The 72,089-nt window shown below is 44.5% G+C and overlaps 2 long non-coding RNA genes across 2 annotated transcripts; one reads left to right on the forward strand and one right to left on the reverse strand.

Moving 5' to 3' along the window:
• Positions 1-28,040: 28,040 nt before the first annotated feature.
• LOC128328967 (uncharacterized) lies at positions 28,041-57,565 on the forward strand. The gene is made up of 3 exons (XR_008309474.1): positions 28,041-28,175; positions 32,712-32,858; positions 57,393-57,565. It is a non-coding gene; the product is annotated as an uncharacterized LOC128328967 (long non-coding RNA).
• Positions 57,566-64,431: 6,866 nt separating this feature from the next.
• On the reverse strand, positions 64,432-64,891 carry LOC128328966 (uncharacterized). The gene is made up of 2 exons (XR_008309473.1): positions 64,755-64,891; positions 64,432-64,657 (listed from the first exon to the last, which is right to left on the reverse strand). It is a non-coding gene; the product is annotated as an uncharacterized LOC128328966 (long non-coding RNA).
• Between the last annotated feature and the right edge of the window lie 7,198 nt (positions 64,892-72,089).

The following is a 72,089-nucleotide window of genomic DNA, read 5'->3' on the forward strand; positions in this document are numbered from 1 at the left end:
TGCTGGCCCAATCTACCCATATCACCTTGCTGCTAAGAGAAGCTGGCTGCTTGGAAACAGGCACCTTTTGGATTTACCTTTGCTGCCTGATCCCTGAGCTGCTTTAGGTTCTCTGCTGCTCCCTGGTTCTATCCCTGAGGAAAGAGGTCCTTTGGTTATGCCTGAGTCACGAGGGTCAAAGAAGCAAGCCCTAAAAACTTACTGGTCTTCCAGGCCTGGCCTTCCAAGGTTTTTAAATTGTTTTTAAAAAGTATTTTAATTAGTTTTAAATTGTTTTAATAGGTTTTGAATTGTTTTAATATTATTTCTAGCACTGTGTCTTAAATGTTATGTGTTTTTATGTCTTTTAAAATTTGTTGTACATTGCCCAGAGCCTTTGGATGGGGCGGTTTATAAATAATAAATAATAGCCACTAACGGCCCATCTAACTCAGTATTGTCTATACCAGGTATTCCCAACACGTGGTACTCCAGAAGCTGCTGAACTACAACTCCCATCATCACCAGCTACAATTTATTGTGGCTGAGGATAATGGGAGTTATAGTTCAGCAACATTTGAAGTACCACATGTTGGAAATCACTGATCTATACCAACTGGCAACAGCTCTCGAGAGTTTCAGACAGGAGTCCTTCTCGGCCTACCTGGAGATACCAGGAATTGAACCTGAGACCTTCTGCATGCAAAGCAGATGCTCTACCACTGAGCTACTGAGGCCCCACCCCCCAACAAGAGGCCAAGAAGGAACCCACAAGCAGGTCCTGAAACAACCAACAACAACGAAGGTTTCACAATTTTGTTCACCATACTCGCCATGGCAAGGGCAAGTATGCCACTGTCCTGGCAAGTCCCAATCTCCCGTGGAGCTGGAGAGGCAGGGAAGCTCATTCCCACAGTTGAGTGGTGATCTCCAGTTCCACATTTTGGAGAAAGGCTGTGGGCTGTTTGACCACTGTGTTGCTGAGAATCCCAGAGTAGCTCAGAAGCAGAAGTGGCACAAAGTATTGCAACACCTGAAGCAAAGTGTCAAACGTTGCCTTGCCCCACATCCCTGGCAAAGGCCAGCCCTCTTTCAAAACTGATCCTTGCAAGCTTTGAAAGTGGCTCAGGGGGCAAGAGGAAAGAAAGTTGCCCGCAGCCTGCTCTTCTCACCTTGGGATCTTGCAGGCTTTGCAAGCAGAGGGAGGAGAAGAGGGCAGCTGCCTTTCTTCTTACACATCTTGTGAGGGTCAGAGCAGTCCTAAAGAGCTACTCTATTGGCAGCAGTGGAGGGATCTTACTGCCTTGCTGGCAACCCAATAAAATCTGCTGCCTGAGGTGATTGCTTCACCTTGCCACATGAAAGGGCCGCCCCTGCTCAGAAGTGCACTCTCCAAATGAAATTCAGTATATCAGTGGAATTTTTCACAATGGCTTTAGCCTATCCCTGTAAGTAATAATTCTAGAGTGCTTCCTGTAAGGCTGCATACTACCCCTAGTCTGAGTTTAAGAAACAGATTACACAGTTGTGTCCCCGCCTCGGTGCTTGAAAGTGTCAGTGTGATTATTTGGTATTCACTGCAATAGGCTAGTCAACCAGAAGGAACCTTGAAGAAAAGTGCAGCTCCAAGGTTTTTTTCTTCAAAACTAGTAAATCACAGAGTGTTCTCATTCTGCTTTGTTTTGAAAGAATAATTTTGAAGGCAGTGGCAATGAATCACTGTCTCCAGGCTGAGAACTTGCAAAGGCCATGACATGTTTGCATATTTAAGGTTCTGTTGCAATGCCGAAAATTAAACCAGGTCCATTAAAATAACCATTAACCTTTCAAAATGTCTTACTAAGTTCAGCCCCAGGAAAAGAGGTGGGGAGGAGGCAGCAGAAGCTCTGCTGAATGCAAAGAATGAGGTGATCTATATCTCCCCAGTTGGGTTATCAGCAGACATGCATATTGGTGGGCAAAATGCAGTACTTATCTACTGAACTAAAAAGCAGAAATGTGAGTTGAAGAATAGCTCTCTCTATACCTACTAACCATAGGGATGTTTAATTTGGGGTATCTGTTTTCTGATCAGTCTAACCTACACCACAGGGTTGTTGTGTATATAAAGATGGAACCAACTACAAGTGCATTATCTATCTATCTATCTATCTATCTATCTATCTATCTATCTATCTATCTATCTATCTCCTAAACGTACCCGTCGCTAATCCCATGTGTGGCAGCTCTTGTGAGAGTTTGCGAGCAGTTGCCTGGGGAATAGTGATGTGGATGGAGAGACACTGGCGGTGGCAGCCGCTCATCTAGAGGAAGAGGCAGCAGGCTGGCCTGGCCAGCAAGAGGAGGCGGCGGTGGGGGTGGCCCAGCCGCCAGGAGGAGGAGGTGGGCTGGTCCGGCCGGCGGGAGCAGGAGGCGGCGGCCGCTACTGGGAGTGGGCAGGAGGAGGTGGTGGGCTGGCTTTCTGCTGGGCTCGCCAGCCAGAAAGCGCAGGGTGGGGGTGAGAAGCAGGCGGGGTGGGGGCAAGAGGAAGTGGGCCGGGCTGCTGGCCCACCAGAAAGTGCGGGGTGGGGGCAATAAGTGGGCAGAGGGGAAAGTGGCCGGGCAGCCAGAAAGCCGGTTGTGCCAGCAGGTGCGGGGGGAGGCGGCGGTGGGTGGGCCAGCTGGAGACACAGATGCTTTGTGCCCGGCTCAGCTAGAATATAAATTATTGCTTATTTTCTGGCTTTTGATTGGTTTTTGGCTTTTTTGTTGCTTTTATAACTTTTTTTTTGTTGCTTGATTTAATTGCTATTTATTGTTGGGTTTTTTAAAAAATCTGCAAACTGATTAGTTTTTCCTAAATAGAAAAGGGAAGTAAAAAAAAAAAATCTTCTAAATAGTCTTATTATCCTAAAGGGTTGATTGGCTATCTAGGAATCAACCAATGGCAACATAATAACGTCAACGCAAGTAAAGTTCTGCCAGAAACTGGTTCCTGACAAGTACACAGTCCTGGTGTGAGCTGCATGTTCTGCTCCCAGCATCACATCTGAACTCGCCTCTGTTAGGCTCCCCAGATGCACTTCCCCCCCAGGAATCTGACATCTGTAACTAGCTTTAAATCTAGGTTACAGATGGGATCCCAATACAGGGATTTTGAGAACACTTCACCAAAGGGGAGGGATGGACTAAGAGATATTTATCAGATTGATATTTCTTGAATGGTATGGGGAAAAATACACCCCTTGCCCCCATGATCCTAGAACTTGGGGTCACCCAGTGAAATTGATTGGTAGTATATTGGGACAGACAAAAGAAAGCAATTCTCTAACTTATGGAATTCACTGCCACAAGATGTGATGATTGCCATCCGTTATCTGAGCTGTAAGAAAGCTACGACAGATTCATAGGTCTATCAATGGTTACTAGGTCTGTCAATGGCTATTGGGTGGGGCAATGTCAACCTCACTGGGAGAAGGCATAACTTCCCTAAATGTCTGCATGAAGGCGGTGATGGGCTGGATGAGGGATAACAAACTGAGGCTGAATCCAGATAAGGCGGAGGTACTTATTATGTGGGGTCGGAACTCGGGAGATGATTTTGATCTGCCAGTTCTGGATGGGGTCATACTCCTCCAGAAAGAACAGGCACTTCTTTGCAGTACTGGGTACTTCTGGATTCTGGGTACTTCTGATGCTTCTGGATCTGAGCCTCTCCCTGGTTCCCAAGTTGAGGTGGTGGCCAGATGTACTTTCTATCAGCTTTGGCTGAAACAGCTGCATCTGCTTCTTGAGATGAACAACATATGATGGTATCCTCCAGACTGGAATTCTGCAATGTGCTCTATGTGGGGCTGCCAGAGGTGTAGCTATAATTGAGCAGAGGGGTTCAAAGAACCCAACCCCTGCTCCTGAGGGCCCCCAGCTCCACCCCTCCCTATTTTCTTCATTATCTCCCTCACTCCGAGGGGCCGCAGGGGAGAAGGGTGAACATGGGCCCCCTCTCCCCTAGCCATGCCCTGGGGGCTGCCTTTGTATGTAGTCCGGAAACTGCAGTTGGTACAGAATGTGGTGGCCAGGTTGGTCTCTGGGTCATCTTAGGGAGACCACATTACACCTGTGTTGAAAGAGCTACACTGGCTGCTGATAAAGTTCCAGGCAAAATACAAGGTGCTGGTGATTATCTATAAAGTTCTAAACAACTTACTCCCTGGGTTTTTAAGAGAACGTCTTCTTCACCATGAGCTTCATCGCCCGTTGAGATCTTCTGGAGTGGTATGCCTATGGTTGCCACTGGCTTGTCTGGAGGCTGCTTGGGATGGGCCTTCTGCATTGCTGCCCCTGGGCTTTGGAATGCGCTGCCTGTTGAGATAAGAGCCTCCCCACCTCCGGCAATGTTTAAAAAGGCACTGAAGACATATTTCTTTACCCAGGTAGATTTATAGCTTTAATACTTTTAATGTTGGTTTTTAAATGATTTTAATGTTTTAAAATATGATTTTAATTGTAAACCTCCCAGAGACGCAGGTTTTGGGTGGTATAGAAATATATTGATTGATTGATTGAATGAATGAATATTAGCCATTGTCAGCCGAGAGTTGCACTTTTGTTCAGAGTCCATATCCCTCTGAGCACTAGATATTAGTGACAAGCTACAGAGAAGGACTTTTGCCTTCATGTCCCGACTGGTGGGCTTAGCTTTCCTCCAAGTTACTCAGGGCAGTGTACATGAGCCTTTCAAACACATCTTATCTTCAAAACAGCTGCGTGAGATAAGTCAGGCTGAGAGATGAAGTGACTGGCCTAAGGTCACCTGGTACAGCACATGGTGGAGTGACAATTTAAACTCAGATCTTCCCAGTTCTAGTCTGGCACTGACAAGTACATCACACACACTGGCTTCTCAGAAGCATCTGGCTAGCCACTGTTCAAAACAGCCTGGATGTTCTGTCCTGAAAATGAGAAATCCTGTGACGGGTTGTCTCTCAGGCAGGGCAGCAGTTTGAGTTACAGTACCATGGACAGCACCAAGCGAGCAACTTACTCCAACAAGAGCCAGAGGTAAATGAGGCCTTACATCCCTCCAGAGTTAGACTACCCCTCCCAGGTTCCACCCCCTGCCTGGAAGTTGGAAGGTCAGCCCTTGGTCTGGAGATTTGCACTCTTTCTCTGCTCCATGATGTCCCTTCTGGCCTATTTCCACTGAGGTGTGCAGTCTTGAGGGAAAGCTACATTCCCAGCATAGATGAGACTGTTTTTTGGAGAGATCCAGGCTCAGGCAGTTGTGACTCTGAGGCCTCCAGATGCAGGGTCTGGCTCTGTGGTATCCCAACTGGCAGACCCAGGCTCCAGAGTAGTGTTGGGGACTGTGAATTGGTAGACGTCACTTACCTCCTTTGGGATGCCGCTATAACTATGACAGCCCAATCTAATTTCTTGCCCTTTGGCAGCTGTGTGTGTGTCTGCAGACCTGGAGTCATAAGTTACACAGTACTGTGTTTCAAACCAAATCTAGTAGAAACTTTTACGTAGCAACCTGACAGCTGACATTTGCTGCTCCCATCAGGCTTGATTTAAACATTGGTAAGGTTCCTCTTCATAATTCACCTTCAGCCTTATTGGCTAAGCCTGAATAGATTCAAGACTGTGAATATTGTTACCATCTGTGTAATTACAGACCACTAACACTGACCTAATTAAGAAAAGGTGGACTTCTTGATGGGTTCTATTACCCTTACAATTACAGTAGGAGCCTTCACTTTTATGGGGAAATGGTTCAGTCACAATGATCAACAGTGTGAAAATGTACTTATCCATGGCGATGTGTGTTATGAAAAGGAAAAGAGTAGAATAGGCATGACAGATAAAAAATCTTCCATTCTTTGATTTGCATTTTAATCATAAATTCCTCTGGCTTATCAAGTACTTATTTCAGCAGAAAGATAGAGGTCCGCACTCCACTCCAGCAGATCGTTTAAAATATTTAAAATCACACATGGGAATGCAAAGTGCATGTCTAAAAGTAAAAATTGTTGGCTGTTCAAATATGGAAGTGATTGCCTGGGGTGGCACTAAGTCTCTCCTTGTCATCATTCAGCACTGTCATAGCCTGCATCAACATGACAAAAGAGTAGGAGCGCAGATCTAGCAGCTGACTGTGTTTGCCTCAATGGACCTGCCCTAGTTTAGCAGAAAGAGGAACAGCTATCTTGGTGCGCTATTCACATAAGAGCTGGCATAGTGTCTTCTGGTGGCAAGCATGAATTGTCCCCTTTGCTAAGCAGGGTCAGGAATGGGAAACTACATGTGAGCGCTGTAAGTTATTCCACTTAGGAGATGGGAACATAGCTCAGTGGAAGAGCATCTGCATGCCTGCATGCAGAAGGCTCCAGGTTCAGTCCCTGGCATCTCCAGACTGGGCTGGAAGAAACTCCTGCCTAAAACCTTGGAGAGCTGCTGCTGGTCAGTGTAGACAATGCTGAGTGAGATGGACTAATTGTCTGACTTGATATTAAGGGTGTGCAGAACCAGTTTGAATTGAACCTCATTCAATTCGAACTGGCCCGGTTTGACCTCAAACCAGCCTGGCCCCTAAAAATATGGGGCCGGTCCAAACCAAAACAGGCCTGGTTGAGATTGAACTGGGCCAGAGTGCCTTGCTTGTAAAGGGGAATCTTGTAAGGGTTTCCCTTTACAAGCAAAGGAGGATTGCCTATCTAAAAATGTGTTCAAGAAGAGGTGGGCGAGAAGGCACTTTAACTGCTGTTGTGGCTGTGGCTGTGGCAGTGGCTCCTTGGTGGTGGTGGGGGCCCTCTTGGCCCTGCTGGCAACCTGCCCCAGCTGGTCAGCATAGGAAGCTTCCTATGTTCCTATGAGTGTCACCTCCTGTCTGGAGTCTGTGTCAGACTCACTGCATGGAACCCACAGCCCCTGGGTGCTGTGTAGGGATGTGCACAAAACTGGTTTGCCCGGTTCAGTTCAAATTCGAACCAGGTTCGAACCAGGAGGGGGTGGTTTGGTTTTGGTTTTGCTCGAACCTCCCCCTGGTTCAGTTCAAATTCGAACCAGTTCAAACTGGTTCAAACCATTTCAGACACCCAAAAATTGGTAGGATGGTAGTTGGCACCCAGGGGTACCTGCCACCCAAACCCCAAAGCAATCAGACACTCGTATGATTTTTTATGAATTTCTGAAAATTATTTCTATTTTTTCCTCATAGGATATAATGGGACTCCAACCAGCCCATTATTCCTTATTGTGGAGCACCCATGGGTGCCAATAACCATGCAAACCCCGAAGCAATCGGACACCCCTATGATTTTTTATGAATATTTGAAATATTTTTAATTATTTTTCTCTTAGGGCATAATAGGACCCGAACCAGCCCATATCCCCTATTGTGGAGCACCTAGGGGCACAAAAGTGGGGTAGGTGGTAGACAACCAGGGGTGCCTACTATCCACAAAGTTCCAAGGCAATCGGACACTCCTCTGATTATTGGTGAATGGTTAAAGTATTTTGGAATTCCTCATAGAGAATAATGAGGATTGCAGCAAATGTATAGCTTCACGTTGGGGAGAAAGGGGTGTCCTAGAGTGGAGTGTGGTGGGTGGTAGTTCCCAAGGTGGGCAAGGAAGCTATCAGAATTATTTGAAAGGAATTGGGCAAAGGGCTGATTTTTAAGTGATTTTTGAAGTTTACGCGACTTTAAGGTTTTTCTCCATAAAGAAGCATGGAGGTGTCAGCAAATGTATAGCTTCACGTCGGGGGGAAAGGGGTGTCCAAGAGAAGAGTGTGGTGGGTGGTAGTGCCCAAGGGGGGCCAGGTAGCTATCAGAATTATTTGAAAGGAATTGGGCAAAGGGCTGATTTTTAAGTGATTTTTGAAGTTTATGTATCTTTAAGGTTAGCAATGAGAGTGGATTCATAGTTTGTCATTGAAAATCTTATATGCTACCAAAGAATCTACACTCAGAACACTTCCGAAACAACAAAACCCAGTACCCCATGGGTTAGCAACCCATGGAGGTGGTTGGCACCCTTGCTCTGGGCCACCCCAGCACCCCCCAAGTGCAGTTATGGGGCTGCTGAAACCTGCATTCTTCCCTATGGAGAAAAACCTTAAAGCCACTTGTGGGGTGCTGGGGTGGCCCAGAGTGAGTGGTGGTCTAGTGCAAAGAGGGTGCCAACCACCCCCACGGGTTGCTAACCCATGGGGTACTGGGTTTTGTTGTTTTGGGCACTACCACCTACCACACTCTGCTCTAGGCCACCCTTTTGCCCCCAATGTGAAGCTATGCATTTGCTGACACCTCCATGCTTCTTTATGGAGAAAAACCTTAAAGTCGCGTAAACTTCAAAAATCACTTAAAAATCAGCCCTTTGCCCAATTCCTTTCAAATAATTCTGATAACTTCCTTGCCCACCCTAGGAACTATCACCCACCACACTCCGCTCTACGACACCCCTTTCCCCCCGATGTGAAGCTATACATTTGCTCCAATCCTAATTATTCCCTATGAGGAATTCAAAAATACTTTAACCATTCACCAATAATCAGAGGAGTGTCCAATTGCCTTGGGGTTTTGTGGGTGGTAGGCACCCCTGTCTGTCTACCACCCACCCCACTTTTGTGCCCTTAGGTGCTCCACAATAGGGGATATGGGCTGGTTCGGGTCCTATTATGCCCTAAGAGAAAAATAATTAAAAATATTTCAAATATTCATAAAAAATCATAGGGGTGTCCGATTGCTTCGGGGTTTGCATGGTTATTGGCACCCATGGGTGCTCCATAATAAGGAATAATGGGCTGGTTGGAGTCCCATTATACCCTATGAGAAAAAATAAAAATAATTTTCAGAAATTCATAAAAAATCTTACGAGTGTCCAATTGCTTTGGGGTTTGGGTGGCAGGTACCCCTGGGTGCCAGATACCATCCTACCAATTTTTGGATGTCTGAACCAGTTCAAACTGGTTTGAATCGAACCACCCCCTGGTTCAGTTCAAATTCAAACCTGCAGCTCGAACCTGATGGCTGGTTTGGTTCGAATTTGAACCTTCGAACCAACCTGGTTCGAATTCGAACCAGTTTGCACATCCCTAGTGCTGTGGCTGATGAGGAGAATCCACACTGTGGGCAACAGGACTGAGTATGGTGGCTGATTTCAGAAGCATGGAACCGCTTTTTCATTTCCTCCTCTCTACTTCTCTGCTTGCAGGCTCCTGCAGAGTTCATTAGTTGTACTCCCAGGCATGTGCCTTTTAGAATGTTGGTCCCTGTATTTAGTGGCTTATTGATTGACTTGTGTTTGAAGGTGTGAAGAGACTCTCAGAACCTCACCTCCTTGTGATATGCATTTCCATCCCTGCTGACGTATTCAAAGAGTGTGAAATAGCATTTTGCCAAAGGAGGGCTTGAAAGGAGGACCTGAATAATGGAGGTCAGCTGGCGGCCACCATTTGATGAATTCTTTGCTGGCAACTAGGTTTCCATGGCAAAAATCAATCTAGAAACCTGTTCCGTTGTGTTCTTATTCCATGCCTCTGCAGCCGAGGGATTCATTATATATTGGCTTTGTATCACCAGCCATTATAGGAAGGGGGAGTTGCCTTGTAATACCGGGACAACATACACAAAGTACTACAAGAAACAGGTGTCTCTGTACTTTTATGTTCCCCATGACCTTTTCACTCTGAAGAATGTAATACTACCGCTCATAAAATAGAGGATTGAATGGACTGGAGGGACCAGCTAGCACATCAGCAATGGTGTTGAACTTTCACGAATGTCAATGTTTTCACCATCAAGGATCTTTGTTTTGCACACTGATTGACCCAGGCTTTCCCCTGCTCTTTCCCTGCTGAAGTGGCATTTCAAAACTGACAGCACCAGCTGTCCACCTGTCATCTCTTAGCTGATTCCGGTGTGACAGATGGCACAAATAGCCTGGCATGTATCTGTTGGATCAGAATAAGCAGCACAATGTCTGCCAGATTTCTGATGACTTTGGTGTTGCAGATTCGGGTTTGCTGACTAGATAGATAGAAGAGAAGCTGCCTTCAGCAGAAACAGTCTTTTTTGTCTTGAGTCTTTCTCAGGAAAACTGGAAGAGGGTGTAACCTCCACTCTCCCTTCCTGTAGAGCTTTCAGCAGTCGTTGCCTTCAAAAATAAATATTATGGGAAGGGCTCTATTTCTCATTTCAACTAGCTTCTGTCTGACATCCCCCAATTTAGGAAGAGTTGAGATATACTTTTGCTGTGCTGGATGGATACAGCAGCTGGAAGAATCAAGAACAGGGGACAAACCATGTCACTTATCTTCCTCCCAAGGCCTATGCTATGCTACTTCCTACTGGGCACTATTCTAAGAACCTTCAGCTAATTCCCCTTGAAACAGCAATAACTGTTTGTGCCATATTGGAAGCTGCTTTTGGAATCTGGGACTGTTCTAAACAGATTTGACATTGCCTGGAAAACTGCTGGTCTGGATGAAAAACTAAAGAGCCCTGCTGGAAATCTGCATCAGGGCACATTTAGGGATGTGCAGACTGGTCTGGAGGTTTGGGGGTTTGGTCTGGAGGTTTGGGGGTTCAGGATTGAACCACCACCACCACCCCTGTTCCATCCGGACTGGAACCAAACCTCCAGACAAGTCCACAATTAAAAAAATTTTTTTTTTAAAAGAGTAACTGTAGCCCCTTTGGGGGGCTTCCTGTAGGCCACGCGGGGGGGGGGGGTCCGTGATGGATCCCCCTCCCCCACCGGCCTCTGAAATCACTGCTGTGGCCAGGTAAAGGGGGCCTCACAGAGGCCATTTATGCATGCGAGGCGGCGGCCAAAATGGAGTTACGGAGGCCCAAATGGGCCAAAAATAGTCCCTTTATCTGGCTGCGGTGATGATTTCAGAAGCTGGTGGGGGAGGGGGGACCTTCATGGACCCCCCTGTGCCCTACAGGAAGCCCCTCAAGAGGGCTACAGGTTTTTTTTTTTTAATTTTTTAAAATTAAAAATAATTTTGTGACCCACCCACCCTGGACTGGACTGGGGGGAGGTTCGATGGGGGCCGGACCGAACTTGGCTGGTCTGGTTCGAGTCTAGTCCGGACTCGAACTGAACCGGGCCAGGCACATTGCCAACAACCCTGTACGTAGGAACATAGGAAGCTGCCATCTACTGGGTCAGGCCATTGTTCCACTTAGCTCAGTATTTTCTACTCTGAGTGGGAGAAGCTCTCCAGGGCTTTAGGCAGAGATTTTTCTCCATTCTATGTAGAGATGCTGGGGATTGAACCTATAGCCTTCTGCATGCTAAGCAGATGATCTACCACTGAACTATGGCTCCACCCCCAAACCTCTTTGGATTGTGGCCTGGTGTCATTTAGCCACATTTTATTGTATTACATCCATTGTCAACCACTAGGGTTATGTTCCCACAAAACCCTGTGGCTGGTGAGACATAGGAATGAATGAGAAATGAGGTTAGGGGAACTGTGATTGCAAAGATGCCTCAGAATACAGGAAAAAATACTCAAAAATCACTAAAAATCACCCCAAATTCCTTAATATAACCAAGAGGAATGAGCAGATTGAACCTCTGGAAATTTTTTGAACCCTGCCCCCCAAATCACTCAAATGCACTTAAAATCACCAAGATTCACCAGGAGTCAGCAAGGGTCTCCAAAAGGAATGAGCGGATTGAACCTCTGAACCCCGAAACCCCACACAATCACTAAAATGCCCCTCCATTAATTAAAATGACTCGCCAACTGTGAATACTCAGGTCGTGGTATGCAAGACCAATCACAATTTCCCATTTGTGGATACTTAAAACCTTGGTTGGTAAAACCATGGTTGGTAAGAGATTAGTGTATTTGGTATGTCATAGAGATGGCATAACTACATTAGCACATCTGCTGGCAGGAGTGAGTATTTGAGCAATGATTTGATAAGGAGGCCAGAACCAATATAGTCCCACTTGGCAAATGGGACTTCGCCCCACTTGCCAAGCTTCAATCCATCTTTAATTATAGTGTTGCAATTCATAGTTTGTGCAGCTGCATTGAAAGCTAAATGGGATCTCTCTATTTAATGGAGATCTGGCACATGCAGCAATGCCCTTCCTCGCTCACTGATCACTCGCCAAGTTATTTAAATTGTATATTTATTTGAACAACAGGTCTTTGAATTGTTTTCACTCTCCTTCTCCCTGGCCTACACATTATTGGAAATAAATGATTTTGGGTGGTTTTGCTATGTACTGATAAAGCACATTGAAGTCAGGACCTTGGACAGAGCTTTGGAGCCAATCACATATCCTTCTCAAAATACTGCAGATTTTGGGAATGCGGGAAAACAAAACAAAAAGAGCAATTGTGGACTGAACAAAAAAAATCATGAATATTTTGATGAAATTATTGCAGCAATGTGAGAAGCAATGTATTAAATAGAAATAGTTCATCTGTCATTGTGTGTTTTCCCAAAGCATGAGTCTGAATTTGTGCTTTTCAAATTTTCATATGGCTCATGTCAAACAAAAGATTTCAAGCCCAGAAGTTACATCCATACAAATGAAACAATTTCCATCTCTTTGTATGACTTAGCTTTCTTTTATTTCCCAGGTGTTGCAACAGGTGAATAGCAAGCAGTGTTATCCTGTCCTTCTTTGTGTGTGAGAAATGCCTGTGTCTGTGAGATGACTATTCAAGTGGTGGGGAGAAGCTCTCCATAGACCATAATTCAGTGACATGTCAAACTTGGAATACAAAGACAAATAGATGCACCCACCAAATAATTTCCTTATGGTTTCTTTGGGCTCTCATGACTCTATCCTTTGTTTCTTTTTGTGTGGTTCCATCCTAGGAGATTATGAATGTGTTTTTACATGCTGAGAAGTGCCCTGATCCATGACTGAGCTTGTTATGTAGTAAATAAAAGACATCTGGCCCATCCCCGACTTTCAAGTTTGTGTATTCTCTTCAGCTCATCAAACATCTCTACAGTGTTCCCTTGTTTGAACAGTCTCCTTCCCTGCTCATTTTGGTTGGGCTCCATAGAGACTATCCACTCTGTTTTCCATAAAATGTGTTTTTACAAGAATTCAGATTTCTATTTCTGCTATGCCCTCTATGTGAGGGAGTCTCTACTTTGTGAGGGAGTCTCTACTTTGGACCTGTCTTTAGCAACTAAGATCTTAACGAGTGGCTATGTGTATCCAATGTTAGGTTCAAAAATAGTCCAAATACTATATTATTCATTGCTACTTATTTAAAGTATTTATTTCCCAACTTTCACCAGATGACGTGAAGGCAGCTTCTAGTTTAAAACACTAAAATTCTATAAAAACAACACGGAACAGCAGATCAAAGAACAGAGACAGAAATTAAAAGCCCAAGTATTGATAGTATATAACAAATTTTTTAAAAGATCTCTGCTTCCATAAAACATAGAAATTTATTTATTTATTTATTTATTTATTGTTAAACATAGAAATATAGGAAGCTGCCTTATACCAAGTCAGACCATTCGTCCGTCTGGCTCAGTATTGTCTACACTGACTGGCAGCATTTCTCCAAGGTTTCAGCCAGGAGTCTTTCCCAGTCTTTCCTGGAAATAGCAGGGATTGAACCTGGGAATTGCTGCATGCAAAGCAGATGCTCTATCACTGAACTATGGCCCCATCCCCTAATGGGAATATCTTTACAGAGAGCACTCACATATAGTCACCCATCCAGATGTAAACCAAGGCAAACCCTAGTAGCAAAAGGGGGAATCCATGCTCACTACCAAAAAACCAGCTTAATCTCATCAAAAGCATGAGAGAACATCAAAACCATCAGAAAGCAGGGTGGACTTTACCTAGTGCCCAAAAGATAGCACAGAATGTGCCAGGCCCACATTTAAAGGAGAGACTGCCATCATTTGGGTGCCACCACAAAAAAAGCCCTCTTTCCAGAAGACATCTGCTTAACCTTTGAGGATGGAGACAAATGGAAAAGGATCTCTGAAGATCTTCACAGATGGGCAGGTTTATGCCGTAGCTCAGTGGTACAGCATCTGCTTTGCGTGCAGAAGTTCCCAGATTCAGTCCCTGACATCTCCAGGTAAAGCTGGGGAAAACTCCTGCCTGAAATCTTGAGGAGCTGCTGCCAATCAGTGTAGATAATACTGAGCTAGATGGACCAATGGTATGGTTCAGTATAAGGCACTGGCAGCTTAATATGTTCCTATGTAGAAGGCACTCGAGAACCAGGATACTCGAGAACCAGGCTGTTTAGGTCTTTAGGTGTTTTCTTTCCAGGACTGTATCCATCCCCAGCACAGTACTTCCAGTGACTGTTGCTGGTGTCTATATTATGTTTCTTTTTAGATTGTGAGCCCTTTGGGGACAGGAAACCATCTTATTTATTATTTCTCTATGTAAACTGCTTTGGAAACTTTTGTTGAAAAGCAGTATATAAATGTTTGTTGTTGTTGTTGTTCAAACTCTTAAAGAATTAACTTGGAATTGAGCCAGGAAAGAAACTGGGAACCAGGGAAGCTCTTTTGATAGCTCCACTTAACATTCTAGCGTTCTGGATCAGCTGAAGTTCCAGATGCATGTCAAAAGCAGTCCTATACACAATGAGGCTATTCACACATGTGTGCAATTATAGTGATCAGACCAAATGATACATGAGTCTAATCAAGCAGGTATATCTTTTGCAAATCTGATTGACAAGCCCAAAGGTCTCTTGCAAATTGTTTCCAATTGCATGTGTGTACTGCCGGGATCGGGCCCGATCCTGGCAGCACCATGGCAGCAAACCTGCCTATGGGGCCTCCCTCTAAAATGAGGTCAAGGGAGCAAGTGCAAAAAAGGAAACTGCCGTGGCTAGCAGACTGCCCTGCTCTCGGGGAGTGGGGATCCCCATGATGCACCATGCACTTGTGGGGTGCATTATTGGAGTTCCAGGGGGCGGGGCAATGCCTCCTGGCACCCTGACCCTCAGAGCCACCAGCAGCAGCCAGTGCTCATCTGGCTTCTCAAGGAAAGGAAATGGTTCCTCTGTGGGGAGGTAAACTCTTCAGGGCTTCCTCCCTGCTAACCTATTGGTCATTTCTCACTTGTCCTGAGAAAGGGCTCAAAGTATCTCTTGTATAACTTCATAGGATGAGATCTCTCCCACCACATCCTGAACTGAACAGGGTTAGCACTGAGGACTCCCAGATGGATATACTGTAGCTTTATACCACATTCTGTTCTGGACTTTAGCTGAAGCTCTGTGTCTCACTGCAACAAATGGAAACATGCAGCCAATAAAAATAAAATGATAAGAAACTAGGTATTTGCTAGAAGGTGGATTTGGCAGTAAAATAACAAAGAAACCTTATTTTAAGCATGCTTTGGGATTTCACAACTCTGCTTTTAAAATACAAAAAAAGCCTGTGGCTGGAATATCTGAAGGACTGCATTCTCCCACATGAACGTGCCCATCAGCTGAGATGTTTGGAGGTCTTTTTCCAAGTGTCCCCTTTTCCAGAGGTTAAGCAGATGGTTTCCAGAGAGAGGGCTTTTGGATGGGTTTCTCCAACCTAATCTATAGTCCATCCAGCATTATATCATGTATTTCTTCCCACAGAACAGCTACTTCTATAGGATGTTTTGCTACTGGAAATAGCTGTAGTTCTATAAATCAAGATTGTATATTTATGAGATTGGAAACAATTTGCAAGAGACCTTTGGCCTTATCAATCAGATTTGCAAAGATATACCTGCATAGACTCATGAATCATTTGGTCTGATCACTATAATTTTGTAATAGGAGAACACAAACCACAAAGATAGAGGCACTGAAAATTTATGGGTTACCTGTACAAAAGGCAGCTTTGCAAATAAAATGTAATCTAATTAGCAACCATTCTTTCCAATTTATTTGACTTCTCTGAGCTACCCCAAATGGCAGTTTTTTAAAACGTGGTTAGCAGAGCAGTTAATTTTGAAGTCCATTACCAAAAATGTACCATTTATAGGCATATCTGTAGGCAAAATTATGGGAAAAGCCCACTGATATTAAATTTTAATATGTCTGTGCTCTGTGGCACTTTTCTTAAAGTAATTAAGCATGAATGCCTTTAATCTTCTTTCTCTTCCTAGTTAAGAGTGACCTGATGCCTCTATGAATGAAGATTTAACCATTACTTGGAGACTTGAATTAAACTAGTATGCATTGACCTTTGGACCTAACATGTTAGCAGTAATGCTTAGAGGGGGGGAAATCCTCAGGTTGATAAGGGTCCCCCTACTCATTTTCCTATGCAATATGGAGACACAGTGTCTTAACTTTTTCTGCCCTCAAATTAACAGAAGCTCAATTTATCATAAGAAACACTTCAATTTCCTCTGATGTTTTCATTATGCCTCCCTTTGTGCCAGAACTAATTTGCAATAATGTATATGTAATTTTGGAAAGCAAGAAGAAATCCTGTTGCCTTCAGGTTATGATTAACCTGTAGAAATGCTGAGGCATGCATATGATATGGATATGCAAATACCATCAACTTCATAAAGCATTTAGAAACTGAAAGTAGTAACCCAAGCTGCATTTTATTGAGATATCAGAGTGGATTACAAGGGGTTAGATAAATTGGTAATTCTTATAATTTAACATAAGACTATTTGAGCAATATCAAATTGATTATTGTACTCTAATATGAAACAGAAATTCCCCAGATTGATTGCAAGTTGTATTGCCAGTTATAGTAATCTCCTCCCTTTTGCACAGCAGATTCTGTCTTTCTGTGTTTTAACAATGGGTCACAATGTCTCTTTAAGTGAATCATAGCAGATTAATATGATCCAAGTCAATCAGCTATTATCTACAATTTGTGTCCAACAGAAAATCTGATTCCATGCAACGCTTCAGGTCAACTGGAAGTGTCGATGCAACCATTTAGTACAGTGTGCATTTTATTATTTATTTAAAACATGGTATCCTGCCTTTCCATATGTTATCCTCCAGGTGGTTATAACACAGGTTATGTTTATGTAGCAATAACGTAAATCAAGGCTACATAAAACAAGGAGAGAAACAAGGAGACAGCTCATAAGCAAACCAGTACAGACGGAATCCAGGGAGCAAGAGAGTAAAACTATCAGAGCAGATCAAATGCCTTCTGAAAAAGGAAAGTGTTCACTATGCAGTAGGCCATCAACAGAAGGGAAGGACAAGTCTTTGTTAAAGAGTCCCAGAGCTGGGCACAGCCACTGTCAGGGTCCTTTCATTTGCCCCAAACAACTAAGGAGGCTAGTATTACAACAGGATTATGACTGTCCTGATGCTTAAGGACAGCGGCTGACATGACAGGCAGCCGTATGTTGACATGAGGGATTTACCGGGGTTGCTGCGGAACTTGAAAGGCAGTCCTGATGGTGTAGTGCTTCCGGGAAGTCTTGCAGTACAACTTCCAATGGAACGAGGACTGAGCAACTGCCTGGAAGTTGGTTAAGTCGTTCCATGGCAGCCCTGTTGCACTACACCATCAAATTCTGCAGCAGCAATGGCAGCTCTCTAATTGGGGTTGTCTGACATGTCAGCCATCATCAGGCCTGTATTGTCGGCTAGTTGTCTCTTATCTCATGTTGCCTGATGTAGTGAGAACCAGTATTTCCATTAGGAAGTATCTATTTATCTATTCATTTGTTTTTACTTTTATATCCTGCTGTTCCTCTGAGGAGCCCAGAGTGGTGTACATGGTTTATGTTTATCCTCACAACCCTGTGAAGCAGGTTAGGCTGATAGATAGGTGACTGGCCCAGAGTTATCCAGTGCTTTTCATGGCCGAATGGGAATTTGAACTCAGGTCCCCCAGTCTTAGTTCAACACTCTAACCACGATATCACACTAGGTCTCCGTAGAATGTTACTCTTACATTCTAACTAGGGAATGGCAACCAAGGACAAGGCAGTGGACAAATCTTTTTCAAGACAAGCACTTTTTTCAAGACAACACTCCCATCAAGTCATTGGTTGGAGGAAGATGCAGGAAACCTCACAAATAGCAGGCACTCTCTCATGCAAGCTCACTGCTGCTTCTTAGTACCTCGTAGCTTACTTCTAAGGATCAGTTTGCTTGCTACAGCACAATGGACTGTGCCATTGCACGTAAGATCTAAAGAGCAGAGTTCAATCTAAACATTTTGGGGTTGGAAATGATTGTGACTTTTAAATAGTTTAAATTTTGTACAGCGCCTAGAGATGTACATATCAGGTGGCATAAAAATAGAATGAATGGATGGATGGATGGAATAAAATGATATAGATCTGTATGCCAGCTTTACCCCGCTGTGTATGTCCCCGTATCTTAGAGTCACCTGAGTAAAAAGAAAATCTTGGTGGTGACTATGTAACCCTCAGCCAGCCCCGAAGGTCTGATTATGCAATTTACAAGTGTAGACTGAGGATCTGTGCTACTTTGGTCTGTTTATGCAATTTTCAAGTGCATTCTCGTGATACATGATGGCAGCTTTGTAATAACATATTATGCTAATTTAGTCATTTTCCGAAGCATTTGTTTGTAACGTTCACGAGACAAGCAACAGAACTACATAGGTTCCCTTCATTCCATAGAATAACAGTTGTCATTCCTTTCCCTGGGTATTTCATGCATCAGCTGCTACACAGCTGTTTTTCATAATATGAAATTTCAGATGAGCTGGGGTGTTATTAAGTGGCTTTTTTGCTCAAGGTCCAGGCTCCTGAGCCCAGGCACATTTTTATTCTAGCCTAGGAAGCTTAAGGGGTAGGGCAAGAGGTGGGGTGGGGGGGTTAGGAGGAACTCACACCGTGTTGATCTTTCTAGCCCCTTGTGGCACATTTTGTGAGACTTCTGCATGGACAGGCAGGATTTCACTACAGTCGGGCTGCAAAAGAGGTGCACAACTATAGGCCATGCATCTCTTGCTCTATCCACCACTTGATCTGGACAACCCCATCCCCTATTTATTTACCTTCACACAGTAAATTTATATTTTGCATTTTCATCCAAAAGGTTTCAAGGCTGTTTCTTGAAAAACAAATCAGAACAATAATGAAACAATTAAGCAGCAGCAGCAGCAACAACAACAACAACATCAGCAACAAAAGAACACAGAGTAATGGCAAGGCAGCAGCAAACTATAGAATATAAACTAGCACATGAAAGCACACCAGAAGAGAAGGGTCCTGACCGGATTATGGAAGCCAGAAGGACCCAAATGAACAGCCCACGGCAAGGCATTCCACAGCTGTGGGGCAGCAACGGAGAAGACCCTGCTTATTTTAGAGGCCAATCTGGTCTGGATAAAATGGATAAAAGCAAAAATTGACCCAAACCTAGAACAAATTCCCACAGAAGGTATTTCAGCTTTTTCAGATTCAGGACATTCCAAAATGTGAAAAACCAACAATACACAGTCATATACCCATGCAAAAATAAATGAAACTCTTCTGTGATCTCACACCTCATTCCGAGTCAGACCATTGGCCAATCCAGCTCAGTATTGTACACCGATTGTCAGAGCCAGATAGGGGTCTTTTCTAACCCTGCCTGGAGATACCACGGATTGAACCTGGAACCTTCTGCATGCAAAACAGATGCTCTACCTTTGAGCTATGGCTCCATCCCTGAATTCAACAGTTTAGTTTAAATATGCTTATTTGTTCTGAAATTCGGACCTAAACTACCAGGGGGATCCATTTGTATGATATGCAAGGAGGGGAAAAGTCACACCTCTGGCATTTAAAGGTAAAAGTATACGTTGTTCTACTTGCAAGATTTTGAAGTTAAAGGTTTCCCAGACTCTTTGACGGAAACCTAATGCCAACTGCGTGTTTGCACTGCTTGCAGACAATCCCATTAAGGTAACCTGCTATTTTGTAAATGAAAAGCAGTTGTAACTTGCTCCTGTCTTATAAATGTCAGTAGGTATACTGATGATTCTGTATGGTCTATCCCAATTTTCCTAAAGATACACAACTGAATAACCTACATGGCTTACAAATCCACCGCCCACCTCTAATTTATTCCTCTGACTTCCCCAGTGTATTTAATGGCACATGTGTTCTTTGATTTTCTGCGGTATGAAAATCTCAGACGTAATTATGCACATGCCTAATAATAATGTTAATGCCAATAATAATTCGGCAGACATTCAGATAATTTTTCTAATGGAAATGTGACCTTTCAATGTGTCCCACTTCCACAAGGCGTTGGTGCTTAGTGCTGATCTGCATATGATTAGGCAGGTGTTTGGTGGGAGCTATAGTCACTGCTCGGATCTAGAGAACAGAAGCCTTTGATCTGTACCAAAGAGCAATAATAAAGAGAGTGCACTCAACATACTATCCGGTACAGCAGAGCTCTCAATGGTTCCTGGAAAGCTGGCACTATCAAAGAGAGCTGTAATTTTTGCTGATTAAAACAATTGCTGTTAGCTGTATCTCCCCCCCCCCCACCTCGCCCACCCGCCCCACTGGCTGCATGAAGCTTATGCATTGGGCACTCCTCTTAGCCTTCAAATGAGGAGACTTCCTCTTTGGACATCTGAATGCAGGACTCTTTCAGCTTTCTTTCACAGTCAGATAGCAGAACAACATGTTCACTCACGGAGGAGAGGAGATAAAGGATGCAGACCCTCAGAGCTTAGTTTTTTAAAATGGGAAGCTGCAGGACTCAAGTTTGCCTAGAAACCCCTGCTAACTTGGCAAAGAGGCACCTTTTAATGTGGTGATTCTCTTTATTTAGCAGGGGGAGAGTAACTGGCCCTATCCACCCCCAGCACAGTACCTCCAGTGACTGTTGCTGGTGTCTATCTTTCGTTTCTTTTTAGAGTGTGAGCCCTTTGGGGACAGGGAGCCATCTTATTTATTAGTTATTTCTCTGTGTAAACCGCCCTGAGCCATTTTTGGAAGGGCGGTATAGAAATTGAATAAATAAATAAATAAATAAAATATACAATATAAAATATATGCTGCCATATACTGAGTCAGACTATTGGTCTATCTAGCTCAGTATTGTCTTCACAGACTGGCAGCGGCTTCTCCAAGGTTGCAGGCAGCAGTCTCTCTCAGCCCTATCTTGTACTGCATGCTTTGGTAGTTTGTTGGTTCAATAAAAAAATCTTGTCTTGTCCTATCTTGGAGATGCCAGGGAGGGAACTTGGAAGCTAGATGCTCTTCCCAGAGTGGCTCCCTCCCCTGAGGGGAATATCTTACAATGCTCACAAAGCATGTCTCCCATTCACATGCAACCAGGGCAAACCCTGCTTAGCTAAAGGGACATCATGCTTGCTACCACAAGACCAGCTCTCCTCAGTGTAGGCATAATATTGCCTACACTGGCAGGCAGCAACTCTTCAGGGTTTGAGATAGGTCTTTCTTGGCCCTACCTGGACATGGCAGGGATTGAATCCTTTTGCATGAAAGACTCTGCTCTACCATCGAATTACACTCACTCCCCTTCAAAGAGCTATACAGTACTGAGAATCGTTTTGCAATTATCTATTCCTATTGCACTCCTTTTCAGGCTATTTAACAAAAATGTTGATCCCTGAGCAGATTGTAGTTCTGTATTTCTATTCCTTATCCTCATACTTATTATTCCTTCAGGCAGGCTTCCTTCAAAAAGAAGCACAATGCCTTTTACCTTGGTGCCATGAGAGAGGGATGAAGTACCACTGGTGAGACTCTTACTCACTAAAGAACAATCTTCTCTGCCATCATGTTTAGATTAATGGCGCAGGCCTAATGGCGCAGAGCGGAAATGACTTGACTAGCAAGCCAGAGGTTGCTGGTTCGAATTCCCACTGGTATATTTCCCAGACTATGGGAAACACCTATATCGGGCAGCAGTGATATAGAAAGATGCTGAAAGGCATCGTCTCACACTGCACGGGAGGAGGCAATGGTAAATCCCTCCTGTATTCTACCAAAGACAACCACAGGGCTCTGTGGTCGCCAGGAGTTGACACCGACTCGACAGCACACTTTACCTTTAAGTCATTCTTACACCTGAGATTCTTATACCTAAGAGGGCCAATTTGGATAATATTCTACCTCCCAACCTGGCCGAGGTGGTTAAAAAGAGACCTCATATAATCAATATGGACAAGGAGCTGGAAATGCTCACTCCGGCATGCTCAGAATGCTCACGAAATGCTCACTCCTATACCTAATATCACTTGCCAATGTGATGTAGGGATGTGCACAAAACTGGCTTGGCCTATTTGGTTTGAATTCAAACCAGCTTCAAACCAGCGTGGGTAGGTTTGGTTTTGGTTGAACCACCCCCCATTTGATTCAAATTTGAACCCAATTCAAACCAGTTCTAAAAGGTTCTACATAGGGTATAATGGGGATTCAAACTGGCCCATTACTCCCTATGTAGAGCACCCAGGGGCACAAAACAGGGGTGGGTGGTAGGCACCCAGGGGTGCCAACCACCCACTGAACCCCCAAGCAATCGGACACTTCTGTGATTATTGATGAATTTCTTCCAATTTATCCAATTTTTGGATTTTTCCAATTTTTGCACTTCTTCCATAGGGAATAATCGGGATTTGAGGCAGCCCCATTCCCCCTTTTGAGGGGTGCCAGGGCACCCAAAGTGGGTCTGGGGGCATGGCTGGTCTTGCCTCAACTCCCCCCAGGCAGCCCCAAATTTGTAGGATTTATTTTTTAAAATAATAATAATAATTTTGCAATGCAATGCATAGGATGAGTAAAACTGTGTGTGACCTAATTACTGTAAACTCTGAGTTCACAGCAATTAGGTCAGACACAGTTCTACTTATGAATGGGGAGATACTCCTCCTATGCTTTGCAATGAAAGGAAAAAAATATTATTATTATTATTATTTTAAAAAATAAATCTTACAAATTTGGGGGTGCCTGGGAGGAGTTGATGCCAGACCTGCTGTGCCCCTAGATCCACTTTGGGGTGCCCTGGCAACCCCCCAAGGGGAGAATGGGCTGGCTGGGCCGCCTCAAATCCCCATTATTCCCTATGGGAGAAATTCAAAAATTGGAAAAGTCTTCAGAAATTCATCAATAATCACAGAAGTGTCCAATTGCTTTGGGGTTCAGTGGGTGGTGGGCACCCCTGGGTGCCCACCACCCACCCCAGCTTTGTGCCTCTAGCAGGCCACTATACCAACACACAGTGACACAACTAAGAACACAACCAACTGGAAACCACAAAACCACCACAGAAACAGACATGCTGCTGTGCCCGCACAACTGCAAAGCCAAGGGGACCAAACCAAACAACAGCACAGACTACACAACAACAGCCACAAACCAACAAGACCTAACTGGATGGTGCAAGGCAGTAAAACCAACCAAGCATGCAAACTGCAAAGAAAGAGGGGCAAGGAAAAAACACACCACCACACTGAAGGAGAACTTAAAGTAACAGGCATCTGGGACTTCTGCTCTTCTCTTCATGTGCAATGCATGCATTTTGCCTGTGGGGAAAGAAACATCTCAGACTGTGTCTGGTCCACCACATCTTTGCTGGAGGCCACACAGGGCCCCAGGCACATGGTGGCACCAGCGGCATGCATGCGTGTTTGCGTTTGGTGTGTGCATTGCTAGCTAGAAGAGGAGAAAAGGGGGGGGGGCTCTGAAAAAAATTAAAGGGATAGGAAATTCCGGCTCAGAGACAGGTCAGTGGAGGCCACACACAACGTGGTGTGGCGGGAGACCACTTACTCATCATGGCTGGACCGGTGCATGCGTGTCTGGTGTGTGTGTGCGTGTGCGTGTCAACAGACCCAAATGAGAGGGAAGAGAGGGGGGGCACACAATCAAAACAATTCACAAATACATATATACAGTACACATTACACAAGTATATATACAAATCCATCTATACAGCAGCTGTACAGTAATATTTACACCATGAACAACTATCTGTACACAAACCAGACCAAAAACACTATCTGCAGAAAGGAAAGGAAAAACCTCTACTACTGACAACATCCACACGCACACACACTCTCTTACACACATATGCACACACAACACCTATCTACACAAAAACACATTTACACACACTGGAATATTTACAAATATACATTTTTGTAGTCCCACTGCCCTCCCACTAAGCAACACAACACATTTAAAAATTTACATACTAACAAATCCACATTTTTACAGATCCACATATTTATAGTTCCCGCCCCACCCCAAGCCCGTTGCCTCCCCAAGTCACTTATTTACACATTCAGAAATGTACATTTTTACAAATCTACATATTTTTACATCAACATATTTACACATCTACACAGTGCCACACTGGCACAAACTGCCTAGTGTCTATGTGCATGCCCATCGCCCCCCGAATGCTGTGGCCAGGTGGAACCAGGGGCTAGTTCAGCATCAGGTTATGCCAGTGGGGGGGTGTACCCAGTTGCCAATCACAGCACTAGCGGGCACACTCCGACTTGGCATGGCTGAAGGAGGAAGGGGGGAGGGGAGGGATGAGTGGAAACTGCTGCTGGGCAGGTGACCGGCACCATGGGTCAACCATAGGCCAATTACTCGCCCAGCTCAACCTCCAGCTCAGGGTAGCTCAGTAGGGGGAGGTTTTCCTTGAGGAAAACCAGATGCTCAACCAAGCCAGGATCCAACCGGGACTGGGTAGGTGTTACCACATTGCCAGCACATGAAAACACCTGCTCGCTCTGGACGCTGGTTGGCAGGCAGGAGAGGAGGCAGGCAGCAACCACCGCCAGGTCCGGCCAGACTTGGCAGTGGGTTGCCCAGAACTATTCACGGTCCATCTCAGGGTCTTCCTCCACAGGCTCCTCCAAGTACTGGGCAACGCATTGTGCAGCACTGGTGGGCCTGGTAGGCCGAGCCTCCGGCAAACTGGGCAAGATGGCAAGGCACACCCACTTAAACCACTGGGCTGATTTAGCGGGAGGAACTGCCTGCTGTGTTGGCGCCACTGCCTGGGATGCTTCATCCCCAGACTGGGAAGAAGAAGGGGTGGGAGCTGAAGGGTCACCCACACTGCTGTTGCTAGGTGTCGGTCATGTATGCTCGGGGGGCACACCATCACCACCCTCCTAGTCTGCCAATCCTAGTGATCTCCTCTTCCCTAACTCTATCGACCAGTAGGTCCCTCTACCTGGGCAAGTCATCTGCGCAAACAACATTGCCCTTGATGTTCAGGTCACAGAGACAAGCCAGGACATACTCCTCCCTGTCACCCAACTCATCGACCAGCATGTCGACAACCCCGGCCCTCAGCCTTCCAGCCAGAGCACACCCCTCTGGCATGGTCAGCGAACTCCACCCATCAGCTTCTCCAGGAGGACAGCCATGGGCAGGGCCTGGCGCAGAGGAGTGGTGTCACCACACAAGCTCTTTGTGGCAAACAGGAAGGGCTCGAGTGCCAACACCATCATGGACATGAGCTTCCACTCTGCATTGGATAGGTTGCACACGCCCAAGGACTTGTTTCTCACCAGGTCATCAAGGGCTACCTCCTGCTCCAGCAGGTGCTGGAACAAGAGGAAGGTGGAGTTCCACCGGGTATCTACATCTGTGGGGATGAGATGTTGTGGAAGCCCATGGAGACGCTGCCACTCATGAAGCAGGCGCCTGGACTTCTCACTCTGGTGGAAGTGGGCTGCAGTCTTGCGGGACTTCTCCACAAGCACAGCCATGGCAGCAGCAGCACCTACCATGGGGCGGCCATGTTCCCTGGACACCTTTGTCTCCTTGAGGCCAAGGGCATCCCTGACAGTCAGGTGGAGCATGTGTGCCATATTCCAACACTGACTCTACTGCCACGGTGACGTTGGACCCATTGCTGTGACAATGAAGTCCTGTGAGAGGTGTGGAAATCTGCTGATCCACTCCTTGATTTGGTGGCTGAGTATGGCTGCCACCTCCTCCTTGGTGTGCTTGACATCCAAGGTCTCCACATGCAAGACGGCCCATCTGTGCTGAAATGTGGTGTGGGATGTGCTGGAGCCAGAGGCGGCACCGGAGATCCCCTCTTTCCAGCTATTTCATCTGCCCCAAAAAACAAATTAAAAGTAAAAACACAGAGAAAATAAATAAAAGTCTGGTGGGAAAAAGGCTGTGGGGATGGATGGGGAAGTGGGTTGGAGGGCGGGGAAGGAAAGGAAAGAGGACAGAGAGGTGCTGGACTCTGGAGCAGGCGGTGTGCTAAGCACAGCAAGAAAAGGATTAACAAAGAAAAGCATCTGCTCCAGAGAAAACAAGGGCGGGGGACCCCCAAAGAACTCAGAATAAAATAAAAACAACTGGCAGTGGCTGCTGAGCTGAAGAGGAGGATCTCAACTCAGCCAACAGATTTTAAAGCAGCAGCCAGCCACCAAAAGCAAAAAAGGTGGGGGAAAGTGTCAATTAGGTTAGGGAAATGGATGGGCCAGAGAGAGGCCTCAGGCCAAAGACCCTGGGACCCCCTGGCCCAGAGGAGAGGGGAGACAGACACTCACTCGCTCGCTCACTCACTCACTCACTCAGGATGTGTGTGGAAGCAACAGAAAAAACAGACAGCAGAACAGACACACACCAGGGAAAACATGGTTTAAAGCAGGGGAAGAGAGAAACAGGCAGAAGAGAATAGGGGATTGGGAACAAAAACACAGCAGCAGTCTGCCAAGCAGACTCTCACCACACCAGTAGCACCAACTCCAGCAGGCCAGAGGGAAGCCAAACAGCAACTGCAGCCAGAGTGATTTTGCTAGGCCAGAGGCTTGGCTTTAAATAGGATTTGAAACTCCCTCCTTTGGGAGCCCCCACCTTTGCCCTCCCCTCGGCCAATAGGGTGCCAGTTCTTAAGGACTGGCACAGTGCAGAACCTACCAGAGAGCCAGACTCATCTGGCCAATCAGGAAAGCAAGAGCTCGGCTAATGAAATCAAGGGACACAAGTCACACAAAATGGAAGACAACATCTAAAATGGCCTCTAGAACCTCCGAACCAGCTCAAACAGACTCGTACTGAACTGGGCTCAATTGGTTCGAACTCGGACCAGCATTGCCAATGCAATGCCCTCTTTGGTCCGAGTTTGAACCTTTGAACTGAAACAGTTCAAATTTGAACCGGTTTGAATTCAAGCTGGTTTGCACATCCCTAATGTGATGTAGATCTGCTAACACATTTTGAGTATGGATTTTCAAACAGCTGCATATCTATCATATGGTAATTACTCTTTAATGTTTATTCAACAGATTTTTATATAGTATGTCAGCCTAATGGAGAAGAAAGGTGTTTTTAACTGATTTAACTTTAAAACCTTGAACCCATGCAGTTTGTTTCTAGCAAATCCAGTAAACATTTATATTATGCCAGCTGTGTAGTCAGATTTACTTTTAATATCAGACATGGGCTCAATTAGATAGCATTCTATTAATGCTGAGGAAAGTAACATAATTACCACTTGAGTTCAGTGAAATGGATTCCACATCGTGCAGTTTAATGCAATACAGCTAAGCCCTTAAGATCAATATAATGTAGCCTGTAACTTAATGCCTTTTCTACCTGTTGCCTAGGAGCAGCTGGCAGTTTATTTAAATAAATAAATAAATAAATAAATAAAATTTGTGCTTACATAATCTCTCTCAATCAAAAACTGCATTTTTTTTTAAAAAGTAGCTGACTTTGTAATAAACAAAGCATGTGTGTAAGGAAGCAATTCTCCAATCCTCCTGTGTATGTGCTGTTGCACCACAGGACTAAGATGTCCAAGCACTAATCTACTACTATTTTACTACTACTACTACTACTACTACTACACATACTACTATGAGTAGTGGAGTGTAACAAAGTGGAAACTGAGGCTTGTTAAGTTTATTGAACAAAGTTACTTAGCTGTATTACTTAACTATCACCAAATTATAAACAGGAGTCCTACTTTGAGTGAAAGATCATCATAAGAGAAAAACAACAGTCTCAAGTGTCCAGTAAGAAATACAAACTGACCAATCAGTCTACAGAACTGATGACTGACACCAACATTCTAAACTCTACCCCAGGCCTATACACAGAGATACATACATCAGTGGCAAGGACAAAGACAATGTATATAAACATAAATCCCAACACTATGCCTACACTCATCCCTTGCTAAGCATGGTTTTCCCAATCACAGTTTTGAGTATCCGGGACTTGGAAATTGCGACCTATCTCACCAACCATGACCCAAATATCCATGGTTTGGTAAGATTTTTTAGAGATGGGTGTTTGGGGGGGGGTTTCTTCAGTTGGGGGTGGGGGTGTTCAGAGGTTCAATCCGCTCATTCCTCTTGCTGACCCTGCCAACTCCTCGCAATTTAAAATGACTTTGAGTGGTTGGGGGGGGGCAGGGTTCAAAAGTGCCTTTGAGTGATTTTAGAGGGTTCAAAATTTTCCAGAGCTAAATTGCTAACTCCTCTTGCTTAAGAGCCCCTGGTGGCGCAGTGGTAAAACTGCCGCCCTGTAACCAGAAGGTTACATGTTGGATCCTGACCAGGGGCTCAAGGTTGACTCAGCCTTCCATCCTTCCGAGGTCGGTAAAATGAGTACCCAGAATGTTGGGCGCAATATGCTAAATCATTGTAAACTGCTTAGAGAGCTCCGGCTATAGAGTGGTAGATAAATGTAAGTGCTATTGCTATTGCTATACTTTGCGATTTTAAGAGATACCGGGTGATTTGGGGTATTTTTTCCTTTGGTTCTTTTGGTCTTTTCATGACCACAGCTCCCCTAACCCTATTGATTTCAATTCCGCACCAACCGCGAATTTGCCAACAGTGAGGTTTGGTGGGAACGGAACCCTCCCGGTTGGCAAAAGATGACTGTATCCTGCTTTTCAACCAACGTTTTCAAAGCGGTTTACACAGAAAAAACAAACATAAATCAAACGGTTCCCTGTCCCCAGAGGGCTCATAACTGTAAACATAAACATACCTTAACGTAAGGTAGATCCCAGCAACAGCCACCGGGGGAGTTCTGTACTGGGTTTGAAGAGGGCCAGTTGCTTGTGGCTTGAAAGCTCTCTGCAAGATCAGAACCATGACACTGACCTTCAAAGATGGGTTTCCAATCCTGTGGAGTGCTCCCTGAGTGCTTGGTAGTCCTGTGGTAGACAGGGGCGTAGCAAGGTTGGAGGAGGCCCAGAGACAAGATTTTAAAATGGGCCCCTCGCTGATATACACACACAAACACACTTCACAATAGATCGTGCACTCACACTCACATCCCCATTATGAATAAGGTGAAAATCTAGTTCACATTGAATCTAGTTTTTTTGCTCTCTGCTCCTGCCAATTCCCAAGAGACTCAACATAATTTATAGAGGGTGCAACATGGGCAGGTGGGGAGTCATGTGATGTGCCTCTGGGGGGGGGCCTCGAGGCAGTGGGGCCCCAAGACAGCTGCCTCCCCTTGCTTAATGGTAGTTACGCCCCTGGTGGTAGAACAGCATGCATGTAGGATGCGGGGGAAGATACATGCGGGCCCCTTTGCATCCGGGCAGCGCCTCCTTACACACACGCTTTGTTAGTCAAGAGGTTAGCCAGTGAACCTAGAATAACTGCTGAGTTAGTCCCCTGCTAACTGAGCAAAGAGGCACCTTTTTTAAAAAGTGGTGATTCTCTTGATTTAGCAAGGGGAGAGAGACTGGCCCTGTCCAACCCCAGCACAGCATCCCTCCAGTTGCTGTTGCTGGTGTCTATCTTGTGCTTCTTTTTTAGATTGTGAGTCCTTTGGGGACAGGGAACCATTGTATGTATGTATGTATGAATGTAGACTAGCTTTCTATTTGCAGAAGTACGTTATGCTTGCACAAGGAGGGAAGTTTTTCACAAATCCCTCCTTTCTTCTGAGGTCCCTGAACTACAGAAGGGTTCCTCAAGCCTTAGGGATATATTTTCAGGGTGTATAGAGGACAGTAGAGGGGATTGGTGATCATGCACAAGCATAATATACTTACGTTGCCCAACTTCCCTGTTGAATGAAGTATTTTAACAAAAGATTTGCTGAACATGGGAGTTTGAGGATACTTTGTTACTTTTTTATCATCTGAAATTATCACTGAGCGGGCTCCTTATTCAGTTAGGCAATTACTCATTAATGAGAGCAAAAGTGAGCATAGGCAAGCACAGGGTGTCAGTAATCGGGCGGCATCAGTTGAGTGTTTAAAACTGTATAATGCAATGCAATTTGTAAGTCATGAAAAAAGGTTAATCGATCGTCTATCATGCCATTAATGCAACACAAGATAGATCTGATGGAGCAGTCAGTGCGACGTAGATCACCCCTGACAGCAAATAAGACAGATGACCTCAAAAATAACATAGTGGACTCCATTCTACAAAAGTGGTTGAGAATGAATAATGCATTCTAAAATGTTTTTATTAATGAACATCTCATACATTAAATGGCAACTTGTTAATTACAAAAACATAGCAATGCTTTACAAAGACATTGAGGCTGTCCTCACATGCAACCTAACCTGGGCTAGGGACGCCCAGCCTGGGTTAGGCTGCATGTGAGAACTGCCAGGATCGGGCAGCGCCGCCTAGCCCCGCTTTCAAACCCAGCTGTTAGCCGAGATAAAGGGAGCAAGTGCTCCCTTAACCCAAGCTAACTGCTCATGTGCTCGCTAGAGTGCCCTTCTCCTGAGGGAATCCCCCAATGCACTGCGCATTTCATGCAGTGCACTGTGGGATTCGTGGAGGCCAGGACAATGAGTCCTGGCCTCATATCAATCTGCCCTGCTCTGCGCAGCACGGAGCAGGGCTGATCATGTGGGAGTGCATGCCATGTCCCCACTGAGTAAGCAACAATCTTCTGGGGCGAAGGTGAAGTTTGGGAAGTGTACCCCCTGCCCTCCTGGTAGGTCATGTGAATGGCCCCATTCCTAGTTTTTAAAATCTAAACTAAAAGTATAAAACAAAACCTACATTTTTCTGAAGCAACTTTAATGTAAACAAATCTGCACATACAGGGCCAGCCTGGGATAAATGGCCTCCTGGGCATGCAGAGTGCAACTCTGGTACCCCCAGTTAGCTTATCAGTATTGCCAAATGATGTGGGGTGTGCAGGATTGCAAAACCTAGTGGTGTCACAGTCCCTACAACCACTCCCAAGAGTCCTCAGCAATGCCCATGAAACGGGCCCAGAGCTCTCTCTCAGTAATTTGCTGATAGTGCTCTCCTGTTCTAATTCTGGGATTCCACTCACAGGCCTTCTGCAGCCTTTATCCTTGGGTCCCTGCTTCCCAGGGGAAGAGCCCTTCTTTCTTTGGGTCAGGCTGAGGAAGCAGGGGCTGTTGGGAGATGTAGGCCTTAGGCCAGGTCTAGTCTAATTCCAGCAGAAAATCAGCAGCAGCATTGGGCTTTGAATAAGCCTTTAAAACCTCTCATAGCCTAGGAGTTGGATTTGGTGAATTTCTCTTCTCAGCCTCCAAACCTTTCTTTCCTCTCTCTTCACCTTATAGCTCCAACTCTACCCTGCCTTTTTACTTTATCTTAGGGGCTATTCACATGAGTGTGCAAAACTGGGCTAAGGGAGCCCAGCCCAGTTTTGCACATTCGTGTGAACCACTGGCATTGGGCTTGATCCCGGTGGCTACCTGGGGGCAAACCCGACTAAGTAGCCTCTCAGTTAAACGAGGTTAAGGGAGTGAGAGCTCCCTTAACCTCATTTTTAAAATCGCGTGTCAGTCGCGGTTGCATGCAGCCACTGCTGACACACTCAGGGTGGGTGGGTGGATCCTAGAAATTTACCGCACACTCATGTGGTGCATCATTTGGGCTCTGGGGTGGGTGGGTGCAGGACAACACATGGCAGTGTGTCCCAACACCCCAAGCCCGGGAGCTGCAGCAGGAGACGCTGCTCATCTGGGCGGGCAATCCACCCAATCAGTGACTTCATCTGTGGCGAAGGTATGTTAAACCCTCCTTCCCAGCATACTGCCCATAAGTTCTTCTCATGGATCATGAGAAGAGCTCTTCATCCATTCCACTGCTGAGTACGGTGGGTTACATCCAATTTATTCGGTTAGAGATTTCATTAAATGCCCCTGCAATAATTTGCTGTTGTCTTTTACTGTGAAAGTTCCCGTTGCCCTGAAATACAGAACTGTAGAGTAACCAGGTGATGATGTTTAGCAGCTGACTTGTTTGTCAGCTAGTTTTGTAGCACAACCCAAAATCACTGTAATAGGTGATGGCGACTAGCTTCATGCCGAGTGAGCAGAAGCATGTAATTGTGTGATGTTAAAGGCAATTTTTGCTGTATCCATCGGAAAATAATGCGGGTGTAAATGCACCTTCATGACCCCACCTCCTGCACATGCCTGAAACTGGAAAGTGTCAGCTTTTGAGAGCTGGCTCCTATGGTTGTTTTTGTGATTTTTATGGTAGCCTTGCTTGTGGCTGCTGATTTTTTAAAAGTGATTTTAGTTGTTTTGGCTTTTGTAACTTAAGCATTGGTTTAATAATAAAAAGGTAAACAAGAAAGGAAAAAAATAGATGTCTGCCATGGCTTGCTATAGGTCTAGCATGACTTGCTATAGCATCTTAGTCATTCTTTAAAGCAAAGCAAACATACAACAACAAAACAACTCATCTCAGTTTAGGATTTTACTAATCCAATTCGTGAAATTCGGAAGCAATTTTCTTGATATGAAAATCTGGCCGCTGTCTCATTTTTGTGGCAGCAAGATCTGGAAACGGGGAAACTCCAAATTATGTTTGCTTCTTGCCTTAGAAAATAAGGACCAGCAGCCCTGATATCACAACACAGCATCCTTGAGAAGCTTCAGGCTGAAGAAGTCCAGCCGGATCCATTGTTCTTGCCAGGCCTTGCCACTCTGCAACCAACTGAGAAGAGCCGAAGCTTCTGAGACACGCCAAGGTAAACATCTCCTGTGCCCTGGAAAAGGGACTCAAGTTGGCAGTCTGTTAGCAGCACCAGTGGTGCTGCATTGTGAGTAAAAAGATGGCAGTCATCCATGACTTCACTGAGAACAGCAGCTGCCACTACCTCCACCTCACCCCTAGGCAAGCCCTCTTGAAAGTTAGAGAGACCCACCACCATGTTGGGTAGGCCGACTAAATGCACCTTTCTAAGGGCCTACTTGAACCTGGAACTGGCCCTGAATAACAGACCAAGTAATACAATATAAAACAATACTTAAAAAGTAATGAAAACACAATCAAGCAACCAAAATAATCATTTTATAATAACTGATATTAGTATTTTACTAATATACTTGTTTACTGGGGTTGACAGTGATGAGGTTTAGCTGATTCTGGATGTGAAGTTTTATTTTGTTAGGTTTCAAATTAATGGCTTGGCTCACAGTGAGCAAGCCAAGGAGCTTGCAACAATAAAAAAAAACTTGTACACAACAGAAATCTAACAGGATCCTGATATCAGAGCAGTGAAATCAATTTAAAACAAATAAGAAAACATCAACAAATGAAAAGAAAAACTAACTCCCAAAGGCCCTCCATAACAGAGAGTTTTTCACTGCCAGATATGAATCTTAAGGGCCATAAATCCAGTACCCAGGTGTCTCTGTTGTGAAGGCCCTGACTTGAGTTCCCACCCAAACTAAAATTTATCATTTAATATTTTAATTCCGTGTGTGTGTGTGTGTGAGAACATTTGTTACCCAGCCCAATTCCTTGGAATCATCCCAACGAAAATGTAAAAACCTTTCTGGTTTTCCTTTCTCTTGTGTTAAGTCTTTGGGCTTAATAGCCATATAAATTTTAATATAAGAAATGACATTAGCATCATACATTTTCTGAATGACATTTTGGAATAGCACATAGTGGTAATAAATGCATTGTAGTTTGTTGACACATATACCCACAGGCACCTGGAGCCTCAGCAGAATATAATTACAAACAGAATTACATGAAATAAAGTGACATGCCTATCACAAATCAAAGATTACTTATTGTGTCCTACCCAAGAGCAAACAATCAATACAAAAATCCTCAAAAACTGGAAACAAAGCTAATGTTTTCATTAAGTAAAACCACAGATGAACAACCCAAGAGAGCACAGGCTTACCATGACCAATGGAAAGAAATTTCTTGATTAATTGGGTAACGAAAAAATATGTCAGCAAACAACCAGAACAATAATAAAGTATGCCCTTAGACATCTTCACATGAGCCTTTGTGGGTGTATCCTCTACATATGGTGGGAAAGTGTGCTTTCCCTCTGCACCCACTAGGTACCCCTGTCCTGCCTTTGATGCCATCAGTGGCCAGTGTGTTAGTGTGACATTCTTAAATGTGCTTGCATGAGAGAGGGGTGTGTGTGTGTGTGTGTGTGTAGTGTTTAGATTGATGGAAGTAGACCAAAGAAAGACTCAGGTGTTCAAAGCTTACTGTCTCCATCTCTCAGACTAATTTACCTCACAAGGTTGTAATGAAGATAATGGGGTGTGGGGGAGGACATATTCCTTACCCCATATTCCTTGGAGGAAGGACAGAATAAGCATATAATTCAAATCAATGCATTTTTAAAGGTGTGGTGTTAAAATTCAGTGTGGATAATCCCAGGTCATGGCCTTATATTATAGGACATCAGAAAGTAGGTCCTATTCCAGAGATTAATTGAGGATTAATTGAGAAGAGTGAAATAACTAAATTATTTAAGTGTTTTTGAAAGTGACATTAATTTTTCATGGATACTACATATACAATGCAATTTTCATCATAATTTTTAATCTGATAGCGTAAGGCCCAATATATCTATTGTACCTACCTACTGTATCTACCTACTTCAAGATGTTAGGGTGGCTTTGGATACCACTACTACTGCTACTACTTATATACTACTTTTCAACAAAAGCTCTCAGTGGTTTATATAAAAATACTAAATAAATAAGATGGTTCCCTGTCCCCAGATGCTCACGATCTAAAAAGAAATATGGCAAGCACCAGTAACAATCAGTGGAGGGATGCTGTGCCGGGCCTGGAGAAGGACAGTTGCTGCTCTCCCCCGGCTAAATATAAGAGAATCACCACTTTGAAAGGTGCCTCTTTGCTCATTTAGCAGGATTCAAAGAACATGCCAAGATCTCTATTGCTCTAAAGTTTCTAAACTTTTTCTAGAGTTGCTCTATATTAAGCTCTGTATTTAGGGGGGAAATACTGTTGAAGCTCTGAAGAAATGTATGGCTTCCCCCAGCGGGTGCGCAGGGAGAAAGGCTGTTTTAACTCACCTCAGATAATCGCAGAAATGTTGCGCGCTCCCAGACGATGGTGCAGTGTGGAGCTCCGGAGGCCGGGATGGCATGTCCTGGCCTCCGGATATCCCACAATTCACTGCACTATGAGCACGGTGCATTGACGGGATGCCCTGGGAGACGGGTGCTCTAGGCGCCCATCTCTGTGTCCTCTCAGGCTGAATGCAACCTGAGCAAATGCATGATCCTGGAGCTGGGGTGAATGGTGCCCTTGTGCTATCAGACTAATTTATGTCTTGATGGCCATAGGCTACCTGCAAGAAAAAATCAGGTTACTTCAACAGAAATACATTTTAAAAATCCAAGTTTTGCAGTGCGACTACACCAGTGAAATTTCTCTAAATAATAACATAAGAACAGCCTTGCTGGATCAGCACCAATGCCTATCTAGTCCAGCAGCCTGCTTCCAATGGTGGCCAATTAGATGCCTCTGGGAAGACCACAAGCAGGAAATGAAGACATATCCCCTCTCTTGTTGCTCACCCACAACTGGTATTGAGGCATCCTGCCTCTGAACTTGGAGGTAGCCTATGGCCATCAAGACAAATGCTATTGATAGATCTGTCTTCTCCATCCATGTATATTATGCTATAGGGAATGTTTCACATACATTATTTTGCAACCCTGCAAAACAGACTAGTTTATTCCGATATTACTGATGGGGTAGCTGTGGCTAAGAGAGAATATTGTTCCCTTAGTCTTGCCCAAGTTTACCTGGAAAGGTAGAAGGAGAAGCAAATTGAAAATGAAGGACTTCCTAGTTCATTTCTCAGTCTAACAAAATTAGACAGGAGCCTCGAGCTTGTGTAGCATACAGCTACACAGTCAAGACCCATCCTATACCAGCTCTCGGTGTAACTATCTAATCTAGATGTAATTATCTCACACTTGGCATTTGTAAATGAAGAACACATGCAACCATTGTGCAGTCATTTGGGCTTGGGTACGTTCTTGAAAGACTGAAAGAAGTGAACATGATAAAAAAGAAAAAGAAATGTGAGAACTCAGAGAGGACCAATTGAAAAAATAAAATAGAATATTGTAAGGATGTGCAGTCACCTCTCCTAAAGTACCCACCATTTTCAAAATTACAGTGTTCGTAAACTTGTGATTTAATGAGAAAGCTGGCTGGAAAATTCTTAAAGTGCTTTTTAATGGTTCTGACTTGCAGGGCAAAGCATATACATTTAAAGTTAAAAAGGATTATTTCCAGGACAAACTTGTGCTGCTGACGTTTCTCAAGGTCTTTGCTACTGTGATGATGCTTACCTAAGCGTCTCAATAAATACCACAATATCAAAATGCATTTATAGTTTCACGTGCATACATTACATTAGGTAAATATGGTGATGCTGTGGTGGGAAAAAATATTAAGTCGTAGAGCTAGTAATTTCGGCTTGAGATGCTGCAGGGATTTTATCTCAGTATTATAATGATGATGCTGGATCTGCAATGAATACTGTGGGAATATCACCCTTTCCTTGGAGCTATAGCTATGCAGGGTCAAACTTGCAGCTTGATAAGGCTGTGGTCTACAAAAGTTCATGTTACAATGAATTAGTTAAAGTGCTGCCCTGCAACTCGAGAGGACAGAGGACAGGTATTGGAGCCACTTCTCAGAAGGGTTGCGTTGAACCTCTTGGTCCTTCTGCTGCCAGGCAGCCATTTTGCTGACCTACTGCTGTCATCCCAGATGTTCTGCCTTTCCACGGCCTGTTTGCTCTTAACAAAGGACCTTCTGTGCCTCAAGGTCAAGAGGCACCTTTTCCCATGAGGTGAGGTAAGATAGTTAACTCGAGTTCATTGGGGCACCAGTGGGGCTGTAAGGTGCTTCTTGCTACCCCCTACCACCTCATCACATGTTGACACAGCTGTATAGAATGTCTCTCCTGCCTTTTGACATTTTCTCTTCTGCTCTGTCACCCTTTTCATAATCAGCCGAGTGGCGCACAAAGACGGTGTGGGTGAGTGTGCATCCTGTCAGTGGCAGTAGTTACTGGAGGAAAGGAGGGGAGGAAGTGTCAGAGGAAGTGGAGGTGGGTGTGCAAGTGAGAACTAGCAGGGGGGCGGCATTTGGTGCTCTGCCTAAGGTGCATTGCAGATCCCACTGATCATGGGATCCCACAGATGCTCTTGGGACAATATCCAAGAGACAATATCATGAGACAATATCTAGGAGCTAACTTCTTCCCTAGATTCCTTACGTATCAGGACTGTTTTGCTCACAACAGAAACAAGGGGCCTTGGCAAGAGCAGTCCACTGGATACTGCCAGAAGCATGAGAATGCCCGAGTTTAAAGTGAAAATAGCCAAGAGTCTTTTGGCATTTCACATATCTACAGATTTATTCTGGCATAAAATTAAATCTGGCATAAAACAGATTTATTCTGGCATTTTGTGGACTAAAGCTCACTTTTATCAGATGCTTGAGTTGGCATGTGTATATATATGAGTGTGTGTGTGTATACATACACATTTGCATCTGTGTATGTGCATGTGTACACACACACACACACACACACACACACTCTCGGTTTGCAGATAGGAATATAGGAAGCTGCCTTTTTTTTACTGAGTCACTTTGGCAGCAAAGCAGATGCCCCTCCATGATAACAATTCTATGTACAGCTTGCATCTATACAATAAACAATACGTAGATAAGCAAGACTACTGACACACTGTAGATAAACAAGGCTACTGACAACAGCAGTAATAGGTGATAATACAATCACCCTAGCTTTGCAATGCTAATTTGACACTTGTAGTGGAAGAGGAAATGGTTGTGTCAATTCAAGCCCAGCCTAATAGGACTGAGCTTACTGCTCCATTCTAGCTCAGCTGTATTAGCTGTTGGAGTGACATGGCAGAGGTGGGCCAGCCATGGAGGTTGATTAATTGCCCACTTTAATGAAGCAAGCAGTGAATGTGCCAGATGTATCTTTTCTTCACAACATGCATAGCAATATCTAAACAGATTTTAAAAGAAACAGCCGTTTTTCATGTTGAGAGAAATGGATCCTGCAAAAGTTGCTCCCAAATGCCATTTGCTTGAGGAAGGAGAGTGAAGGAATGTTGCTTAATTGGGCTGAGAGACAGTCATTCACCATAAAGATATAACAGGATTCAAAGATTTACAGGTTGATTTCAGGCCATTAATTTCATTTTTTCATTCATTCTTTCAGTAAAACACATGCCACAAAGATGGCAGTGATGATGCTGAGTTGTTATGGCTGCCAGCTTCAAAGAAGAACTAATTATCATAAGTCACAATATTGAAGTTGATCTATCATCTATAAAGTAATATTTTCTGTAGAGCTAGAAAACATTATTTTTATTTCCAAACGTTTATTTGCATGCTCAGCCAGCTGTTCAGTGGTGTTCAAATTTTATTTTTCAATCTTGCTAAATGTTAAAAGCATACATGTCCAATTTGTCTTTCTGTTTTCTGAGGATTGTAAAACACAATGGCCAGCATTCTAATGGTGTGTGTGTGCTTTTTCTACCAAAAGCTTGTGTGCAGTGCTAGCTCCTTGCTTCCGAAGCATGGACACTCTTGTGCAAGAACGTAATGATTTTTGTCACTCTCCCCTTGCTCCAGAAGTGACCATGGAAACACATCCTTGAGTACTCTGCAACCCCCAAGGATGTGTTTCTGCTGTCAAAGATAGCTTCTGGAGCAAGTTCATTGAGCTTGTTAGAAAAGTACATTGAGCTACATTGAGCTACAAAAGTTCATTGAGCAAGACGACACATACCTTGGAAGTGGGGAGACCAGTGCTGTGCTTGTGCTTTGGGTAGAAGCATATGATTAGGATGTTGGCTGGCGCTTTCCATTCCATTAAAAGAGCCAGTAAATGTAATTTTAGTATTTAAAAGTTTATGCCATCCTCAGGGGCGTAGCAAGGTTGGAGTGGGCCCAGAGACAAGATTTTAAAATGCCCCCCCCCAAAGTCCAGGGCCTCCGCACACCCCAGGCCCCCAAGGTTTTAAGTCTGATATTCCAAAATAAGTATGCTGCCTGCAAATACATTTCACTGAATACACACACACACATCACAATATATAGTGATATACATTGAGTACTATACATTTGTATTACTTTTAATGCCTAGAACACACTAGAAAGATGAATTATTAAAATGGGCCCCTCGCTGCAGATTAGCAAAGGAGACTTTCAACCATGCAGGGTGAACCTATGTTTGTTTTCCCAGAATTCTGAACAAATTCAGTCAAGTTTGATTGCAGGAGGTTTTTCACAGGAGGCTTTTAAAGCCCTTTAAGACACATCTCCTCTGGAATGGAGGTGCTGCATTCACATGTTGGCCAGATTTACCCTGAAGTCCCTGCAAGTTATTGGGGAGCAGTTCACACACAAGAAAAATAAAATAAAATAAAAGCACAAGACATGCTTCACAGTTCTCACTCAGACCTTCTGGGCTGCAAAACAACTTGAACATAAGTGCATTTATAAATGAATGAATGAATAAATAAATAAAATTAATAAAATACTGTTCCAGAAGTTTTTGCAATTTTCTGCCATGAAACAAGCCACTTATAGGACTTTTTAGATAGTTTTTTTAAAGTCAGCAAATTTTCCAAGCTGTTTCAAAATAAATATTCAGAGACTTCTCGGTCCCTCCCCCCCCGCCCCATATCCAAGCCCTATGGCAAGCAGATCCCTATATATGGGGGGGGCGGGAAAGGCAACCACAAAAAGGAGTTCACACTCTACCTGGCAAATGCTGGTCTGGGTTAAGCAGGGCAGCAAGGGGTCTTCTGCTGCAGAGAACACTCTGGCTGCCTCCTCCTTCCTGGCTTGCTTGGGCCCTACTCGAGTTCAGGCTTCACTGCGGCCTACACTGAGGCCTCCGTGGAAGCCCCGCCCACCCGCCGATCAGCTGAGAGGCGGGAGAAAAGGAGCTCTTTGCAGCTTGCCTGCTGCTTCGATTGCGGGCCAGCAGAACAAGCAGGAGAGACGGCGAAGAGGGCAAGTGGCTGAGGGGCCTTGGGGCTGGGCAGGGGGCAATGGGGAGTCACATGAGGTGCCTCTGGGGTGCCCCTCCAGGCAGTGGGGCCCCCAGACAACTTTCTCCCCTTGCCCTATCATTGTTACACGCCTGGCCATCCTGTACATTTGTATCAGTGAATCAGCCTGGCAGATTGGCATAATCAATAGCGTAGGGCAGTGGTCCACAGCTAGATTGTGTGTGTGGCGGGGGTTCTTGCCGCCACCGCTGCCCTTCATCAATCTGCCTGCCCCTCTCTGCAGCCACCCCTCCTTCCCCATTGCTGCCACCAGCAGCAAAGAGCCTGTGTGCAGGCGAATGACATCACCGCCCAGTGCATGTCGCCGGGTAGTAATATCATTGACCCATGCACTAGCTCTTTGCCACTGGCAATGATGGTGGAGGGGGTCGGATGTTAAGGAGGCAGGTGACGTGGCCTTGATCCCATTGAGTGTCTCACTTTTACTTAACACAGCTGCTCAACGGTAGATCCATCCTTGGCATAATACTACTCCCAACCAGAATAATGTTGTTTTCAACTGGTGTCACTGGTGAGGTGTTTAACCTTCAACATTTATGGGCAGATGAAACAGTCTGTACAGCAGCTGAAACAGCTCCACATCAAGCTGGAAGGATCTTACTTATTTTACCATGAAATCCCAAAAGTTGTTCCAGATGATAAAAATTGTGTGTGTGTGTGTGTGTGTGTGTGTGTGTGTTTGTGCATGTGCATGCAGGCTACTTGTTCGCTGAGCATGAACTGTCTACACGCCTGAAGCAGAGCCACTGGAAGGTTTGCAGGCTTCACATTGCAAGCATTGGCTAAGAGCATTGCAGTGTGTACCTAGCCAAATGTGTGCCTAGTAGTTAAGGCGTTCATTTAGCCTTATGGAGATCCCACCCCCCATGCGACCATGAGGGAATTAATTGTAAAACACGTGAAAATTCAGAATCTTGATTAAGTTCTGAAAATTTTCAAGTCTCTTTTGAGAATTTCTTTAAGCAAACTAAATATTAAGGCTTGCACATGAATTTTATGGCAATAATCTTAGGTATTATCATGCCAAATGTGGTATACTTTTATATGTTGGCCCTGATCCAGCTGTAGTCACAGTCTGTTGCATTGGCCACAGGTGGAGATGTGCAGCTCCATTCATATGGGATGCATTCCTCAAGTTCTAAAGGGAAGCTGGTGTTCATCCCTAACACATATATGGACATCTTAGGAAGCACTGGGACATAGGAAACGGCCTTATACTACCAAGTCAGAGCATTGGCCCATCTAGCTCACTTTGTCTAAGCTGACTGGCAGCAGTATTCCACGGTTTCAGGCAGGAGTCTTTCCCAGCTGAACTTGGAGATGCCAGGGAGTGAACCTGGGACCTTCTGCATGCAAAACAGATTTTCCACCACTCAGCTACAGCTACATCTGTCTTGGAGTAGTTCCCTTGTTGTTAATAAAACCTTCAAATCCACCAGTTTCCATTACAGGTAAAACTGAAAGATATTCAAATTGGGAAACTACAAATGGTTGAGGCGGGTCTCACAATCAGTGAGACCCGCTTTTGCCAGGTTTTCAGGGAGAGTGGGCTAAGCCTGCTCTCCCTGAAAATGAGCAGGGCAGGAACTGTTGACGGAGCCAGTGGGGGCTGGGGAGTTCGGGGGCTGCACAGCCCCCAGAAGCTCCAGTATGCCCTGCGTGAGCATGCAGGGCATACTGGAGAGACCCCCAGAGCTGGGAGGTGGTGTATCGCCTCCCCTCCTGGGGTCTACTCGTGCGTAGCCACGGCGCGGAGCCACGGCACAGCTGCCCACGGTTTTAAAAAGCACTTTGCGCTTGCCACGGCACAGCTACTCACAATTTTAAAAAGCAATTTGCGCTTGCTCCACAAACCTGATTTAAGGGAAGGGGTTGTTTGGCGCGTTAACCACCGGGAGGCAACCAGGCTCGCTTGCGAGCCTGGTGGCTCCCATAATCAGCCGAAATCGGGCTAGGCTCCCCTAGCCCGATTCCGGCTGATTGTGGGAATAGCCTCCCTCTCTTTCTCATGTCCCAACTGAACATGCTCAGATCTGCTCCCCCTCCAGTTTCTTAAAGCTTTGCTCTAGAATCAATAGATTCTAGATTTTCCTGTCTTCGTGTTTTGAAAGCTACAGCTAGATCTTCAGCTTATAGTCCAATATTTCAGTGCAAATAGAATTCCTTAGCTGCTAGCAGTAAGTGCAAACCCAAGTTAAACAAAGTTATGGGAGTTTTAAAAGCAGTAATTCTAACAACACTTTTGTTTGGTTCTTATTATGGGAGTTAGCTTGGGTGGAAAGGAGATTAGGACTGCCTAAGAACTGGTTCAAGGAGTCTTAATCCTGGGTCTTGGAGTTTCATTCGTTTTTATGTCAACAGCTGTAAAGATTTTTATTTTATTATTTATAATATTGTTATACCATTTCTCAGTTAAAGTGGTTTATCATTAAAAAATAATAATAAATTCATTTATTAAACAATTTATATGCTACCACTCTTCATATATGAATTCATGGCCTTACAATAAAATTCATTTAATAACGCAAAATAACCTCTAAAACCATAGAAACACAGGATTTAATTTTTAAAACTATCAAAGAATAATAGAATTGGCAGCAACAATAGCAAGCAGCAATCTAAAGCCAGATTTAAAAATTGAGAAAGCAGACAAGTAAACCATGCAGCCACCAAGTGCCCCATTAAAAATTCTGGAGCATAAAAAGGTCTTTGTGTGTCATCTGATCAATAAACAGTTGGTGTCAGCTGGTTTTGTGGTAGCCAGCATTACTTGTCCCTTAGCTAAGCAGGGTCCGTCCTGGTTGCATATGAAAGGGAGACTAGAAGTGTGAGCACTGTAAGAGATTCCCCTCAGGGGATGGAACCGCTCTGGGAAGAGCAGAAGGTTTCAAATTCCCTCCCTGGCTTCTTCAAGATAGGGCTGAGAAAGATCCCTGCCTGCAATCTTGGAGAAGCTGCTGCCAGTCTGTGAAGACAATACTGAGCTAGATAGACCAATGGTCTGACTCAGTATATGGCAGCTTCCTATGTTCCTATGTTCCTACCATTTTGCATATGTTACCAGATAAATTTTTAGTTGCACTCCTTTGGTTATCATTTATGTATGCTCTGTGATTAACAGGCTTAAAAAATTTAAACAAATTGGGGAATAGAGACAGAGGGTGGAAAGTTTCTTCAGAGTGAAATGGAATTGTACTTAACAGAGTGAAATGCAATTATATAAAATACAAGTTAAGAGCAATCTGTAATGATTTGGCCATTTTCAGTCTATGTGTATCTAACTGTTTCGGAGATTAGAAATTGAGTATCCTGCCATATCACTGGAAAGGCAATTTAACCTAGCTATGGAATAAGCTCTTGGTCTTGACCTATGATATTGATGTCATAGTTATTTCAATGTACTACTAATTCTCTGACCTCCACAAAATGACTATATAACCAGCAATGACACACAAATATGAGAAGCAACTATTTCTTTTATTATACTGATTGTGTAACACTAAAATCCTGCCTAGTATAATGCTTTTCCTTTGTGGTACATGAAACTTCATGTAATATAGCCTGCAGTGAAGCAAGACCCTGAAGTCCCATTCAAAAGGCGTGTCTAGGGATATGAATGTGTTGGGGAGAGAGCTAGGAAGGTCTGAAGAGAGCCTACAATTGTACTTCTGTAGGCTTTGCAGGTGCAGTCAGGAACCTTGTAAAAGGAAGATTCCTGTTGTGCAGACCTGTCACATAACCTCATGGAGGTTAAATGGGGCTGGGCAGTAGATGCTTCCTTCTCCATGCAGTCATATTTTTAGGTATTCACAAGGCATATGAGATATGTCTTGCAGTAGCAGCTGGTACAGGAGAGTGGGTGGTGGTGGTAAATGAGCCACAGGTGCGGCTTGTTCCCATTCACCTCTCCCTGCCCCAGTTGCTTTGTTTTGTCTCACTGCCCCTGCCACTGTGCTAACCCCCAGACGCATGGGCTGCTCTTTTGCCCAGATTGGGGGAAATCCCCCAAGACTCCATCCCTCCCTTTTTTGTGCATGAGGAAAGTACATTAGGGCATAAGAACTTAGGAACAGCCCTGCTGGATCAGGTCCAAGGCCTATCTACTCCAACATCCTGTTTCACAGCAGCCCACCAGATGCCTCTGAGAAGCCCACAGGCAAGAGGTGAGGCCATGCCCTCTCTCTTGCTGTTGCTCCGTGGCCTGCAACTGGTATTGAGAGGCATCTCACCTCTGAGGCTGGAGATGGCCTATAGTCACCGGACTAGTAGTCATTGATAGGCATGTCCTCCATGAATTTGTCTAGGCTCCTTTTAAAACCATCCAAGGTAGTTACCATCACATCCAGTGGCAGAAAATTCCATAGATTAATTATGTGCTGTGTGAAAAAAGTGCTTCCTTTTGTTTGTCCCAAATGTCTTGGCCATCAGTTTCATGGGATGACCCGCTGGTTCATGGATCTTGGAGCCATAAAAGCTCCAAGATACATTTATTAAAATTTCTCTTTAAAGAACCAGTACTTTCACAGACACTCTTTTTCTGGGCCTTCAAATAAAGTGTAATAATTGCATTAATCTAGCCTACATAATTTAGAGAGGTTGTTCACATGACCGGGCAGGTGGGGTGGCAGATGGGGGGAAGCTGGTTGTACTTACCTTCCCCCCTGATGAGCGCTGGACCCCCGCTGGGAGCGCACACCATGCTCCCTGCTGAGATGCAGCATGGAGCTCCAGAGGCTGGGATGATGCATCCCAGCCTCTGTATATCCCAGAATGCACCATGCAACATGAGCAATGCATTGGGGGATTCCCTCGGGAGACAGGCGCTCTAGGTCCTTGTCTCTGTGTCCCGTGGGGCTGAACATAGCCCCAGCAAACACACAATTCTGGAGCCCAGGTTGTGCTCGCTTGAGCCCTTAACCCTGGCTAAGAGCCAGGTTTCAAAGCCAGGCTAGGTAGTGATGCCCCACTGGGATCAGGCCCGATCCCGGCAGTTCTCACATGCAGCCTAACCCAGGCTGGGCTTCCCTAGCCTGGGTTAGGCTGTGCGTGAGAATAGCCTCATAATCATAAATTCTGCTTGCATTTTTTGGTGCTAGGAAGAGGTCCTATTTTGGAGCTTGATTTAAAAGACTTCCCAGTTGTGCTGTCCTTGGCACTGTGGTAAGTGCATAAGCACTTTGTGTAAAAATCAAAACTACACCCTTCATGGATGCATGTTGCCTTTTGTAGATGAGAATAGTCCTTTGAAGGGGAGCCGCACCAATGGCAGATTGAGGTTTTCTGTATTTTTCAAGGTCTTGGCAACCTTAGAAAATTGTGTGTGTTGGCTGTAAGAGGACATATCAGAAGTATTCTGGTTGATCGCCTTGGTTCTGGATACTTTTTAAGAAGAGCTGTTTTGTGCAATTCCTACTTTCTGAACAAGAGTTAATGCTTTTCAGTGAAGAACATATTCTCTTGTCTCAGCTTTTTTTTTGCAGGAGTTTGAGTTAGAAATGTATTTTAGTGCTTTGTTATTTATTTAGAAAGTCCACTTGTCATCCTGTAGAATTTTCTTCCAGGTTGTGCTCAGTTTGTACTTCCACAAATCCATTTTGTATTTCCACAAATCACAAAGTACTTCCGCAAATCCAGCTTAGTCAAGATGTGAAGCAATGGGCTCATTTACATGACCCTGAACAGGGTCAGAGGAGCACACAGCCAGGGTAGGAGAGTCATTCACACTCCCAATGGGTGGTTGTGTGAATTAAAAAAAATCAATGTTATGCTGAAATTTAAGGTCACCGGTAAATTCTCTGTAGCTGAGTGAATCTCAAGTAGGCAATCAATTATTACCTACTGAACTCTGGGTATTTATTTATTTACAAGTCACCAGCCCTCATGTCAAATTGTCTCAAGAAGGTGGTCCCCCTCATCACCTACTGAACTCTGGGTATTGTCTCCTAGTGGACCCTGGGTCACTCACCCCCAAGCCTACTTTTCCTCAGGTCATCTAACCTGATTAATATAATATAAAGACAGGACTCTCAGAATTGTGGTGAACGCTATTCATGTGACTTTTAATTGTAACATCAGATTAATGACTGAGCATTCTGATCAAGGAGCTAATAATTGAGCCAGCAGTAATTCCAACAATCCAAACACAACAACCGAAAGGAAGGTCCACAGAGAAGTAACACAGATAGTAACATAAAATATACTCACACCTAGCTATTGGGGTGGCCAGCCCCAAGATTAGGTTGGTGCAGAACCTTGGACCGAACAGGAAGGGCACTGCACTGATCTGGGGCTCAAGATGTAGGGTCTTCCTCTTGAGCTTCTTGGGGTAACAGGTTTTATAGGGTAGTCCTCTTGGGTGGTTCTTCCTCTTTGTGTGGCTGGTTCCTACATCAGTGGAACACCCCTCTCAGCTTCTGGATGGAAATTTCCTCCAATGCCTAGCCTTGACTGCTTAGTCTCATTTCTAGTTATCGCAGTGTTTCAGGAGATCCATTCCCATGAAGGCATTTATTTGTGCTCACCCCAGCTGTCATCTTCTTCCTCTCCTTCATCAATCTGCAAACACCCAGACACTCTTCCGATGGCTCTTAATCTCTAGGTCACCAGAAAATTCACCAGCCCTTGGCATGCCTAATTATCTGTCCTCCTGCCAGAGTGCAGTTCAACCTGACACTCTGCTTTCTTCAGCCCTTTCAACATCTGCTTCCCTAATCCTCCCTCCCCCCCCCTCTCTCTCTCTCACACACACACACACACACACACACACACACACACACACACACACACTCCCATTTACACAGATGTTTCTCCTTCTGGTGACTGTATCAAAGTGTCACTTGATGTGGAAAGAAAGTACTAAGTTTGCAGCATATTTGAGGAAAACAAGCTAAAAACAAACTTCAAAGTATATTTGAGAAATTACAGAAGCATATTTGAGTCAGCAAGTCCTTTTCAAAGCCGAATTCCTATTAAAATACTTGTTAAGGTCAATTTCCTTACAACAGTAGGAGGACGGAAGAGTGATCATGTGGGAGCTGGGAACTGGGTAGGTCAATTTTCCATCCACCCTTGATAAAATGCTGGGGGGAGAATGTGAGTTTGCCGTGCCCACACTACTCAGCTCCCAAACTATCATTCTCCCCTTGTCCTACTTTGATTTTTGAGTTCACCTTGTTAGGAGGTCCAGAACTGGGCCTTTGGGGCCCCTGCACCCTTAAGGAAGCACACAGTCTGGACCTGCCTGTCCACAGGAGAGTCCAGGAGTCAAACAGTGTTGATCACTGTAGTTGGGAGCAGCCTAGGGAGTGAACCAAGAAGGGGACACAACTGCAGCTCCTTGCGTCACAGAAGCCCAACTGGGCATCCTGATACCAGAAAAGAGCTTCCTGTATAGAGACTCTAAGCACTCCTGAGTCCAGCCCCCCATCCCCTGCTCATGGCACACTAGCCCTGAATTTCTTTCTCTTCACATTCCTGACCTCTGCTTTGATGACAGATCATGTTCCTCGGACAATCCCAAATCCCTAAATTTGTATCCCTTCAGGAAAAATTCTGATCTCTAGAGTCAACAGTTCCATTCTTTTCAGGAAATCAAAACATTCCAGGTCTAACTATCCTGAAGCCCATTGTTCCCCACCAGAAGTCACTTCCAGTAACCATTAGCCAGAGAGCCCCCGCCTTTTGCACATGCACAAAGCATCTTCTTTCCTTATAAAGATGGCTAACTGAAAGCCCTCCAAACTGCACAATCTCTGGGATTCATTCTGGAGATTGTGATCCTCTGTTCTTTCATCGTTGCACCCCATTTTCTCAACAGAGAATCTGTGCTTCCCCTCCCCACATATTCAACAGATTGTACAGGGAGATCCCCTCCTTCCTCTTCTCCCGAGAGTTGTCCTTCTCCTTCCCCAATGCAGACATTACTGAACCCCCACCACCATGCCAGTTAATTGAAGGAGTGGGGACACCACAGAGCTTGCCCATCCCCAACCCAAGACAGCTTTATCGATGCTCCCTTCTGATGCAGAAGAGCCTCAAATGCTCCTTGTAGACACAGAAACCCCAAATGAAGGATCCCCTGAGCTAACCCTGACCCAGCAACACCACTACCTTGTACTGCAGATGAAGAACTCCAAACCCTGTACACAGAGTCTGTTACCCCAGAGGAAAGGACCTCTACACCACACTCATTGCTCCATGAGCAGCAGGCACCATACACAATCTCCAGGGACACTGCCTTGTCGGCTATGGGCCCTGGAACGTTGTTTGACGATCCTCATTTCAATAACATCACTGCTCTAATCTCCCCAGCTTGTTTACCTGAGCTGTGGGAGCTGCCTGCTTCCTCCATGAATGCCCAGAAGAAGGTTTGGCAGCCCCTGAGCTTAGAGCCCAAGATTCTATGTCTCCACCATCTTCATGTCAGAATCATGATGATATTGATCTCCAGTCTGTTTGCTGTGCCAGCGGAAGTAAAGCTGGATGTAGCTGCAGCAGAACGCACCTGAGAGACTACCTCCCTTGACTGTGTGGCTCCCTGCACCCACCTATCACTACCCCATTGGGAATTTCTACACAGGCCCCTGCCAACTTCATTACAGACTAACATCCAAAAGACCAGCGTCAGGTCTCCCCCCTGACCTGGCACGTGGCTGGCTGGAACTCCAGCTGTAGGGATGTCCCCTTCATAAGCTACATCTCCACACATGACATCACAGTGGTACAGGAAACCTGGGCAACTGCAGACCTAGCACTTAACGGCTTCAGCTCGCACTCGCTGGGAGCAGAAGCCAGCGTGGGCAGGGGTAGACCCAAGGGTGGACTGGGAGATTTAGTTTCTACCACCCTATGTGCATCATCAACAAGACTTCCTTCATCAAGTAGCATGCCATAGTGGCGGCAATCCGCTTCAGACACTGCATCCTACTAATAATTAGGGATATGCACGGACTAGTTTGTGCATTCCCAGGGGGCAGGGAGCAGGGCTGTCCTTAGGGCATGGCAAGCAGGGCAACTGCCCCGGGCCTCGCTCTTTTAACCCCCATTAGAATTAACTGGAAGGGGATCCAGCACTGGCTGATTTGCCCCGGGCCCTGCACCCCGCCAGGGCTCTCTAAGGATATCCCTGGCAGGGGGTTCCTTTAAGAGGCAGGGAATGTGCCCTTACCTGCCCCACTGCTTTCCCTCCACTGGTGCTCTCCCCAAAACCAGCATGGTGTAGTGGTTAGAGTGCTGGACTAGAACCGGGGAGACCTGAGTTCAAATCCCCATTCAGCCATGAAACTAGCTGGGTGACTCTGGGCTAGTCACTTCTCTCTCAGCCTAACCTATTTCACAGGGTTGTTGTGAAAGAGAAACTCAATTATGTAGTATACCGCTCTGGGCTCCTTGGAGGAAGAGTGGAATATAAATGTTAAAAAAAAAACACAACAAACCACTGGCGTGGGGCTGTAGTGTACCTGCTTGCAACCCCGGTGAGCATTGTACTGGAAGCGGCTGACGTGTGTCATAGGTCAGGAAACAGTGGCATGAATTGGAACTTTACCTGACCGTACTTCTCTCCTCCTTCACCAATACATACATTGTGGTGGGAAGTGACTTTAATGCCACTCTAGGTCCCGACAATGACACTTTATTCTCTTTTCCTGACCTTTTTAATGCGTAGGTTAAAAGAAAATTAAAAACTACAAATAAAGAACAGATGTTTTGACGTACAGACTCCAACTTCAGTGTTCCATATCGCGCTATTTAAAATCCACACTCATATCCCAGATACTCTCCCTAAGTCCAATCAGGCACCTGATTAGCATGTAAAAAGGTGGGGAGGAGGGGGAACTACGAATTGATGACTCACAGCTTTGCCTGTTTAACACTAACTCTGACAGAAAAATGAAGAAAAGGAGGGTGTAAACTAAATTACTGCTTACCCTTTAATAGCCTATATACTTTAAGATTTCTTAAGTCTTCAGTTCATATGAGAAAATAAACACAATGGAAAAGCAATGCCTCTTAAAGTAAGCATCCTAAAGTCTGAACAGTGTACGTGCAAAAGGGAAGCATTGTATTTAGACCAGTTACCGCCGGGGGTCAATGGTAAGGAAGAACTGAAAGAAATCTTAAAGATTTCTTAAAGCTGTGAGTCATCAATTTCCTCCCCCACCCTTTTCACGTGGTAATCAGAGGGGCGGTTCTCACGACCAACAAAAATCGGGCTAGGAGAGCCTAGCCCGATTTTTGTTGGTCGTAAGAACCATTGGGCTCGCAGCCGTGCCCGGTGGTTCTTGAGCGAGTAACCCGCTCGAGAACCCCTGCTAAAAAGTAGGTTTGTGGAGCGAGCGCTCCAGCAAAACTGCTTTTTAGGCTTGTGAGTAGACCCCCAGCTGGGAGGCTTAAAAGCTCGCACAGGGCATACTGGGGCTCGCGGGGGCCATGCGGCCCCCGCTCCCCCCCGCCGGCACCGTCTAGGAGCCGGCCATCGTGTGGACGGCCGATCCAGCCACTCAGGGTTCCCTGCCCGCTCGTCTGCAGGGAGAGCGAGCTTAGCCCGCTCTCCCCATAGTTCTAACAAAAGCGGGTCGCACGGATCGTAAGACCCGCCTCAGAGTGTGGATTTTAAACAGTGAGACATGGAACATTGAAGTTGACGTCTGTATGTCAAAACATCTCTTCTCTATTTGCCATCATGGAGGGAGGGGATGCTTGCCTCACTCATCCACCCCCAGCCATGCACATGGCAGCTAGAATATTGGTGGTTCTTTTTTGCTTTTAAAATTTTTATTGGTTTTTACAATATCTTAACAAGCTCATTACATCCCATTAAACAAATGTTGACTTCCCGCTCGCCAATCTGTGCGAATCACTAATTATACAATTCAACCATTGCTATAGTAATTCAAAACATATATCCTATACCTTACAAACTCGATTTTACTCTACTCAACCTGCTATTATTACTAAATTGAAAAATTGAGAATATTGGTGGTTCAGCCTTGTAGTGGCAAGGAGGGCTCGTGGCACCAGCAGGGGCGGGGTGCGTGGTGGCGGCAGGAGGCCTCCCCGGGCCTTTGAGGCCATGGGCCAGGGCCCCAAGGTCTGGGGGTAAGAGCACCTCTGTCCACAGCCCTTAAGCTATTTGAAGCTAAATTGATGGCACAATTTCTATACAGTGCCCAGTTCAGCCCCTTTTCTAACTATGCCCTCCCTAGAGTTCGTCCAATCCAAATTCCTAAGAGCAGCACTGCAAGTCCTGTGTTGTGTCTCTAACACCACTCTATGATTGGAAGCAGGCCTGGTGAGAGTGGAAGCCAGAGTCTGGCTGTTGGTTCTCAACTACTGGCTGAGATTATCCCTCCTCCCAATGGGCCTAGCCCCCTCAACACTGATGGATGGCTTCCAATCCACATGGAAACTATCTCCATCTGTGAAACTATCCATACTTGGACTCTCTCCTCCCCGCCTAGTGTCCATTGGTTACGAGTGGGCCAGGACACTTCTCAAACAGCACATAATGGACGCAGAATGCCAAAGTGACCTAGACAGGTCCCTGAACTTTCTTCTCTCTGAAAGTCTAAGGAGCATAACTACACCTGCTGGATACCTCACACAGCTAGAAGTACCTAATCACAGAAGGGCCTTTACCCTGGCTTGCTGTGGTTCCATTCCCTTGGCTGTCCTTGAAGGAAGATACAGGAAGATTCATTTCCAGAATGCCTGTGACCCTGCAACTGGGGGCAAGTTGAAACTATTGTGCATGACTTCCGTAACTGTTTGTTCTACAGAGACATACAAAATGCCTTTACCCTCCCACTACTTGTCAGGTCACCAGGATGCTCAGGCCAATACTATGTTTCCCTATTACTCTCAGACTGTAAAATCCATCTATAACATCCAATGTTGCCAAGTTCTGCACGGCAGTGTGCAGCATTCACCGGGCACTGACTTCCAGCCTGAACTAATCCTCAAATCATTGAGCCCTACTGCTTTAAATGTTTCAGTTTATCTTTAATATTTTATAGTCACTGTCATACAGATTTTAGCTTTGAAGCAATTTTATAGCATGTAACTTTTAATAGAGCCAGTGTGGTGTAGTGGTTAGAGTGCTGGCTTAGGACCGGGGAGACACGAGTTCAAATCTCCATTCAGCCATGATACTTGCTGGATGACTCTGGGCCAGTCACTTCTCTCTCAGCCTAACCTACTTCACAGGGTTGTTGTGAAAGAGATACTTAAGTATATAGTACACTGCTCTGGGCTCCTTGGAGGTAGAGCGGGATATAAAATGTAAAAAAAAAAAAATACATAACAGCATCTCATAGATTTCAGCCCTACTGTGACTTCATAGACACATGCTACTCTTTTAGCAATTTTACAGATACTCATAGTTCTTAGTTTTTCAGTAATCCTATAATTTAAATAGTAACCTTACAGTCTCTAGGCTAACAGGCATGGACTCTATCATTTTTATCTGCTTTTAATCTGCTTTTAATTGCTTTTAATATTACATGCTCCTTTTACCTTTTACTGGTCTAAGACCATGATAAAGATTGATTGATTGATTGATTGACTCTTGGGGGAGAAGCTTGATGTCTTTCTGGTGCCAGATACGAGACCCTTTTTCCACATTTGCCCAGACCTTGTAGATGTTTAGATCTTTAGTCTTTTATACCATTTTCTGCTAAGATTGTTACTTCACTGCTGGCTTTCAAACCATTCTTCGTTTATTTTATTATTCCGCCCCCCCCCAACTTTTGCAATAGCCCTGCACATTTTTGGAATAAGGAGAGGTATATCAAGTATACATAACAAATAAGATACACGCCTCCTGTTGAGCAGAGTAATGGGAGAAGCCAGTGCTTGCCACATAGCTAAAAGCACAGCAGAGTCCTTTAAAGTGAGGTGGTGGCAGTATTGACAGAAAATTCCTGGAGGCGGGGGAAATTAAAAACCTGTTTTTCAAATACAAATGACACTGCTGTATAAGCTGGCAAAGTGCATGTCCCTTTAATAGCTGCACTTAGTTGCAGGAATTCTTGGCATGGAGATGCTGAGGCGAAAAACACTTTGCCTGTTGAATATTTGCCTAGCATGCAGGCATTAGAAGCACAGGGCCTGGCTCTAAAGTGTGACAATGCACAGCAGGAGCTTTATTTGGAACTTTACGTTCAAGTGGAGGAAACAAGCTGAACAAAATGTACCACTGAGGGATCTCAAAGGAAGTCTGTAGGGGCTCTCCCCTCCTACTTTAAACAGCAGAATAGTCACTTTTCCCAGCCTATAAAGTATATAGAATCTTCCCCACACCTCACCACTCCCTGTAGAATGCAACAGCCTCTGATTTGGGAGCCTCCGAGGGCCCGGCTCTGGCAAGCTGCATCCAAATTAGATGAGGCAAGCGAGTCAGTCAGATTGTCATATGCTAACAATAAAGATGAAATCTATGTATTCCTATGACTCAGAACTTCAAAAAGCTGCAATTCTCTGGTTTTTATTCACAATGCTGCAGACTGAAGAATAACAACTTGCTGAGCTACTTTTAGCAAATATCCCAGAGGACTATTAGCCTGAGAGCAAAACTGAATGGATCTAACTTCTATCAAACTTTCAGAATTTGACCCATCAAAAAACAAAGTCTGAGACTGGAAAATCCACCAAGGCTTCATCTCCACATACACAGCAAAGACTTGCCCTTTAATAATCAGCCTACCATATTCACTCTCCTTGAAGACAATCTTCACCCACTGTAAAGACTTGAAAGAGAGGCAGTGTAGTGTAGTGAACAGAGTGGCGGTGCTCTCCTGGAGAGACAGAATTCACAGCACAGTCCAGGTCATAGGAAGCTGCCTTGTCTGAGTCAGACAACTGATCCATCTAGCTCAGTGTTGTACACTGTTCTCCAGGATTTCAGACAAGGGTATTTCCTAACCCTACCTGAAGATGCCAAGGATGGAACCTGGAACCTTCTGCATTCAAAGCATGTACACTACCATTGAGCTGCAGTTCTTTGCCAGGTAAATGCATGTTTTTTGGAAGCAGGTCCAACAGTGTTCAACAAAAGTTCCTCACAGCCAGGCAAGAATGCAAAGAACTGCAACCTGAGATTACAATTCCCTGTCAACCATCATGTTTTCATAATGATCTTGTGCAATACACTATTCACTCTATCCAGTGGACCTCAGATAGTTATTGTGAGGATTATTCATTATTATTAATTCAGCTTCTATATCCCCCCCCCTTTTCACAAGGAGCTCAGGGTAATGTAAAGGGGATTAATCTAGCACAGACCTGCACAACATAAGGCCTGGTGGCGGGATCCAGCCCACAGGGACTTTTTTTGCTGGCCCCCAGGTAGGAATATCCTGCAGCAATAGCAGGAGCTATTAAGAACCCTTGGCATTTCCTGTTGATGAGCGGCAGCAACTCAATACAACTGGCTGCTTGAGACCAAATGTCCCCTGTCCCTGGATTGGAGTCTACTGACTAAGGATGTGCATGGAACCACAGCCAGGCAGTCTGGAAGCGGCAGGCTTGGCACTTTAAGGGCGGGGGGAGGGTGCACTTACTCCTCCTGCCGCATTTCCCCCACCGGCATCGTTTATTTCCAAAAACCTTCGGGGTGGCAGTGTACCTCCTTGCCACCCCATTGCCTTCATTGCCCGGAAGTGGCTGGAAGTATGGCGCGCATGTTCCTGTTGCATACGTGCGTGCCCATCTGCTGTGCACGCACGTGCATGCAACAGGTGCATGCGCGACCAGTACTTCCGGCCAATGAGGGCAATGGGGCAGCAGGGAGGTGCGCTGCTGCCCTGAAGGTTTTTGGAAATAAACAATGCCAGCGGGGGAAATGCGGTGGGAGGGGTAAGTGCACCCTCCCCCACCCTTAAAGTGCCAAGCCTGAGGTCTTCGAACTTCGAACCAGCCCTGGCGTTCGAACTGGTTCAGAGGCCTCTAAAATGGCCTCTGATCCGGTTCGTGTACATCCCTACTACTGACATCATTCTTTCCCTTCGCTTTCCGCTGGACTACAACCCGCTGCCCCCTCACTTTTATCAATCTTTTATTAATTTTAATGTAATAATGTGCTGAAAATTGACCTCAGACCCACATAACAAGTCATGGTTGGTTTCGGCCCAATGGAGCATTTTCAGCCCTAATCTAGAATGAGTGACAGAGATTGACATGTTTCCATTAATTTGCCATAGCTATTTTTGGTACCATCCCCATGTCAAGGATGAACGTCTGATTGCTGTCTCACTCTGTCCTAGGTAAAGATAGCTTTATTCTGAGTAAAATGATCGGTCCACCTAGGTCAGTATTGTTAAGGCCGGCAGCCTAAGGTGGCTGCCTCAGCTGGTAGACATAAGATAGTAGCAGGTATCTTATGTCTGCTTCTACCAGACACCTTATCGTTTGAATTTTAGTACAGTGGTCCCTCGACTTACGTAAATAATCCATTCCGAGCGCACGTTCGGAGGTCAAAATTTTCATAAGTCGAGGAGCGCACCACGGAAGTCTGAAAACATTCGTAATTCAAGGAAGCCGCATCTAAAAATTCGTAGGTCGAGTAAGCTGAATCTAAACCGGCAACTACTTCCGGTCTTTTTTGTCGCTTGTAACTCGAAAACAACGTAAGTTGAGTAGTTCGTAGGTCGAGGGATTACTGTATATGTGCTGCTGAAGTGAGCACTACCAGGCACCTTACAACCTCACCCCGCTGATGGCAGTGTTGCCCCTGCTCTTCTCCCTGCCTTCTCTTTGCATTTTGAAAAGACAGAGGAAGCGGAAGGACGGAGGAGTACTCTACACCAGGGATTCTCAATGTTGGGTCCCCAGATGTTATTGGACTTCAGCTCCCATAATCCCCAGCCAAAGGCCACTGGGCCTGGGGATTATGGGAGCTGAAGTCCAGTAACATCTGGGGACCCAACGCTGAGAATCCCTGCTCTATATTTACATAGGACAGAGTGAGGGCTGACTTTAAAAGAGGAATTATACAAAACATCATGGAGGTCTATTGCTGGCTGCTATGATGGCAATGTGGAGAGGGAGAGATGGGTTGGTCTATGTTACTGGATGGAGTTAAAAGGGGCTACTGGGACTGGAAAGGTTGGCGACACTGCTACATAGTTCTGAAGCCTTAAACCACCTCTCCCCATACCTAGTAGTGCCTGCTTATTGCCTCCTATACTCCCTCATAAGACAGTTATAAGCTGTATGTTTTCAGGGCTATTTTTCCACACCACCCCCTTTTTTGCTTTGCTTAATAGCCGACCTGATCAAAAGTTCTAGAGAACTACTATGCTTTCTTAAGCCTTAATTTCTTCTTGGTTGGTCCTAAGAAAAGTATTACTGGACTATGGCTCTTGGAAATATTCCCGCCCCCACCTCCAGTGGACCAACAGGACTAACTACACAAAAATAAAATAAAATTATGTAACATCTTTTTATTGACACAGATTGCATACATTAGAAACAACATTGGATGTAGCACCCATAAAACTCAGTAGCCCACATGATACTCAGGGCAATGCCAGTGCTCCCAACTGGCTGGCATCCGCTACTTAAAACAGGGTGCCCACATTTGTACAGCACTACTTACATTAGAAACAATGTAAATTCCACTGTGCAAGTGCAGGTATGCTGTTTTATATAGTTGCACAACAGCCCTTGTGTGCAACACCACTAGGAATGACTTCCACATGCGCAGCAGCGCTGGCCGATTGGGAACACTGATGTTGCCTTGTTCATCATGTGGGCCACTGGAAATTAAGTTTTAAAAAATACATTTCAGTTCCCTCAGCAAGTGCAGAATAATGGACTGGAAAGCAAGGATGGGTCTGTCTTATTAAAATCTTAAAATGTATAACGTATGAGGCAGTGACATATGGACTGAGAGCATTTCTGTTTTATCCTAGTGTGCATTAAAATGAATGAGTTACATGAGCTGCTTTTGGTGAAAGAATCTGTAGAAATGGAAATGTTGATCTTTAAAAAAACACACCAAAAACAACAACCCAAGATTGGCATGACTTTATACTACATGTGAACTTGCACATCATAAGAAAGGAGGTATATTTTAAGTGACTGTATAAAGAAAAGCTCCTCATCTTTCTCTATTCTAATTATCTTTGTTCCAGCGGATTAGAAAATAGAAAATGTAGAAGTCAAGCTGGAGACGGTTTTGAGCTCAATCGCCTGCCAAGTTAAGTCTGACAAATGGTGAGCGTGTATAATTAATGCTGTCATCTTTCCCTAGACCAAAGGGCGACCACAGTAACTATAGATTGTAATTGTCATCGTTGTCACATAAAATGTGCTATTATTAAGTTCAGGCTGAATTTTATTGCTTCAAATGCTCATAAATTGAACGGTCAGTCATTTAAATTACCAAGTGAGGAGCTCTGCAGCTTGCTCTAAAGCTACTTTCAAGACAATGTATTTGACTTTAGACCTCCAGAAACTAATTGGGTTTCTTTAAACAGATGTTAAACAGGTTACAACCTGCACGAGAAAATTCTCTGACAGGCGCTCCATTTATGTTTTAAACATTTTTGCATTTTAATTTACCAGGTTTTGTGAGAGTGTGCATAGAAATGTAAATAGAGGTTTGCTGCCATGGCAGCTTTAAGACTTCAAAAAAAGAGATGAGCCTTTTGCCTTGCAAAAAAGCTGAGCTAGAGATGATAAAAGGCTAGTCTGAAGCCGTGATGAACAGTGCACTTAACTTTACACCCAAGCAAAGGGGATTGGTTAATGAGATGTATGGAGCAGATGCAAAGAGTCGAAAAGGTTTGGGGATGTTATGAGTACTTGTGCTTCATGAGAGAACATTTGCATTTAATGGCAACCAGTTAGGAGTGAAAGACATTGCCATCTGATAACAATTCATGCCCTTTTAATAAATTAGTGACACTCTTTCCCTGCAATGCAGTTTTAGCATCACCTTGGGTAAGGAGAATTAAAACTCAGTTAAAACTTGAGGGGTGTGAAGACTTGTGTGAAATCAAAGAGAAACCATGGAAATGAGGGACTGACAGATGCAAAATTGTTTTTCAAGTTATTTTAGGATTCTAAGCTTCATTGAGGACCACTAGGGTGGAAAGACAGAGTCAAAAATGGACGGATGGATACACACATGCATACACTACTGAAATATAACAAAAGAGACAGGTTGCATTCGCAATATCAAAACATAAAACATGTTTTTAAAGAATGTTATGAAGTAAATAATTAAACTTATTGTTCATAATTCATCATTTCATAACACCATAAAATGCGATTGATGAGGTTATGGGTTGAGTTTGATGACCTTTTAACAGATGAACGTTGTTGTCTCACACACATTTCTAGTCTACTTCTAAATAGACTTTAGAAATCACAAATTTCTAAATCACAACTGTCTGAGCTGATATATGTTCATGGATACAATGGCTGACATGGTGCTGTGAATGGCATTGGGGCTGTTGGGGATGCATAAGGCAGCCCCAGTGTTGTCAAGGAGGATGAGAGGCTGCATGAGCAGCACTGCCAAAGTTATACCCATTGCAGTGAATGGGAGTAACTGTGGCAGCACTGCTTGTGCAACTGATCATCTCAACAGCATCGGGGCTGCCTTACACATCTGCAGCAGCCCTGATGTGGTTTGCAATGTTGATGAGATGCTGCGAATCTTTTCAGCCAGCCTATGTGATGACAATGTCAGAAGATGAGGTTATGGTACCATATTTGGAATCACAACATATCTGGATGTATGACTGGACCTCAAGGAAGGAGGGCAGGAAATAGCACCTCTGGTTTATCTTTGTGAGATGACCAACTTGCTGAGCATTTGATGGTGTGGCTCTTGGGTCTATACTCTTAGAACATGGACATCTTAGGCTTACATGGAAAGATTAACCCAAGAATCTGATTTCTGGCCATTGTGGGTTTGTTTTGAACTTTGGTTATGAAACAATTTGTAAGAGTAATAGTAAGTTTTTGCAGAATCAGGGTATGTGGCATTTTAAAGATCCATTCTATTGGGCTCTCTTTTAGGTAACCAATACCACATGATGCAGTGGTATTCAAGTTTGCAGGAAAGGTCACAGTTAGTTACAGAGAAAGTCTGAAACAAGACAGCTGCTAGAATATAGTTCATCACTAGAACCTAACTGGTAATATCCTCTAGAAAATTGCTTACAATATTAGGATGTCCTCCTATTTTTGGAACAATGAATACAAGGGTTATATAAAAATCACATCCAAATCTAGTTAAAGTTGAAACCAAGACCACTCCCAAAATATAGTGGGCAGTCTCAAAACAATAGGCAATATGGATTTTTTAAAAACATGTATAGACTGTCCTAATGTTTTAAATTGCATGTAAGAGTGTATTCATGAAAGTTAAGAACAATAAACCCACTAACTTCTGCAATGATCTTTCTACCAGAGGAAGGCTAAAAGGGACCTCACAGAGGGAAAAGAGTAATATAATTTAACTTGTGGGGAGTTAAACTCTCATCCTCAAATTTGGGAGGGGCTGGATATCTTTTATTGAAAGCCAGTCTATTGTAGATAAAAAGTTCTTGAAGTTTTTGGAAACATTAAAAATAAATTCATGCATCATGGTGATTCTTTTTAGGATTTAGAATAAAAGCTTCATCAAGTTTGATAATTTATATTTTTAGTTTTGCTTGCCATAGGGCAGCAATTCCCAACCTTTTTAAACAAGTGTACACCTTCTGTTGAAAACCTTTAGCTTGGGTAACCCACAGATTTTTAGTGTGTGTGTGCATGTGCAGAAACTCTCTCTCACACACACACTCAAATTTTACAGTTATGAGACAGGCTACTCCAGTCACTGGCTCACATCCACACTAAGTTACTCATAAGCAGTCTTACTGAAATTAATGGGACAAGTTTACTTAAAACTTTAATTACAATGTGAGTACTCGGTGCTAATCTTCTGAAGCCTGTCAGTCAGGCTGAGGGGAGGTGTACGGTAAGCTTCAATGCATCACCAACCAATCAGGAGCAGAGAAGGAGGGTCTTCACCCTCTGCTCCGCCTTCTGCAGCAGACATATAGTTGAGGATGTGTCAGCGTTGAACCTGTGATCCTCGGATGGGGAAACAAATAGTTGGCCTGCAGTATGGGGAGATAGGAGGGCTCTGAGTACCTCCTGGGAGCTCTTCAAGTATCCCTAGGGATACTAGTACTTCCTGTTGGGAACCCCTGCCTTAGGATATGCCATAGTTGCATGTATCAGGCTGCGTTTTTGCAATCTCAGCAGTCCTGGTTAAAGAGTTAACCAGGATTGCTGAGCCCCATTGAGCTTGTGAGAATGCAGATTTCCTGTGGAATCCTGGTTAGGGGTGTGCGTTTTGTTTCGGATACAAAACATTTTGGGCCCCAAACAGGCCTTTTCGGCTATTTTGTAGCTGAAACAAAACACCCAATGCTCAAAACAGAAAATTTTGTAGCAGAAACAAAATACCCCTGTTTTGGATAAAGAACGTTTTGTTGTTTCGGCTGCTTTGGAACTCCATTTTGCAGTCGTGAAAAGTCTTTCTCCTTCAGTCTCCATTTTGAGTTTTGACATCTGTTTGAATGTCTGCATTCAATCTGCAGGCCCTTCCAGCCTGCAGATTGGCCAGCGAAAGCATGGGCTGATATCCTGGCAATTGCCTCCTTATTCTTTTTAAGGAAATTTAAGGGTTAATTTACCCTCATTGGCCAGTGTGCACACTGTGTGGGGCAGTGTGCATTTCATTGTAGTTGTTTCACACTGTTGTGTGTAGATCAATTTATTGATTATTTATTTTTTTGATTTGTATGCCACCCTTCCAAAATGGCTCAGAAATTGCATTTCTGGGGGACGGGGATATGTGGATGTGCATGAACTTTGGAAATCTGCCTGGTTCTTTGCAAAGCTCTGCTGGGTTTTTTTGATGTGTGATGTTGATGTTATTTGGGGTGGATTTGGGGCAGAAAGAGGGCTTTGGGGGCAGAAGAGTGCATCAGGGAGGTAGTGCCCCAATGGGTACCTGCTGCCACCCAGATTCCAAAGGAATTGGGGAAAGGGCTGATTCTTAAAGAATTTCTGAAGTTAACATGTCTTTGGGGCAGATTCGGGGCAGAAAGGGGGCCTGAGGGGCAAAACAGTGGGTTGAGTGTCAGTGCCCCAAGGGGTGCCTGTCCCAACCCAGATTCCAAAGGAATAGGGCAAAGGGCTGATTTCCTAGGAATTGTTGAAGTTTATGCATCTTTAAGGTTCCCCCCCAGGAAATAATGGAGGTCTCAGCAGACCCATAGCTCCACCTGGGGGGCACTGGGGTGGCTGGGGGCAAATGGTGGTGTAGTGCACATAGGATGCCAACCACCCCCATGGGTTGCTAACCCATGGGGTGCTGGGTTCTGTTGTTTCTGAGGTGTTCTGAGTGTAGATTCTCTGGTAGCATATGAGATTTTCAACGACAAACCACAAATCCACTCTCATATGCTACCAGAGAATCTACACTCAAAACATCTCAGAAACCACAGAACCAAGCACCCCATGGGTTAGCCACCCATGGGGTTGGTTGGAACCCTATGTGCTCTACACCACCACTCGCTCTGGGCTATCCCAGTGTCCCCCAAGTGCAGTTATGGGGCTGCTGAAATCTCCATCATTCCCTATGGGGAAGAACCTTAAAGACACATAAACTCCATTAAATCTCTAAAAATCAGCCCTCTGCCCAATTCCTTTGAAATAATTCTGGCAGCTTCCTTGCCCCCACTGGGCCCTACCACCCACCCTACTCTGCTCTCGGCCACCCCCTTTCCCCCCGATGTGAAGCTATACTTTTGCTGAAACCTCCATTATCCCTATGGGGAAAATCTTAAACTTCAAAAATTCACCAAAAATATCAGCCCTTTGCCCAATTCCTCTGAAATTTGGGTGGTAGCTCCTACCACCCCCACCCATTAGTTTTGCCCCATGGCCATTTTTAAAATTCCAAAACATTTCAGATTTGGCTTTTGCAATTTCAAAGAAAGAACAAAATTGGGGTGTTTGGGATTGGCTGATTTCGAACAAAGAAAAAATGGAAGTGTTTTGGATTTGGGCCATAAACAAAACAGAAAACAAAACAAAACACACAACCCTAATCCTGGTCAAACTGCTAACGTTAAACATCATTATCTATCCTTGTTAAAATGCAGTTTAACCACAGTGGTTTGACCAGGATTGCCCAGGAAACCTGTGTTCTCATAACCAGCGGTGTGGGGCTTAGCAATCCTGATTAACTCTTTAAACAGGATCACTGTGAGAACACAGCCTCAGTTGCATGAATGTCATGTGTTAATTATCAATTAAGGTTGCTCACAATTTCCAAGGACTTGAGGAGAAAAAAGCAAGTTGCTTAATACTTATATTTGGTCTATGACAAACTTCTGTTTTAGTGTGTTTCATTATCTGCCAAATGAAGACAATTGAGATGTTCCATGGAGGCAGATTCACAGGGGTAGCTAGCAACACATTTAAGGGAGATGTTTTTCAGAGGCCCGAAACAGAGGCCTGAAGGAGATAGATATAGATATAGATATAGATATAGATATAGATATAGATATAGATATAGATATAGATATAGATATAGATATAGATATAGATCTGATTTAACTGGGAAAGTCAGCAGAAGTTCTTCTTAAGCAGTTTTCCTAGCTTTATTCTGAGGTTTTCAAATATGGTCCATGGAGCTCATACTAATAGCTGAACTCTCCTTAACTGCAGTTTCCAGACCAGTTTAAACAACAGTTAGGGCAAACCCAGTCAAGTTTAGCACTTTTAATTGCAATGGAATGGAATTAAGGATGTACTTCACTTTCCCATTTAGAGCAATGGGATTTAAATATGCATACCTCTTCCTGGATTGTGCCCTTAATATGAATCGAATGGCCTCATTTTCACATCATCAATTATTCTAGTTGCCAGTGGAATATTGTACAACCATCAGTGGAAGATCATTATTATCCTATTCGTTTGGGGAAGCTGAGTAATTCCAGAAGAAATTGTAAGATTGCAAAGTGTGCTGTATACATTCTCATGAAGCAGTTCCAGTCAATCCGTTTCTTGCGATTGCAGTGTGTTCTCTGCATTTTTCAGGTTATCTTGTTCTTTCTTCATTTCTAGAATTATTTAGTGCGATGGTAGATCCAGGCTTAGCCAATGTAACAGCATATAGTTGGAATAAAGTGGCAGCAAAGCTGGCTCCAGACTTCAGGAGGCCCCTAAGATCTCTGTCACTACCACACAAATCTATGGCTATAGAGGTGGTCTCAGGGTTACACAATGAGGCGGGTCTCACTATCAGTGAGATCCGCTTTGTAAGGGTTTGCGGGGAGAGCGGGCTAAGCCCACTTACCCTGCAGACGAGCAAGGCGGGAGCCCTGGGCGGCTAGATCAGCTGCCCACATGACTGCCGGCTCCATAACGGAGCTGGTGGGGGCTGGGTGGATCGGGGGCCATGTGGCCCCTGGAAGCTCCAGTATTCCCTGTGCGAGCACGCAGGGCATACTGGAGAGACCCCCAAGTTGGGAGGCTGCTTTTAAGCCTCCCGGTTGGGGGTCTCCTCGTGAGGAGCCACAGTGCGGAGCTGCTCCGCGTCTACTCACGATAGAAAATACTGGGTTTGTGGATTGCTTGCTCTGCAAACCCGGTTTAAGGGGCAGGTTACTTGAGTGGGTTACCCGCTCAGGAACCACCAGGCTCGCAGCCGAGCCCGGTGGTTCACACGATGGGACGAAATCGGACTAGTGGAGACAAGCCTGATTTCATCCCATTGTGTGAATAACCTCAATGGATCTTTCTGGGGATCAGCAGCCGGTAGCTGCCTAACATGCCAACACCTGATGTGGGTTCTGGGTGGTAGAGGGCCCACATTGGGCCCTCTGATGTGAGCAATACTTCAGATTGCAGCTGGAGGATCACATTTCTGAATGTTCCTTGATGAAAAAAACACTTGCAAATAGAAAACTCGCTTAATGGGAAGCAGGCTGGGCTAGAGCTTTTCTACCACTGAGATATTATATTTACCTGAATCTAAGCCTAGTCTCCCCACACAAGTTCTTTGATGTTAGAAATCAGGGGGTCAACTTAAATTCCAAGTCCTCCTCTGGTATATATATCTAGGTATATAGAGATAGAACACAAAACAAAGTACCTAATAAATACAGAAGTATATTTTGATATCAAAGATAACAGAAAATGTGTATAACAAATTCCTGAACAATGTAGAAAACAATATGTAATTATATAAAGAACAAAATGTGAGGATATACAGATGACTAATAATGGAGTATAAGGATGTACAAGGGAAGACTCGCAGGGCTATTGCGAAGTTTCAGATACTTCTTCAGTTCTCTCTTCAAATAATTCCAATTAGGATCTTAAAGTAAAAATACAGGATGATATAACAACTAAAGTTCCACAAATAGAAATGCAGAGAAATTTAAAAATAAATAAATCCTTGCATCAGCACCCACTTTGTCTTCTCCAAGGAGCAGGACTCAATAGTACTTTCTGCTTCTATAAAGGCTTCTATAAAGGTTTAGTTTTGTAAGTTATTTTCTTTATATTGGTTTGTTCTATGTTCCCTCTGGTTCTGCAGGGGTTAAATGTTGCAGCCTTTGACAGCTAAGTCTGAGGTAAAATATGTTGCTGCTGGGTTTTGAAGTATCAAAGTGATCCGATTGGTTGTCTTCAGGCAGAGACAGAAGGTTCTGGTTGCCTGAGGGAAGAGTCACCTGATTGGTGTGTGTGTACATACGCACATATATTTGGAGTGTGTGGGGGGCGGGGAGAGTATTGAATAAAAAGAGAATAAAAATTTCTCTCCAAAAACCCAGCACCAACACAACTTTTTACCTTGGACTTAACTGTCAGAGGCTGCAGCCTTTCAACCTCTGCCGAGCTTTACAGAACCAGAGGGAACATAGAACAAATGACCACAAAGAAAATAATTTACAAAATATAAAGGGAAGGAGTCATTTCTTCACACCTGTATTTAACCTCTATTTTTAAAGGGGCTCATCTTAAATTCAGAATTGTCTTGTATTTGGGTAAATATGGTACTTGGACATAACCTTTTAGGTAGGGGAATGTTAAACAAGTTGTTCTAGTAAGATCTAATCAGCCTACTTACCTTTCACTGTCTCTATATCTGGACTAAATTTAGTGCAAATCAAGGTCAACAAGTCAGATCTCTTACGCCTCAAATGTTCATGCATCCACCATCTTGGATCAGGATGGATGTCGTCATTACAAACTGCACCATTGAGGTGTCCCTGTGTGTCACTTACTACAGCTGTTCCAAATTTGGTTCAAATCAAAGTCCTCAAGTTAGTGCACTTGTGCCTCAAATGTTTATACATCCGCTATCTTGGATTGGGGTGAGTTACATCATCACAAACTACACCATTGGGGCATCCCTATGTGTCTATCCAGCTGTAGTAAATTTGGTTCAAATTGGTTAGTCTGTCCACAAGTTAGTGCACTTAAGCCTCAAAGGTTTATGTGTCCGACATCTTGAATTGGGGTGGATGACATCATCACAATTTCACCATTTAGGTGTCCCTATGTGTCACGCACTAAAACTGTACCTAATTTGGTTCAAATCAGTTAGACAGTCCACAAGTTAGCCCACTTGCGCCTCAAACATTCACGTACCCACCATCTTGAATTGATGTGGATGACAGCATCACAGGCTATACCATTGAGTTGTCCCTGTGTGTCACTCACTGCAACTGTTCCCAATTTGGTTCGAATGGTAGTCCACAAATTAGCCCGCTTGTGCCCCAGATGTTCACATGGCTGCCATCTTGAATTGGAGTGGATGACATCATCACACATAACACCATCAGAGCATCCCTATGTGTCCCTATAGCTGTAGCAAATTTGGTTCAAATTGGTTAAGTGTTTCACAGTAGGCTACAAATGGTCTTTTCTACCTGCCTTCTGAAGGTGTTCAGCCCACTCTACCACTTCATGATGCAGCACACCACATTCTCTTGCATGTACAGACCAGCAGTTAGGATAGCATCCTGGTATTTTTTAGCCGACTTTCCAGTAGGCTTATGAGATCACCTGTCATTCTGTGTGTCCCCGCCCCCATCGACTTCACAACACCTGAACCAATATGAACCGAATTGGGTATAGTTGTAGGGACACATAGGGACACCTCAATGTCATAGTTTGTGATGGTGTCATCCACCCCAATCCAAGATGGCAGATGCTTAAACTTTTGAGGTGCAAGTGGGCTAACTTGTGAACCACCTCACCCATTTGAACCAAATTAGCTACAGTTGCAGTGAGGGACACCTCAACGGCATAGTTTGTGATATTGTCATCCATACCGCTTCAATATGGCAGATGTGTAAACTTTTGAGGTGCATGTGGGCTATCTTGTGAACAGCTTAAGCAATTTGAACCAAATTTGCTACAGCTGTAGGGACACATAGGCATGCCCCAATGGTATAGTTTGTGATGATGTCATCCACCCCAATCCAAGATGATGTCATCCACCCCAATCCACCCCAATCCAAGTGTGAACTTTTGAGGCACAAGTGCAGTAACTTGAGGACTGTCTACCTGATTTGAACCAAATTTGGTACAGTTGCAGTGAGTGACACACAAGAACACCTCAATGGTATGGTTTGTAATGATGTCATCCACCCTGATCCAAGATGGTGGACACATGAACATTTGAGGTGCAAGAGATCTAACTTGTGGATCTCTATCTGAACCAAATTTAGTCCAGTTGTAGAGACAGTTAAAGGAAAGTAGGCTGATTAGTTCTTACTAGAACAACTTGTTTTTTCTTGTACTCCAATGAATTATTTAATCATAGAGTTCTACAACCCCTATGGCCAGTCACTCTAAGATCACAGTTTGGTTTCCTCTCGGGGTCTTATTGCTGGTATTTGCATGACAGTATCCTGATAACATGTTTTCCATTTGAGAAGTAGCAAAATCTGATAAGGGTACAGCTGTTATATTCTTAATTTAGTTATAGCAAGACGTTTATTTGTTATATCACAAACTGTAACACAATGGACGGATGGGACCTGGAATTTAGAGGGCTCTAGTCTACCTCTATCCTAGTGGGCCTCCTGCCCTTCCTTCCTCTTCTCTGAGGCCTCAGGGATGGAGGGCGGGGGTTCCAAGCCACCCTCTTCCTTCTCTCCCTCACATATGTATCCTCTTCCTCCCAGAAGCCATCATAATCCTCAATCTCTCCTGGGCCAGCTGCAGCTGTGCTCCCATCGGTTGCCTTGGCAACTCAACACACATGGCTGAGCATGTGCTGAGGTTTCAGCATCACTTCTGGTTCTCCAAGGAAGGCATCATCTTCCATCTGTATCAGGGTGCAGCTTCAACGGTTCATTGGGGAAGGAGACTCCTTTGGGGCCAAGATCATTGGTGTGTGTAGGACTGGGAGTCCTCACAAGGACATTATTATTTGTTGTCCCTTTTCTTAACTTTAATGCACAAGCTACATGCATGATTTATCCTTATGTAAGATGGCAAATTGGCATACATAGATCTTATGTATGGCATAAATGAAATCTGTATTCATTTCACACCACATAATAATTTTAAAAAGTTGTTATTTCCTTTTTAATAAAATCCCACTAATCTTATAGAAGTGTTTAGATTTTAAGAGGAACAGGAATGCCCACAATTCATCAAGCTTGTTTTACCCTAGGTAGTTACCCAGGTCCTCTTGCCTTAAAATCTGACCCCCTGCATATGCGTGTGTGTGCATGTGCCTGCACACACACGCATACACACTCTCACTCGCTTGTGTTTTGAAGTATATGCATTTATGTAAACAGATCAAGAATTTCCATACAAGATAATTGCTCCCAAAGAAAGAGTGTAGGTAGAACCTTTGAACTTCTTTCCATAATCATCATAATAAAAAGGGCTTTGGAAAGCGAAGCAAGATCAGGTAAAGATTTAATACATTTTAAGGCAAATACAATTCAGTGTGATTCACAACCCTTTTTATTTTGCTGCCTTAAAAAGTCTCTTTCCTGCTATCACCATTCATTACTTTCTTCCTTGGGGAAATATGTAAAGACATGCAGTTATTCTCAGGCTTGCCCCATTGGATGTTCTTTGTTTCATTCCTTTCAGCTTCTATTCTCACCAATCATCTTTCTTTTGTTCTCTGTGGCTATTGTATCCAGTAATTCACTTGAGCTGTGATGTCTGGGGAAGACATCATTATGGTTAAGAGTGAGGGTGGGGAGAGACAATTGCTGGTTGATTTTCTTTCAGACACTCTTGGTGAGAAAAAATTGATCCCCAGACTACAGACAATTAAACACATTGACTGAAGTTTATTTATCACTATTCAAACTAATTGATCCATACTACTATACAATTTGTTCCCCCCCAGGTGGGAAACATCTCCAAGAATGTAAGCTGACCTTGATTATTAGCTTTTGATTAGTAGCAGTACATTATCCATTTAAAGCCAACAAGATGGAAGGACTTCACAAACCTGGGGCCCCAGATGTTCTTGGATTACAACTCCTATATCCCTAAGTATAATGGGAGTAGTAGTCTAACAACATCTGGGGACCCAAATTTGATAACCCCTGCAGTATGTGATTGGTCAGTATCCTGCTAAAGACAGTCCTGTGCAACTTACTCTTTATTTAATGAGGAGATAAAGAGCTTATTAGGCGGAACAATTCTATGTGCATAGTAAAACCATACAGGAACAAATCATCTTCCATTTCCTTGTCCAACTTTTCTGAAACAGAGCAGAATTCAGTGGCGGAAATCCAGGCTAAGATGGCACCCATGGAATAACATTTAATGCACACAGAAGGAGGGGTGATTTTCCACCAATTCCTCCTTTTCTCTGCAACTGTCTGTGCCTCCCCAAAATATGTTCCTGAGGGCTAGGAGACTCTCCGGGAGATATTTGTGGGAAGCATAGAGGGCTGAGGAGGAAAAAGGAGATCCATGAAAATCATCCCTCCCCTGTTGTACATGCAGAACAATGTCACATGTACATTAGTCTGGGTTTTTGGCCAGTATTAGAAATTATTAGGACTGGGATTAGGAATAAAAGACCTGCTATCATAAACTTGTACTATAGATCTAAGTGCCATGCCCACATTGGGGATACTGTGTGAAGTTCTGGTTGGCCTGTTTCCAAATGATATTGGAGAGCTAGAAAAGGCAAGGAGAAAGTAAATTCAGGAAAACCTAAAGTTAGTTCACAATGCTTAAATAATGTATGGAAATCTTTTCTACAAGGTGTGGCAATGGCCACTTGCTCACAGAGCCTTTAAAAGGTTATACAAAATTCATGGAGGGCGGGGCGATCAATAGCCATTATCCAGAGAACTGAAATGAAGCCTCCATTTTAAAGGCAATAGATGGACCACCAGATGATGGGGACAAACATGATGATGATAATAGAGCCATTCTTGGTTGTTTGTCCCCATCATCTGGTATTCATTACTTCAATACAGAAAGCTGCCTTACACCAAGCTTGAGCTCGAAACGTTTCGGAGGCCATTATAAAGGCCTACAAAACGTTTCGGCCACCAGGGCCGTTTCAGCTTTCAGAGGCAGCGGGGGTGTTCCCTTAAGGGCGGGGGAGGGTGCACACCCCTCCCGCCATATTTTCTCCACCGGCGCTCTGTTGTATCAAAGCGCCTTGGGGCGGCAGCGTACCTCCCTGCTGCCACGTTGCCCTCATTGGCCAGAAGTGGCCGGAAGTACCGGGAGCACGTGTGCCCATCACGTGTGCATGGCAGATGGGTGCATGGCAGATCGGCACGCGTGCACACACGATGGGCGCACACGCGCTCGGCCACTTCCGGCCGATGAGGGCAATGGGGTGGCAGGGAGGTATGCTGCCGCCCCGGGGGGCTTTGATACAATGGAGCGCCGGTGGGGGAAATGCGGCGGGAGGGGTATGCACCCTCTTCCACCTTTAAGGGAACACGCCCGCCGCCTCCGGAACGGTTCCGGGCACATCCCTAGTCTATCTAGCTCAGTATTGTCTACAATGACTGGTAGTGGCCCCCCAAGGTCCCAGGCAAGAGTCTTTCCCAGCCCTACCTGGAGATGACAGGAACTGAGCCTGGGACCTTCTGCATGCAAAACAGGTGCTCTACCACTGAGCTACAGCCCCATCCTCCCCTTCCTTTGACCACGGAGACGCCAACTTAGCTTTCCGGATCATACAGATATAGAAGTTTCTGCAGTAGCGCTCTAACCCCTGGACTTCAAGGCCAAGGTCCAGGGCCTCCACACCCCCTGGGGGTCCCCCAATCCTCTTTAGACCATCCTGAGTGGTGTAGGCGCTGCTGGCCTGCACTGCACTGCGCCGGGCAGCCGAGTGTGATTATGACCTGTGTCGGGCGCTTTAGAGACAGCGTTGAGAGTGGGGAAAGAAAAATTTGGGATGGGAACATGTTGAGTTGCATGTTGAAATGTTTCTGCTACTGCATATTTGCATAAATATACCCCACCTGTTAAAAATACTGTTTGTCACGGGGTGTGTGTGTGTGTAGAGGAGGAGGATGCTTAACTTTCAGTGGGAGGGGGGCCTCCAGTTGTGGTGGTGGGGGTGCTCCAAACAGGTCCAGGCTCCAAAATTACTTAAGTGCACCTCTGGGTTTCTGTATTAGATAAGGAAGCTGTCTGACTCTGAGGCTGCTTTCTACACCACCCAGCCAATTTCAGTTACACCAGTGTAATCACTCCTTTTTTGATATGTGGGGAGCAGCTGGCATGATCAGCTGTTGGGAGGAGAGCTGGTCTTATGGTAGCAAGCTTGAATACTAATACTAATACTACTAATAATTAATAATTAATAATATACTTTATTTGTTAGCCTCCCCATAACAAATTGTTCTCTGGGTGGTTCCCAACAGAGGATTAAAACATATAATAAAAACACATAACACATTAAATCAAAGAAGAACACCCCCCACACACACACACACACAAAGGTGGAAAGAACATACAAATACAATACAAAGCAATTTAAAAAATCATTTTAAAATTAGTTAAAAATCAGATCAAATCTGAAAACCTGAATTTAAAAAACCCAAAATTTGCATTAATTGTCCCTCTTCCTAAGCAGGGACAACCTTGGTTTGCATTTGAATGGGAGACATGTTTGAGCACGAGAAGAGCATTTACATGTTTGCATGCAGAAGGTTCCAAGTTCCCTCTTCTGCATCTCCAAGATAGGGTTGAGAGAGACTCCTGCCTGCAACCTTGGAGAAGCTGCTGCCAGTCTGTGTAGACAATACTGAGCTAGATAGACCAATGGTCTGACTCAGAATGTGGCAGCTTCCTATAGTCCTATAATTTTAGCAAATGCAGAGTACATTATTTTCCTCGTCAAAGGATATGTGTCAGATCTGAATCATAGGCCCCATATTCCTTGCTCTGTTGTCATGTTGGTCATAGAGATGGAAAGGTATAAATGAGGTGAACTGACAGGAGCTATTACTTTCCCTATTTTGAATTTGCTCAATCCAAATTTTGACACGTTCTCAGATTGAAATTGTCCTTATTCCTTTTTCAATGCCCAAATTATACTTCTATTTGTTGTTGTTTTTAAGGTGTATTTCCTTCAGTCTTTCCAGCCCAAATCTATATTCAGCACTTGTTCCTTGTCATTCTTCAGTCTGAACTGTCTTTTCATTTTGGCTTTCCTATGAAGTGGCTCAGAGACCACCCACAGAGTCTGCTGGGTTTGAGTTGCTCAGCAATTAAGCTGATAGCCAGTCTCAGCATGAGGGAACAGCAGGGAAAATAACAGAAGAAAGATCTCA

The sequence above is a fragment of the Hemicordylus capensis genome, chromosome 6 (assembly GCF_027244095.1).
Source record: "Hemicordylus capensis ecotype Gifberg chromosome 6, rHemCap1.1.pri, whole genome shotgun sequence".
Classification (NCBI taxonomy): Eukaryota; Metazoa; Chordata; class Lepidosauria; order Squamata; family Cordylidae; genus Hemicordylus; species Hemicordylus capensis.